Source organism: Salmo salar, chromosome ssa10, assembly GCF_905237065.1.
Source record: "Salmo salar chromosome ssa10, Ssal_v3.1, whole genome shotgun sequence".
Lineage (NCBI taxonomy): Eukaryota > Metazoa > Chordata > Actinopteri > Salmoniformes > Salmonidae > Salmo > Salmo salar.
This window is the reverse complement of record NC_059451.1, coordinates 18668421-18729368: the sequence shown is the minus strand read 5'-3', so window position 1 is coordinate 18729368 and position 60948 is coordinate 18668421. Positions and strand designations below refer to the sequence as shown.

Below are 60948 nucleotides of genomic sequence, written 5' to 3'. Positions count from 1 at the left end.
AGCTAGCTACTGCAGGACATCAACACAAGCAGACCAGAAACCAACACTGAAGTTTTGTCCAAATGCTTGCTGGTATCATTCAATCAAATGCTACAGGGGCAACATGTTATACTTTTTAGGTCCAGATAGCAACAGATAAATGGGCTACACATACTGAGACAGAGGGGTGCTGTTTCCCTCACTCCGATGATTTCTCCAGTGAGATTCAGACACTCAAATTATGAAAACACAGAGACGAAATATAATTTTATTAATATTTTGGTATTGGTCAAATATTTGGGGAAGCCTGGCTTCCCTTGGCATCCATGAACACGCCACTGTGTAGAATAATCAAAATAATCACTTACAGAATAATCAAAACAGTTAATTTATTCACCATTGATACATAAAATCTTGCACGAAATAAGCAGATCTCAAAAAGGTATTTACGTGTTCTAACAATAAACAAGGCCTTCATTTTTCTGAACGAGAACTTGGGACCTCTGCCGTGCTAGCATACATGACCGCCCTCCTGTAACGTCTTACCAGTCGGTGCTACGCGAAAAGCTATCTATTTGCTGGCGCAAGTGTAGACACTTCAGGCTGAGGAGTAAGTTTCACACATCCCCATGTGCTACACTTCATCTGACTACTAAAAGATACCAAAAACGATTTAGTCCAATCAACTTAAGCTAAATATGATGTGGCTGTCCATGGGACTGAGTTCTGTGTGTGTAAGTAGAAAAAACATGTTCACTCACCCTACTTGTAGGGAAATGCAAATGCCATCCTACTCTTTCATGTTGCCTAAACGGTCTATGTCATACAGTACACACTTCTATAGTTTTTAATTGTCCTAGGCTACCTGGCTAAAATGCTTGCTCGCTAGCCTAACTTCCTTTCTTGGGCAATGATACACCAGACCAGTTAGTTAAAATTAGCCAACTACATCTAGCGTCATGTTGAACTTCCATCCTCTCAGGCCAGGGGCACAATGCATGAATTTATGGTTGGATCAGAATCTCCCTTATAATAATTGGCCAGCACAGAGAATTAAGTAAAACCAAAAGTCCAAATCCCTATCTCTATCTATGAAAAGGGACGATTTTAGCTAGCTAGGCACCGGAGGACAACGACACAACAATTCAAGTTTGTTTCTATCACTGACGTTTGGCTTCTGATGTGATTGGTGTCAAGCCAAATCCTAACTTTTCACACGCTTTGTATACTGCCAACAATGTCATACACTTTTTGAGCAGACAGCATCATGATGGGCTACACATACTGAGACAGAAGGGTGCTGTTTCGTTCGCTCTGAGGTTTTCTCCAGTGAGACACATTCAGCCTTGTGAATTTAAGGACATTTATGAAACACAGAGAGACAAAAGAGAAATAATTGTGTATGTTCACAGAGTATTACAGATGCTATCTGCAAGGTGTGAATCAAAACTCATACCCTCACATAATTCTAAAATAACATGTCTGTATGCGTCATCTTTTTCAAAGAAGCCTACACATGGTAACATTTGAGATAAGAAATCAAAAGGCAAAAGTTGAGATGGATTCAAAATCCAGGTCTTTCTATTTGCCTTAGCTTACAGTACAAAGTCCAAGTTGTCAAGGTGATGGGTTATTCCTTTTCAGCAGAAAGATGACATACAGGCTGAGAGTATTGACTCAGTCTGGTGTCTAGAGAACACAGTTCTCTAGAGAGCAGCTGATCACTGCCACGGTCCTACAGCTTCTTCCCTTTGTGTAACCTGTTAAAGCACCACATGCTCCTTCCTCAGGACCTTCCAGTATTCACGGCTATCTGGCTCCAGCTTATGGATATTCTTAAGGGGACCCAGCTGTAACTGGAACAGCCTGGGAGGCAGAAGCTTGGCGTCACTTAATTGTTTATAAAGCTTTTGTAATTATTCATGAATAAAAACACACAATGCTACATGTTTATAACAAAAGCTGATATACATGGACATGAAGTTGAACATTAACAGGATGTAGAGCATGAACAGGATGTAGAGCATTAACAGGATATATTTCTATTGTTCAAGTGAAAGCTATATCTCAAAATATCCCACCAAAACTTAACTGATCTCCAGCTCTCTTTGTCAAGGTAGTACCACATTTGAGCACTTACCACTCTGGGTATTCCTTGTGTGGTTTAAGTGCAGGGTCGTCTCCTTGCTTCAAAATGTTGACTCCGACAGCATGAGAGGTGAGCTTCACAGGGTCCTTACACAGCTCCGGCCCCTTCAGCACATCTTTCACGATGCACTTGCCTTTCTCTTTGGCAGCAGGCAGAGAGAAAACAAGTTGGGATAAAAACCTGTTATGACTCATTCAACACTTCAGCATCGCTATCACTGGTCATACTACAAAACGTGGAAACAATTAGTTAGAGAACATGAACAAGATCGGACTCATGATTTGTGCTCTTCTGCATTTCTGCCCAGTGTTTATGTTAAATACATCTAATTTATTCCAGATTTATAGATATAAAGTCTTTAAAAAAATAAATAAATAAAAAATCAGGTAAAGTAATTAATGCAAAAGATTTAACATTGGCTAAAGATCCAACTGATCCACGCAAGATACCATTTCCATCGCTATTTACACGGCCGTAACACATCTGGACAAGCGGAACACCTACAGTAGGCGAGAACGCTGTTCATTGAATACAGTTCAGCATTCAACACTATTGTTCTCTCCAAGCTCAACACCACCCTCTGCAACTGGATCATGGACACCCTGACAGGCAGACCAAAGTCTGTGAGAATTGGCAACAGCACCTCCTCCACACTGACTCTTAACATAGGGGCCCCCCAGGGGTGTCCTCTTTCCTCTGCTGTAGTCCCTGTTCACCCACGACTGTGTGGCTTTGCACGACACCAACTCCATCATCAAGTTTGCTGATGACACCACGGATGTAGCCCTGATAACCAACAACAATAAGTCAGCCTATAGGGAGGAGGTAAGTGAACTGGCATTGTGGTGTCATGACAAACACCTCTTCCTCAATGTGAGCAAAACAAAAGAGTTGATTGTTGATTTCAGAAAGCAGAGAAGGGAACATGCCCCGATCCACATCTACGGGACTGCAGTAGAGTCACACGTTTTAAGATCCTCTGCGTCCACATCACTGAGGACTTGACATGGACCAACAACACCACCACTCTTGTCAAGAGGGCGCAACAGCGTCTCTACTTCTTAATACGCCTGAAGAAATTTGGCATTCCGCCCCGGGTCCTCTCCAAATACTACCGAGAGCATTCTGGCCGGTTGCATCACGGTCTGTTATGGGAATTGCTCCGTCCACGATTGCAAGGCCGTCTTCACCACCCACTGGAGGGCCAAGTAGATCACTGGGACCGTGCTCCCACCCATCCAGGATATCTACACGAAACGGTGCCTGAGAAAGGCACGCAGCATCATCAGGACCTCACATACCCCAGCCATGAGCTGTTCTCTCCCTTACCGTCGTGCAGACGGTATCGGAGCATAAGGTCTGATAGAAACTGTCTCTGAGCCTGTTGTTATCTACAAGCCATCAGACTGCTGAACACTTGAACTGGACTTGACCACCTGCTCTGATTCTCCGGACCTTAGCACACATGCACACACAACTGCTACTACCAGACTCTTATTATACTGCTCAATTTATACACTTGCCTCCATCTCACCTTCCCCAATACACGTGTAAATATTGGACTATAAAGTGTGCCTTCCTGTATTATAAAATGTATTATTCTATTCTAATTTACTTTATATTCCATTTTCTTATATTTTATTTATTTATTTTTGTTGCATTGTCGAGGAGAAACCTTCAAGTAAGCATTTCGTTGGACGATGTATACCATGCGTATCCTGTACATACAACTTGAAACTTGATATTGTACTGAATGCTGTGGCAAGGCAACATTCAGATGTAATCTAAAATGCAGTGCCTTGAGATAAACTTCACCATTTACAGAGATAATATGGACAGGCAAAGGCATACAGAGGATACAGGAAATTATTCAGTGGGTGTGGGTGAAAGAGCTATTTTGATTGCACATGAAGTCACACAGGAAGTTATGATAGGAACTGTGCATCACTGTGGGCATCCTGACCATAAAGCGGCATATAAACTCCTACTAGCAAGTAGATAGCTACCTCACACTCGAGGTCTTCACAGATCCACCTGTAACTGAAAACCCGAGACCCGTCAGGGACCCGAGTGGGTCCGGAACCAGAATTCTAAATAATGTTAGGGGTCTGGGTCGGATCTGATATGATTGTCATGGGACTCGGGTATGTTTAATTTTGTCCGGAAGGGTCCGTACAGATCCGAATGCAACTGTTGCAGTAGAGAGAGAGAGACATTTATGATGCTTCTCTTGCTTTTCACAAGTGGAGGGTGTAGCTTGTGGTTGGCCAATCATAATTCATCAAAGCGGAAACAGGCATCCAGTCAGAGCCTCGCCCCGTGTGTGGCAAAAGTTAGGAAATATGTAATCAATGGAAGATGGAATTAAAAAGGATGGAATGAGAAGTTAAAGGAGAAGGATAGGCTGCCTGCTGAAGGGGCACCACTCTCCTTCCTCTCACGCTTTATTAGCTCTGGTTAAAAAATTACTTTTCTGCTGCTTCCCTCACTCAGATCAGACCGGCTCTGGATCCAACCAGGTCTATACGGAACGGGTCTAGTTGTCCTCTGGTTAATTTGCAATGGCTCTCTATAAAAATTATATTTATGCATACTGGGTCCAGGTGGGAAAGCCCAACTTTTTTGGCCCGTGAAGACCTCTACTTCACACTTTAAAGGGCTTGCAATTGCATCACAAATCACCTAGAAACCGCACCAGGCACCATGTTGGAAGACCAGTCAGTCTGGTGGAAGTCCTCCAATCGTCCACATGGCTAGGTAGCTAACAGCCATGGAAAAGGGTGAAAGGTTTAGCTAGAAGTTCCAGCTGTCAGAGAATGGAGAGTAGGCTACTCTGGATAAGGGCAGGTACCTTTGTAGGGGGACATTAGGAAAAGATTCTCCAGTTCCAGTCCCTAGCGAGAAAAACTGAGGACAGAGAGACATAGCAACAGAATATTCAGTGCTGTCTAATTTCAGTATAATGCAGCCTTTTTCTTTGTGATGTTTTCTGTCCTCGGATACTGAGTGCTGTGAAACCCTGTCTGCAGATTTAAAGGTCCCAGTGAATGTCCCAAGAGAATAAGGGTACATCCTTGGATACCATGGATTACAGTGCATTCGGAAACTATTCAGACCTCTTGACTTTTTCCACATTACAGCCTTATTCTAAAATGTATTAAAATTGTTCCCCCCCACCATCGAACTACACACAATACCCCATAAAGACAAAGCAAAAACATTTTTTTTAGAAATGTTAGCAAATGGATTACAAATAAAACTGAAATATCACATTTACATAAGTATTCAGACCCTTTACTCAGTACTTTGTTGAACACCTTTGGCAGCTATTACAGCCTCGAGTCTTCTTGGGTATGACGCTACAAGCTTTGCACACCTGTATTTGGGGAGTTTCTCCCAGTCTTCTCTGCAGATCCTCTCAAGCTCTGTCAGGTTGGATGGGAAGCGTCGCTGCACAGCTATTTTCAGGTCTCTCCAGAGATGTTCGATCGGGTTCAAGTCCAGGCTCTGGCTGGGCCACTCAAGGACATTCAGAGACTTGTCCTGAAGCCACTCCTGCGTTGTCTTGGCTGTGTGCTTAGGGTCGTTGTCATGTTGGAAGGTGAACCTTCACCCCAGTCTGAGGTCCTGAACGCTCTGGAGCAGGTTTTCGTCAAGGATCTCTCTCTACCTTGCTCCATTCATCTTTCCCTCAATCCTGACTAGTCTCCCAGTCCCTGCTGCTGAAAAACATCCCCACAGCATGATGCTGCCACCACCATGCTTCACTGCAGGGATGGTGCCAGTTTTCCTCCAGATGTGACGCTTGGCATTCAATCATTGGGTTTTTGTTCACCTCCCTTACCAAGGCCCTTCTCCCCCGATTGCTCAGTTTGGCCTTCTATGTGTGCCTTTCCAAATCATGTCCAATCAATTGAATTTAGCACATGTGGACTCCAATCAAGTTGTAGAAACATCTCAAGGATGATCAATGGAAACAGGATGCACCTGAGCTCAATTTGGAGTCTCATAGCAAAGGGTCTGAATACTTATGTAAATGTGAGATAGATACATACCTACATACATACATACCACACAAAACAATTTTTTTTAAAACTGTTTTCGCATTGTCATTATGGGGTGTAGATTGGAGGAAAAAAATGTAATTTAATCCATTTTAGAATAAGTAACAAAAAATAAGTATCAAAATGTGGAAAAAGTCAAGGGGTCTGAATACTTTCCAAAGGCACTGTATGTGTACTATTGCTGGGTTGGAACAGAAGTCAGCTCACCCAGTAGACCAGGGATCAGTGGAGCGAGGTTTGCCAACCCTGGTATTTAATAACCTTTAACCTTTATTTAACTAGGCAAGTCAGTTAAGAACAAATTCTTATTTACAATGTCAACCTAGGGACCTAGGGACTGCCTTGTTCAAGGGCAGAACAACAGATTTTTACCTTGTCAGCTCGGGGATTCGATCTAGCAACCTTTCGGTTACTGGCCCAACGCTCTAACCACTAGGCTACCTGCCACCTGATTAAATGATGCTTTAGTAGTAATAGCCTACTTGTTACTAAGATGTCTAACCTTTACATATGAGTTAGCTTACTAGTACACTTTGAAATTATATGAAAGTGTTGATTCTTTGAAGTGTTTAAAACTGTTAACTTCAAACTATTATTCAAGATAAACTATTGTTAATGTTGATTGATCACAGTTCACAATCCGTCAGTAAAGAGGGTAAGGGAATCCATCTTGTCTGTGTTGAATTCTCAAATGTACATTACCTATGCTTTTGTTCAGTTGTAAGCTCTCCAATTACATTTATTTGATTGTCACTATTTTCAGGATATCAGCGTGGTGAACCAATTTTGCAGCTGATAATGGCATGCAACACCAATGCAGCCATAGGCCTACAAGCAGTGGTTCCCAACTCCAGTCCTTGAGTACTTCCAACAGCATACAGTTTTGTTGCAGCCCCAGACAAACATACCTGATTCAACACTGAGGGCCTTATGATTAGCTGACAAGTTGAATCAGAGTGCTTGGCCGGGGCTACAATAAAACGGTGTACCATTGGGGGTACTCGAGGACCCGAGTTGGGAAACACTGGCCTACAGTATGATGGCATTAGTCTAATGGACATTAGCTTAACTCACACATTGTTTACATATTGTTGCGCTACAGTACATGTTCTCAATTTTAAAACGATACCAGTAGACAATGTATGAGGCTAATCATTATACTAGATGTTTAACACGCATTGTGCTGACATGAAATAGTTTTGTGCAAATCCAACCCTTGTAATCTAGGTGGTGAAATGTCTGGAAGCAGGAGATGGGATCTTTAGTTTAAAACATCCACCACCACGTTCAATGCCAGATACCTTTCTCCCAGAAGGTCTGAGTGGCACTTGGGAAGTACCACTGTGATAATGAAGATGGTTTGCCTAAGACTACCACAACAATTACATTGTCTATGCTAAATGTGTTTAAATTGTTTTAAATAAATATATATAAGTTAGGCTATAAGAAATACTTTTTATTCAATTAAGCAAGGCAAAGCAGAAATTACAAAACACTTTTAATTTCACCCAAACAACAATATAGCCTATTATTAAAGTACAGTATGTTTACAATATCAGAAATAAGTATTTTATACGTTGTTCCAAAATAAATGTTATATATTTTCATACGGTTTATTTTGTCATGATGACAAAGTGAAGGTGCTCTCTGCTCAAATGGCACAACAGAATCATTCAGATTGACCAAAGCACAGCATGACAACCACCTTGTATAACTGAGGGATGTCTCCTTTCATATCTGGAAAAGGACGAAGTTGTAGAAGAAACTGATGTTGCTGCAGCATTGCTCATCTTCACAGGGGGAATCCAGTCGACATACAGTACATAAACAAATAAAGCACACCTGATGTTAGAATAGCACTTCTTCAGGTCACCTATACCATCAGGGCTCAAAATTGTTTGGTTGTGTTTAATTCATTCAGTTGTGTTAGTGTCATATAAAGATTAAATATATTGTTGGGCTGGAACAACCAGTCAACACAGAAGGTTGTTCTAACCCATTGAGGCATTTTTCCTATGCTGTAATGTCCATACATTTTCCCTCTTATGAATAAAGTTGTCAAATTATCATAGTTTTTTGGGGGGCTATATGGACCTCATATTGTACATTCTTCATGGGTAGAATGTATCCATCCTTTGTAAATGAACGTCATTTGACTATTTGTTGCAGATTAGGTCAGGAGAATTAGGTTAAGGTAAGGAAAAGGGTTAGCTAAAATGATTGTTTTACTTTTGACGTCAATTTGACAAAAGTTGCATCCCTTCTAGCCATGACTACTTTTCATAGGCATAGATTACGTGGTTACATTCAAGCCAAGGAGGTTTCACTGGCTAATGTCTCCAGTTATATAAAGTGTACCAGAAATGTATGAAATGCTTAGAGGTCACATTTGCCCCAGACAAAGGATATTTTTTTTTTTAATCTGATATAGCCTATAGGCCTATACCACTACGATCTCATTAATAGCCTACATTTTCTCATCACATTAGGAATAGTAGGCTAACATTACTCTGCAAATGCGATGATAAATGCATGCAATCCTTTGTTATCAAGGTCCATATGGTGAAAAAAATTGCTTCCCCAAAACTTGAAACTCACTCGACACACGCTTATAGTCAGACTACAAGCTATCTAATTTTGTCCAACTTAGTGTTGTTGTTGTTAACACCTGGTTAGCATAACAGCTAAACTAAATTGATGAAATAACCGTAGCAGACCCTGTACTGCCAGCTGTCTGGGTTCAGATCTTGATGGACAAAAAAGGTTTCTTCACTTTTCTTACAGTTCTCCTTGGTGTCACCAAAGGTGTTTCATGATTGCTGGGAATCTGTAAGCATATATTTTTTGTTGTCTTTTCTGCCTTGTTTGAGTAGCCATATACCGTTCAGAAAATTACATGGTGACGAATGAACTACACTGAAGAAAAATATAAAACGCAACATGCAACAATTTCAAAGATTTTACTGAGTTACAGTTCCTATAAGGAAATCTGTCAATTTAAATAAATTCATTAAGTCCTAATCTATGGATTTCACATGACTGGGAATACAGATATGCGTATGTTGGTCACAGATACCTTTAAAAAAAAGCAGAGGTGTGGATCAGAAAATCAGTATCTGAAGTGACTACCATTTTCCTCATGCAATGCGACATCTCCTTTGCATAGAGTTGATCAGGCTGTTGATTGTGGCCTGTGGAATGTTGTCCCACTCCTATTGAATAGCTGTGCGAAGTTAGTGGATATTTGCGGGACCTGGAACACGCCGTCATACACGCCAATCCAGAGCATCCCAAAAATGCTCAATGGGTGACATGTCTAGTGAGTATGCAGGGCATGGAAGAACTGGGAAGTTTTTAGCATCCAGGAATTGTGTACAGATCCTTGCGACATGGGGGCATGTATTATCATGCTGAAAGGTGATGGCGGAGGATAAATGGCATGACAACGGGCCTCAGGATCTCATGACTGTATTTATGTGCATTCAAATTGCCATCGATAAAGTGCAAATGTGTTCGTTGTCCATAGCCTATGCCTGCCCATACTGTAACCCCGCCACCACGGGGCACTCTGTTCACAACGTTGACGTCAGCAAACTGCTCGCCCACACGACGCCATAGACGCTGTCATTCAATTGGAATGATGACGCCAACAGAGATGGTCGCCTCACTTAGAAAACTATGCGGTCCTTAGAAAACTATGCAGTTATTGGTTTTTTTATGTACTATTTCTTACATTGTTAGCCCAGAAAATCTCAAGTGTTATTACATACAGCCGGGAAGAACTATTGGATATAAAAGCGATGTCAACTTACCATCATTACGACCAGTAATAGGTCTTTCCCGAAGCGGATCCATTGTTCGGAACTCCAACCTGGACATGCGATCTTATCCCAGAGGCCGACCCAAAACAACACGGTCGCCGCAGGAGAGGCAGACTCAGAAGGCGAGCACACCATCCACCGCTTCCAAGCATATTAAATCGCCAATGTCCAATCTCTAGATAACAAGGGGGACGAAATTAGGACACGAGTTGCCTTTCAGAGAGACATCAGAGATTGACAAAGTATCCCGAGTGAGCCATGTTACAGAGTCGGTACAGCCACCCGGTTTCTTCACGCATCGCGCCGACAGAAACAAACATCTTTCTGGTAAGAAGAAGGGCGGGGATGTATTCCTTATGATTAACGACTCATGGTGTAATCACAACAACATACAGGAACTCAAGTCCTTTTGTTCACCTGACCTAGAATTCCTTACAATTAAATGCAGACCGCATTATCTTCCAAGAGAATTCTCTTCGATTATAGTCACAGCCGTGTATATCCCCCCCAAAGCAGATTTTAACAACGCTAACCTAAGATCAATACTCCCTAAATTCTATCAGCATATTCTATCAGCATATCATTGCTACTCGAACTTCCGCGATGCATACAAAGCCCTCCCACGCCCAGCCTTCGGCAAAGCTGACCATGAACCAATTTTGTTGCTCCCAGCCAGACAGAAACTAAAACAGGAAATGCCCGTGCTCAGGTCAATACAACACTGGTCTGACCAATCAGATTCCACGCTTCAAGATTGCTTTGATCACGTAGACTGGAATATGTTCCGGACAGCCTCAGACAACCACATTGATGTATACGCTGACTCGGTGAGCGAGTTTATTAGCAAGTGCATCGGAGATGTCGTACCCGCTGTGACTATTAAAACCTTCCCTAACCAGAAACCGTGGATTAATGGCAGCATTCTCGCAAAACTGAAAGCGCGAACCACCACTTTTAATCATGGCAAGGGAACTGGAAACATGACCAAATACAAACAGTGCAGCTATTCCCTCCGCAAGGCAATCAAACAACCAAAGCGTCAGTATAGAGACAAAGTAGTCGCAATTCAACGGCTCAAACACAAGACGTATGTGGCAGTGTCTACAGTCAATCACGGACTACAAAAAGAAAACCAGCCCCGTCGCGGACATCGACGTCTTCCTCCCAGACCAATTAAACAACTTCTTTGCTCGCTTTGAGGACAATAAAGTGCCACTGACAAGGCCCAAAGCCTGTGGGCTCTCCTTCTCCGTGGCCAACGTGAGTAAAACATTTAAACGTGTTAACCCTCACAAGGCTGCCGGCCCAGACGGCATCCCTAGCCACGTCCTCAGTGCATGTGCAGACCAGCTGGCTGGTGTGTTTACAGACATATTCAAACAAACCCTATCCCAGTCTGTTGTCCTCACATGCTTCAAGATGGCCACCATTGTTCCTGTTCCCAAGAAAGCTAAGGTAACTGAACTAAATGACTATTGCCCCATTGCACTCAGTTCTGTATTCATGAAGTGCTTTGAGAGACTAGTCAAGGATCATATCACCTCCACCCTACCTGATACCCTAGACCCACTCCAATTTGCTTACTGCCCCAATAGGTCCACTGACGATGCAATCGCCATCACACTGTATACTGTCCTATCCCATCTGGACAAGAGGAATACCTATGTAAGAATGCTGTTCATTGACTACAGTTCATTGACAACAACTCATCATTAAGCTCAAGACCCTGGGTCGTGACCCCACCCTGTACAACTGGGTCCTGGACTTTCTGACGGGCCGCCCCCAGGTGGTGAAGGTGGGAAAGAACATCCCACCACGCTGATCCTCAAAGGGTGTGTTCACAAGGGTGTGTTCTCAGCCCTCTCCTGTACTCCCTGTTCACCCATGACTGCGTGGCCATGCACGCTTCCAACTCAATCATCAAGTTTGCAGACACCACAGTGGTAGGCGTGATTACCAACAACGACGAGATGGCCTACAGGGAGGAGGTGAGGGCCCTTAGAATGTGGTGTCAGGAAAATAACCTCTCACTCAACGTCAACAAAAGAGATGATCGTGGACTACAGGAAACAGCAGAGGGAGCACCCCCCCCCATCCACATCGACGGGACAGTAGTGGAGAAGGTGGAAAGTTTTAAGTTCCTCGGCGTACACATCACAGACAAACAGAATAAAGTGCAACAGCGCCTCTTCAACATGAAGAGGTTGAAGAAATTTGGCTTGGCACCTAAAACTCTCACAAACTTTTACAGATGGACAATCGAGAGCATCCTGTCTGGCTGTATCACCGCCTGGTACGGCAATTGCACTGCCCTCAACCGCAAGGCTCTCCAGAGGGTAGTGCGGTCTGCACAACGCATCACCGGGGGCAAACTACCTGCCCTCCAGGACACCTACAGCACCGGATGTCACAGGAAGGCCAAAAAGATCATCAAGGACAACAACCACCTGAGCCACTGCCTGTTCACCCCGCTATCATCTAGAAGGTGAGGTCAGTACAGGTGCATCAAAGCTGGGACCGAGAGACTGAAAAACAGCTTCTATCTCAAGGTCATCAGACTCTTAAACAGCCATCACATCACTATAGAGAAGCTGCTGCCAACATACAGACTCAAATCTCTGGCCACTTTAAAAAATTGACTTAATAAAGATATCACTAGTCACTTTAAATAACGCCACTTTAATAATGTTTACATATCCTACATTACTTATCTCATATGTATACACTGTATTCTATACCATCTATTGCATCTTGCCTATGCCGCACACCATCGCTCATCCATATATTTATTTGTACATATCCTATTAATCCCTTTACATGGTGTGTATAAGGTAGTTGTTGTGAATCTGTTAGATTACTTGTTAGATATTACTGCAGTCGGATTAACATCTGCTAACCATGTGACCAATAAAATGTGATTTGATTAGATTTTTTGCCATCTGCCCGGTAGTTGAAACCGGGATTCATCCATGAAGAGCACACTCCTGCATGCCAGTGGCCATCGAAGGTGAGCATTTGCCCACTTAAAGTCGCTTACGAAGCCAAACTGCAGTCTGGTCAAGACCCTGGTGAGGACGACAAGCACGCAGAGGAGCTTCCCTGAGACGGTTTCTGACAAGTTATGCAGAAATTCTTCGGTGGTGCAAACCCACAGTTTCATCAGCTGTTCCGGTGGCTGGTCTCAGACAAAGGTGAAGAAACCAAATGTGGAGGTCCTGGGTTGGCGTGGTTACACATGGTCTGTGGTTGTAAGGCCGGTTGGACGTACTGCCAAATTCACTAAAACGACATTGGAGGCGGCTTATGGTACAGAAATTAACATTAAATTCTCTGGCAACAGCTCTGGTGGACATCACTGCAGTCATGCCAATTGCACACTGGCACAAAACTGCACATTATAGAGTGGCCTTTTATTGTCCCCAGCACAAGGTGCACTTGTGTAATGATCATGCTGTTTAATCAGCTTCTTGATACGCCACACCTGTAAACAATGTAAACAAATTTCTGCGCAACATTTTAGAGAAATAAGCTTTTTGTGCGAATGGAAAATGTCTGTGATCATTTCAGCTCATGAAACCAACACTGCATTTATATTTTTGTTCCCTGTAGTTTTAGGCACTGTTATCATACATACAGTTTGGGGTAGCCACTCAGCTATTTGTCGTTAGAATGAATGCGGTGGTCTTCCAACATGGCCACCAGGAGGCATCATATGTCAACTGCAAGAATGTAGGCTTACCCTGGTGTGATGTTTTGATAACCATGTAAATCTCTCTTGGACAAGGTGACTTTTATCAATATATTCAGCTCTATTTACTCTCAGATTCAAAAATGCTAATTAGCATCAAAGTAGATATCATGCAAGACTACAAATCCCTGCACGTCATCTCTAGCTGACACCTTTGCTAACAGGTATTGTGTCAATTTAAAACTTGCACAAGACAGTTTAAAGAATTGTAAATTTAAAGAAATGTAGCCAATTTCTTCATTACTAAATTTAGCTAACATTAGATAGTTAATCTCAGAGATTAACTATCTTTGCCTCGATTTGGCAGTCTCATCCAGATCATCATGGCATTTGAAGTTCTTTATGATAGCCATATTACCAGCTAATTAGCATTTAATTTTTAGTGGGTAAATACAGGCAAATATATTGATAAGTCACCTTCTAAAATCCCTATGGGAAAAATGAATGGTGGAAAAATGACTGGAACCATTTCCTTGTTTGACTGCTAGGTTTTATGGGTATTATGACTCATTATGTAGTACTCTATAGCAGGTTTTCCCTAAGTTGGTACAGAAACATGCTGAAAAGCTTCTGTGTTGTTCAATGTACATGTAACTAGGTCAAAAATCTGGCTATTTAACATGGGAAATATGGGGACCCGGTGTCCAAGTAGGCTTTGACAACATGTAAACTATGTTTCGTTTCCAAGGTTTGATAAAAAAATTATAGCTAGCACATTTTTGCCATATTAACATTGCCATGAAATCAGTCAAAACAAGAAACGGTATTATCGAATACATTTACCAAGAAACCCCCACTTCTCCTTATATGGTTCCTTTCGAAACGCCCAGTCCTTTCGACACCCACACTTTTCATGAGAGATAGCATATCAGTAGCTGGGAGCATAGAGACCCTGGGAGATGACGTTGCAGCTGGACCCTATTGAACTATCTTGCCATCCAGAATCACAACAATACATGGGCTTCTGCCCCATTGAAGCGTGCACATCGTTTTCGTGACGTTGTCAGCTAAACTATCTATATTAACTACTCATACTGTAATCATATGAATAACTTTTGCCCACCGTGCCTGCTATTTATCTGTACCTGTGTATTGTTCATTACTCAGTTATATTTTCTAATGGAACTAACGTTAGCTAGATTAGATTATACATTTTATAGAAGCCATTTAACGTTACTCACCAACTTTCTTTGCGTATCCACACGTCGGCTTTTTATACAACAGGTTACTCATACAAAACCACACGGGTGTATTGGTCGCAAGGCATTTCATTGTCATTGGTGAGCAGAATAAACCGTACCCTGCCATCCTTTCATGAAGCGTTGGGGATCAGTTAACACAACAGGCTACCGCGCATGTGTTTGACGTTCATAATCGCCGCTTGTGGTCACGTTACTGCCACCTGCTGGGATGAACGCACCGTGCTCTGCCCTAGGGGGCAACGGAGTACCAGTCATGAAACTCATCTGCATAACAGCGAGAGAGGAAGAACGAAATCTACATCAACAACAAATATGTCGGATCAATACGCTACCGTCCAGAAAGGTTCCCTGAAATTGAAAATAATAGGCATTGTTTCCTCCGGTAAAAAGTATGTATTTCGTGTTATTAGTACTTATAAGTCAATGTGTTCTTAAAATTGTCCACACCGTACTATGTTTAAAATGGAGTAAAGGCGCAAAGTAGCTAGCTCTCTGTCCCGATAAACCAGCTAATACAGATAGAATGAGCCAGATATTTCTCCAGATTTATAAATGTGAAACATCCGGTTGGCGTTTCCACTCACTCGCCAAATATGGTGATGAGATGAAGCCCAGTGGCCGAAAGTGGGAGTGAGATGAATTTTGGCCGACATTACTGCACATTTTCTCATCGTTGAAACATTCTATCTCCGTAGAGTTTTCTGTTTCCAAAACTAGAATATGTCACAGAGTGGACTGCGTTTTGTAGACTTTACAATTTTCCAAAGTTAAAAATGTTTTGTTTTGTTTAGGAGTGCACGGGCGAATTGCGTTATTGCACATGCGCACTTCACATAGTAAGGGATCCCTAACGTAAATATGCAAATAAATGCTAGAACGCGCCAATAGGATTTCACTGGCTAGTGCTTGGCTCTGACTACTTTCTTGCTTGTTCTGCCCACTATGATTCATTCACTTCCATTGGAAACGACAGGCTCTGGTCTATTTTGGGTTAGTTATAAAAAAAATATTTGCCAGCTAACCAGCTAGCTAACCATCAAACATGGTAACAACAGCTAAAATAATATTTTGTTCACTGTAAATAGTTACATAGTGTTAGCCTTCTCAAATGTATGTAGCTTTTAAGTGCACCGACCATCAGTCCATCAGCACCGTTCTGCCTCAAGCTCTCTCCTGGCCCCTTACACTAAGTCTGAATTTGGCCTGCTAGGTGACCTAAACTGGGACATGCTTAAACCACCTGACCAAATCCTAAAGCAATGGGACTCCCTAAATCTTTGCCAGATTATTACCAATCCCACAAGGTATGACTCCAAACACCCAGAAAAGGCTACTCTCCTTGATGTTATCCTCACAAATTATCCTGATAGGTATCAGTCTGGTGTTTTCTGTAATGACCTTAGTGATCACTGTTATACAGCCTGTGTTTGGAATGGCTGCTCAGTGAAACGATCTGTCCTGATTTGTCATGGGTTGCTGCCCCTATCACCGCCAAGCCTATCTCCGACCTTTTTAATCTGTCTCTCCTTTCTGGGGAGGTTCCCATTGCTTGGAAGGCAGCCATGGTTCGTCCTTTATTTACATTTACATTTACGTCATTTAGCAGACGCTCTTATCCAGAGCGACTTACAAATTGGTGCATTCACCTTATGATATCCAGTGGAACAACCACTTTACAATAGTACATCTATATCTTTCTTTTGGGGGGGGGTTTGAAGGATTACTTTATCCTATCCCAGGTATTCCTTAAAGAGGTGGGGTTTCAGGTGTCTCCGGAAGGTGGTGATTGACTCCGCTGTCCTGGCGTCGTGAGGGAGCTTGTTCCACCATTGGGGTGCCAGAGCAGCGAACAGTTTTGACTGGGCTGAGCGGGAACTGTGCTTCCGCAGAAGTAGGGGGGGCAGCAGGCCAGAGGTGGATGAACGCAGTGCCCTTGTTTGGGTGTAGGGACTGATCAGAGCCTGAAGGTACGGAGGTGCTATTCCCCTCACAGCTCCGTAGGCAAGCACCATGGTCTTGTAGCAGATGCGAGCTTCAACTGGAAGCCAGTGGAGTGTGCGGAGGAGCGGGGTGATGTGAGAGAACTTGGGAAGGTTGAACACCAGACGGGCTGCGGCGTTCTGGATGAGTTGTAGGGGTTTAATGGCACAGGCAGGGAGCCCAGCCAACAGCGAGTTGCAGTAATCCAGACGGGAGATGACAAGTGCCTGGATTAGGACCTGCGCCGCTTCCTGTGTAAGGCAGGGTCGTACTCTGCGAATGTTGTAGATCATGAACCTACAGGATCGGGTCACCGCCTTGATGTTAGCGGAGCACGACAGGGTTTGTCCAGGGTCACGCCAAGGCTCTTAGCACTCTGGGAGGAGGACACAATGGAATTGTCAACCGTGATGGCGAGATCATGGAACGGGCAGTCCTTCCCCGGGAGGAAGAGCAGCTCCGTCTTGCCGAGGTTCAGCTTGAGGTGGTGATCCGTCATCCACACTGATATGTCTGCCAGACATGCAGAGATACAATTTGCCACCTGCTTATCAGAAGGGGGAAAGGAGATGATTAATTGTGTGTCGTCTGCGTAGGAATGATAGGAGAGACCATGTGAGGATATGACAGAGCCAAGTGACTTGGTGTATAGCGAGAATAGGAGAGGGCCTAGAACTGAGCCCTGGGGGACACCAGTGGTGAGAGCACGTGGTGCGGAGACAGATTCTCGCCACGCCACCTGGTAGGAGCGACCTGTCAGGTAGGACGCAATCCAAGAGTGAGCCGTGCCGGAGATGCTCAACTCGTAGAGGGTGGAGAGGAGGATCTGATGGTTCACAGTATCAAAGGCAGCAGATAGGTCTAGAAGGATGAGAGCAGAGGAGAGAGAGTTAGCTTTAGCAGTGCGGAGAGCCTCCGTGACACAGAGAAGAGCCTCCGTGACACAGAGAAGAGCAGTCTCAGTTGAATGACCAGTCTTGAAACCTGACTGATTTGGATCAAGAAGGTCATTCTGAGAGAGATAGCAAGAGAGCTGGCCAAGGATAGCACGCTCAAGAGTTTTGGAGAGAAAAGAAAGAAGGGATACTGGTCTGTATTTGTTGACATCGGAGGGATCGAGTGTAGGTTTTTTGAGAAGGGGTGCAACTCTCGCTCTCTTGAAGACGGAAGGGACGTAGCCAGCGGTCAAGGATGAGTTGATGGGTGAGGTAAGGGAGAAGGTCTCCGGAAATGGTCTGGAGAAGAGAGGAGGGGATAGGGTCAAGCGGGCAGGTTGTTGGGCGGCCGGCCATCACAAGTCGCAAGATTTCATCTGGAGAGAGAGGGGAGAAAGAGGTCAAAGCATAGGGTAGGGCAATGTGAGCAGGACCAGCGGTGTCGTTTGACTTAACAAATGACGATCGGATGTCGTCAACCTTCTTTTCAAAATGGTTGACGAAGTCATCCGCAGGGGGGGGGGGGATTCAGGAGGGAGGAGAAGGTGGCAAAGAGCTTCCTAGGGTTAGAGGCAGATGCTTGGAATTTAGAGTGGTAGAAAGTGGCTTTACCAGCAGAGACAGAGGAAGAAAATGTAGAGAGGAGGGAGTGAAAAGATGCCGGGTCCGCAGGGAGGCTAGTTTTCCTCCATTTCCGCTCGGCTGCCCGGAGCCCTGTTCTGTGAGCTCACAATGAGTCGTCAAGCCACGGAGCAGGAGGGGAGGACCGAGCCGGCCGGGAGGATAGGGGACATAGAGAGTCAAAGGATGCAGAAAAGGAGGAGAGGAGGGGTTGAGGAGGCAGAATCAGGAGATTGGTTGGAGAAGGATTGAGCAGAGGGAAGAGATGATAGGATGGAAGAGGAGAGAGTAGCGGGAGAGAGAGAGCGAAGGTTGCGACGGCGCAATACCATCTGAGTAGGGGCAGAGTGAGTAGTGTTGGAGGAGAGCGAGAGGGAAAAGGATACAAGGTAGTGGTCGGAGACTTGGAGGGGAGTTGCAGTGAGATTAGTAGAAGAACAGCATCTAGTAAAGATGAGGTCAAGCGTATTGCCTGCCTTGTGAGTAGGGTGGGACGGTGAGAGGGTGAGGTTAAAAGAGGAGAGGAGTGGAAAGAAGGAGGCAGAGAGAAATGAATTTAAAGGGGGAGATCAAGCTGATCCTAACTGTTATAGGCCTGTTTCAATTTTGCCGTGTTTATCAAAAGTGTTGGAAAAACTTGTCAATAATCAACTGACTGGCTTCCTTGATGTCTATAGTATTCCCTCTGGTATGCAATCTGGTTTCTTCTCAGGTTTTGTATGTGTCACTGCAAACTTAAAGGTCCTAAATTATGTCACCATTGCCCTTGATTCTAAGCAATGTTGTGCTGCTATTTGTATTGACTTGGCCAAAGCTTTTGATACGGTAGACCATTCCATTCTTGTTGGGTCGGCTAAGGAGTATTGGTGTCTCTGAGGGGTCTCTGGGCTGGTTTGCTAACTACCTCTTTCAAAGAGTGCAGTGTTTTTCCTAGTCAGAAAAGTTGCTGTCTCAGCCACTGCCTGTCACCAAGGGAGTACCCCAAGGCTCAATCCTAGGCCCCACGCTCTTCTCAATTTACATCAACAACATAGCTCAGGCAGTAGGAATCTCTCTCGACTATTTATATGCAGATGATACAGTCTTATACTCAGCTGTCCCCTCCCTGGATTTTGTGTTAAATGTTCTACAACAAAGCTTACTTAGTGTCCAACAAGCTTTCTCTACCCTTAACCTTGTTCTGAACACTTCTAAAACAAAGGTCATGTGGTTTGGTAAGAAGAATGCCCCTCTCCCCACAGGTGTGATTACTACCTCTGAGGGTTTAGAGCTTGAGGTAGTCACCACATACAAGTACTTGGGAGTATGGCTTGATGGTACACTGTCCTTCTCTCAACACATATCAAAGCTGCAGGCTAAAATTAAATCTAGACTTGGTTTCCTCTATCGTAATTGCTCCTCTTTCACCCAACCTGCCAAACTAACCCTGATTCAGATGACCATCCTACACATGCTAGATTACGGAGACATAATTTATAGGTTGGCAGGTAAGGGTGCTCTTGAGGGGCTAGATTTTCTTTACCATTCTGCCATCGGATTTGCCACCAATGCTCCTTATAGGACACATCACTGCACTCTATACTCTAAACTGGTCATCTCTGTATACCCGTCGCAAGACCCACTGGTTGATGCTTATTTATAAAACCCTCTTAGGCCTCACTCCCCCCTATCTGAGATATCTACTGCAGCCCTCATCCTCGACATACAACACCCGTTCTGCCAGTCACATTCTGTTAAATGTCCCCAAAGCACACACATCCCTGGGTCGCTCCTCTTTTCAGTTTGCTGCAGCTAGCGACTGGAACGAGCTGCAACAAACACTCAAACTGGACAGTTTTATCTCAATCTCTTCATTTAAAGACTCAATCGTGGACACTTACTGACAGTTGTGGCTGCTTTGCTTGATGTATTGTTGTCTCTACCTTCTTGCCCTTTGTGCTGTTGTCTGTGCCCAATAATGTTTGTACCATGTTTTGTGCTGCTACCATGTTGTGTTGCTACCATGCTGTGTTCTCATGTGTTGCTGCCTTGCTATGTTGTTGTCTTAGGTCTCTCTTTATGTAGTGTTGTGTTTTCTCTCTTGTCGTGATGTGTGTTTTGTCCTATATTTATATATTTTTAATCCCAACCCCAGTCCCCATAGGAGGACTTTTGGTAGGCTGTCATTGTAAATAAGAATTTGTTTTTAACTGACTTGCCTAGTTAAATAAAATAAACAAATAAATAAAAGTAAACAAACATATAAACCTAATCTAATATTTTCCCTCAAAGCTCTAGCTGGTGTAGGCTAGCTATGTAGCAGGCTAACTAACGCCTCACTAACAACCCTTCATCTGTTGGCATTATTTTACTCTTTTAGAAAGAAGAAGAAGAAGAACAAGGAGAAGAAGCATCGTTTGGAGCAGCAAATTAATACAAATAAAAACGAAGAGGAGGAAACCAAGAGTGGATACATTGACAAAAGAACACCAGCTCAAATGGCTTTTGACAAGATGCAAGAGAAGAGGGTAATAATCATTGTCCTAAATGTATTGTCCTACTGATGTTCTAGCACTGAAATAGAGACAATGTTAGTCATGGGATAAAAATGCCTACTTCCTGTTTAAAATACCAATATTCACACCCTACTTTTTCCATTTCTTTCAGCAAATGGAGAGAATTTTGAACAAAGCAGAAAAAACGCACAAGCGGAGAGTTGAGGTAAGACCTTTATTATTTGAAAACATCTGCATGAATTTACTGTAATTCAGAAAATACACTTGGGGAGATTTGAGTTCTACAAACCTCTGGCATTTACAATAAACAAAGGTATTTTTGTTGTATTGCAGGATTTCAACCGTCACCTGGACACCCTGACAGAACATTATGATATTCCTAAAGTCAGCTGGACCAAATGAAGAGGAATCCTGGACCATTTTCATTTTAGAATAAATTATAATTTTTTGCCCATTGTTACCCATGCTGTGTCATTTCTGTTGTACATTAATGTCATTTTATAATGTGGTAATTTGTGTGACTATATTTTTGTTCCATACATAGAATTATACTAGATTAGACATGCTGTGATATGTATTTAATTAAACTGAGTTACTTTAACTTGTCTGGAATTTCACTAATTTATTCACCTTACATTTTTTACATTAGTATTGGTTCATTGCTGTCAAGATTGAAACTGGAAACGACAGGTGGCATTTTCCAGGCCCAATTGCAGAGCCTTCTATTGTAAAGTAGAGAGAGGGCTGAGCTGTGGTCTCTTATAACACCACATGCGTACAGTGTAGTCACTCAATATATTAATTACAATTAGCATAACTGGTAATCTAAAAAAATATGTAGCAAATTATGTATGAAGGAAATATTTGTGTTGGGAATAGAAAGACAGCTTCCCGGAAGTAGAGCAATATAATAGTAAATATTAGCAAAGGTTTTCTGTTATATAGACAAGATAGTCGAGTAATCGCTCTAACAATGGAAATACATGTCTTCAAAGGTTGAAGGGAGGAGGCGAAAAGGTTGGACCCTTCTAGGTAATAAGGTCAGATACGCATGTCAACAACGTGCAGAACTCTGATATAAAGTCGTTTTGTTGTTGAGATACCACGTGCGTTAGTTTATTCGTAACAATCGAACTCGAAACGTATATTTGATCAAATAAGCAATTACATTATTTTGATGAGCAAATTCAACACATTCAAAAGTTCCTCACTTTCGCGGTCTTGTTTTCATGGACATAATTTGGGCGGAGTAAACCCTCTCGCTTCGCTTCTTCCTCTCTAGTGTTAGCCGGCAACACCTAGCACTCCTAGGTGGATGCTACCGTACCGCCGCATGTTTTAGATATTCTAAATATTTTTCACCGGTACCAACTCGTAAGTTTCGACGAGCTAGAAGAAAAATGTCAGCAAGTGCGGTGTATGTGTTAGATCTTAAAGGCAAGGTAAGAGGAACTGAGATTAGTTCAGCCAGCTAAAGAGCTAACGTTAGCTAGCTTAATCTAACATGGTTCACATTAAAATGTTTACTAATGCATCACATAATTTGATGGCCAAATTACAACATACAGCTAGCTACTTTACATTCTAAGAAAAATATACAATAGTGAATTTGAGATGGCTAGCTTTTGATGTTGATACGGGACATTAATAATATGCATTGTAGCTAGTTACTTAGCTAGCAGCTACCCCACCCAGCTAGACTGGTATTGGGATCAGATTAGGATGGACTGGTTCAATGGATCACGTAATGTATTGTGGCTAAATTCTGCATGATTATGATAATGGTTGTGGTGGCCTTGTGAACAGTCTACTGCCTGACAAGAGCCCATACCATCCAAGGATGTCATCATGATCACCAACATTTGCCCCCATCCTAAGGCCTGTTTGAGAATGAGAACACACTTTATGTGAAGCCTCAAATGCATAGTCCAGTTAGACCCATGTAGATTTTTGTGTTCCATATCAAGACACTTGAAGATCTGAAAACATGATGCCATCAGGAGGCACATACCATGTAGGACGAGAGATGGCTAGAGAAGTAAGTTCCTGTTGATTTTGTTTCACCTCTCCAGGTTCTGGTCTGTCGTAACTACAGAGGAGATGTGGACATGTCAGAGATTGAACACTTTATGCCCATCCTCATGGACAGAGAGGAGGAGGGCAACTTATCCCCTATCCTGGCTCACGGAGGGGTCCGCTTCATGTGGATCAAACACAACAATCTGTACCGTATCCTTACTGCCACTTACTCAACCTCTCACACAGGGGATTAGAATGACTACTGCCTCAGTATTCCTTTTCCTTTCCAATATATGGTCCCCAATACAAATGGGAAATTTATTCCATATTTTGTTCTGGGTAAAAGGGAGAGTGATGGTTGGTTTGACTGCTCAGGTCAAATGACTACTTATCTCGCTGAGAGTTCAAGCAATGGATAGGTTCACTTCTTGCAAATTCCACTTGTAGTTCATTCTCAAACTGGCCACCTTTTTGACGGTAGATACAAGTCGACTTATGTTGAAAGCCCCACATAAACTTTTCACCTTAACAAATGTTCCATCAGTTGTAGCAACGTCTAAGAAAAATGCCTGTGTCTCCTTGGTCTTCTCTTTCCTCTACAAAATTATCCAGGTGAGTTACAATCTGTCTATAATGGTGTGTGCAGTAGTCTTATTTTCCAATAACCCATCGCTTTTACTGGTGGTTAACTGGTAAAAAATGTGTTGTATCTAGACTCAGCCTATTGTCTCTGCAGGTTTTCTCCGAGTATTTTAAAGAGTTGGAAGAGGAGAGTATCAGAGATAACTTTGTCATCATCTATGAGTTGATGGATGAGCTGATGGACTTTGGCTATCCTCAGACTACTGACAGCAAGATCCTTCAAGAGTGAGTATCCTATCTAGCCCTTATTCTGTCTACAAAACTCTCTCTGTACAAACCTATGTTTAGCTTCCATTAAACAGTTTAAAATTCCTCCAAGTTAAACATGATTTAATAATGTAGTAGTGACCTACAGTACTGTGTGTACAGTTTATCTTCCATTTCACCTAAACACCCAGTATGGCTGCAGACAGACAGTTCCTGTCATTGTTGTCCTGTCCTCTCACCAGGTCTGTCTCTGTTTGTTTGTAGGTACATCACCCAAGAGGGGCACAAGCTGGACACAGGGGGCCCGCGCCCTCCTGCCACCGTCACCAACGCTGTGTCCTGGAGGTCAGAGGGCATCAAGTACAGGAAGAATGAAGTCTTCCTGGATGTCATCGAGTCTGTTAATCTTCTGGTGCGGCGCCTTGTCACGTCGTGTTTTAAGTCTAACACTCTCCTCCCTCTAATACAGTCTTGGCTTGCAATGTTTATTATTTCTCTATGACCAAATTATTCAGTGTTTTATTGAAGTAATTTCAACCATTTTGAACGTAGACGCATGTCTGCAATTGTTGTAAACGGTTTGACACTTCTCCCCCTTTCTCTCCTCTGTGCAGGTCAGTGCTAACGGTAACGTGCTGCGCAGTGAGATCGTGGGCTCCATCAAGATGCGTGTGTTCTTGTCGGGGATGCCTGAGCTGCGTCTGGGCCTCAACGATAAAGTTCTGTTTGAGAACACTGGCCGTGAGTTCCTCTGCACTGTGTGTCAGTGTCACTGGATTGGTTACAGTTCAGTTAAAATACAAATGCACGTCAGATTTCAAAGCTGTTTCTGTCTGTATTCTCATCCCAAATTTTAAACACTAACGCGTGACTTAGCCTTTGGCTTAGAATTTCCCATCGACATCATTGTATGAGTTGCAAGGAAGTTGAAGTTGTGTGCTGTGCGCACATATTTCAAGTTAGGATTCAGCTCTTACCTCTAATCTATTTAAATTCCAAACAGAGCTTGTATTTTTCTCAGATAACTGTACTTGTACCAGGTACAATCCTTTCATGCCCTGACTCTCTCTGTCGCTGTGCTCACCACAGGAGGGAAGAGTAAATCAGTGGAGCTGGAGGACACGAAGTTCCACCAGTGTGTGCGTCTGTCCCGCTTTGAGAATGACCGCACCATCTCCTTCATTCCCCCCGATGGAGAGTTTGAGCTAATGTCCTACCGCCTCAACACACACGTGGGTATTGTATGAGAGAGAGAGAGAGAGGCCAGTTTCATTAGATGGGCTTGTCATTATGGGTCTGTGTTACAAAGATATGAAGTCTTAGACAAAACAAAAATAATTGTTCATGAAGCTTCTCCATCGAAAGGGCTTCTTCGTCCAAGACTAGGTTTAATCTCTGTCCAGGTAACCACCCCCTTTATGGGATGGGCGTGCAATTAGAAGTGTACAAGTTAAAGCTGGAATCCGTACTTGGTGAAACTGCCACGTCCGTTTTGCAATATTAAAACAATAAAGAAGTTACTTCATACAGCTAACACTGTTTATTCCCCTCGGGCATAGCACGTCATTGCACGAGCAGTAGAATAGCAGAGTATTTATTACAATTTTTTTACACTCCGTTTCATCAACTAAACAAAACCGATAGCAAATGCGCTGGGGCAGACAGTGACCCTCTTTCACCTTATGCAGATTTCCGCTTTAAGGAATTGCTATTTTAGTTATGCATATGAGATTATGACATGCCATTTTGCATGTACAGGAAAGACATGTCAATGCAGAAATGACCCTTTCGTTGTATTGATGAGTTGTTGTTTTTTAAGCCTATGAAATGTGTTGTCCCCAGGTGAAGCCCCTGATCTGGATAGAGTCTGTGATAGAGAAACACTCCCACAGCAGGATCGAGTACATGATCAAGGTAAACACCTTGACGTTACCCAGCAGCTAACAGTATGCTCTGGTATCAAATCAATAGTTGACCACAAAGCTATCGTAAATGCAAATAGCATGATCTTCAGAAATGCCATGTATTAGCCTCTCTGTTTGTGTCTAAGGCCAAGAGTCAGTTCAAGAGGCGCTCCACGGCCAACAACGTGGAGATCCACATTCCAGTTCCCACAGACGCAGACTCGCCCAAGTTCAAGACCACCGTGGGCAGTGTCAAGTGGATCCCAGAGAACAGTGAGGTTGTCTGGTCCATCAAGTCATTCCCGGTGAGCACAACAACACACTGGACTGCATGCTAGCGTAGACCATAGTTCTCAAAGTGCGGTTCTTTTGAGTGTCTGAACATCATAACCACAAAGATCTCAAGTGTCACTTAACTAACCTGGATACATTTATGTAAAAAAATCCACATTATCCTAAGTCTTGGTCTGTTTTGTCTTGTCCCAGGGGGGTAAGGAGTATCTGATGAGAGCCCACTTCGGTCTGCCAAGTGTGGAAGCAGAGGACAAGGAGGGGAAGCCCCCCATCAGTGTGAAGTTTGAGATCCCCTACTTCACTACCTCTGGCATCCAGGTGAGCATCCTCACTGCAGTACCTCTTCTATCCTCCAGGGGGTCTCTTGTTGCTGTTACTGGGAGACTGGGAATCACTCTAACACAGGATGGCGCTGTTGTAACGCGGGTGAGGTCTGGCTGCTCGCGCTGAGAACCTGAGATGTGCTTGAGATCGTGCTTGGTTTGCTGCTTCAAAGACTGGTGTCGGGTGTGTGCATGGTACTGTTGTAGGTAGAACTGCTGTGGTTTTTAATGCAGACCGTACAACAGACTGCCAGTCAACACAGGGAGAACAACGTCACCGTAGCGTTGGTCTGGCGGGTCTCTCTGTAACATATCTACACTAGAGAGTTAAGGTGTTGTTGACAAGCTACACTCAGAAGGATGTGCACACATTCAAATAGTTCTGCACCGGTACTGTATTGCCAGCATCAGGCAACTGGCGAAAAATAAACTGCTCCACACACTTTATTTCATTTAACTAGGCAAGTCAGTTAAGAACACATTCTTATTTTACAATGACGGCTAACCCGGACGACGCTGGGCCGATTGTGCGCCGCCCTATGGGACTCCCGATCACGGCCAGGATCGGACCAGGGTCTGTAGTGACGCCTCTAGCACTGAGATGCAGTGCCTTAGACCGCTGCGCCACTCAGGAGCACCAAAAACTCACTGCTTTTAAGACTTACTTTGTTTTGCTCTGTTTTATTGCGATGTTGTTTCTACCCATTATACTCAGACCGAATGGTCAATAGGTATTAGATGGGCTGGTTAAGATGAGAACAGTTAGGGGCAGAGTACCAGTGTGCAGGTCCTTATTTAAGTCGGGCAGTGTTCTGGATCAGTGTCAAGCTCTCCCTGTCAGGCCTCTGCTTCCAGATCTGACACCAGGGAAATGACATCAGAGCCCAGAGAATCAAAGGAAAGCCTTTTTGTTGCCTCAGTGTGGGGTTTGCTCGCCTCGGGTCTTTGTTTCCTGGTGAAAAACGAGCATGGCCAACTTATTATGGAGATGCACAACCTCACATCAGCACTAAAACAAACCATTTGCGTCTCCATACAGGAATACAAAGCTATGAAGTCAACGCATTACACCATTGTAGGGATTAACATGGGTAAACGGGGTCCTGGGACTGTCCCTGGAACACTCTTCACATTACCCCCCCCCCCCCAATAAAATGACAAGACCTGGGAAATTACATTTGTCCTTAGTGGAATTGATGCAATTCCACAAAATACATGACATGTGTAGCAGCAGATTAGCAAAAAATTAAATAGCACATTATCCAAACAGGTTGTTGCATGGAAGCCTTGAGTCTAGGATATTTACTTCCCACAAAGTCACCATAAATTCAAAGCACACGCATAATTGACACTGCCGGACTGCACACGCGACCCGACTGCAGTTAGTAAACCCTACAGGAAACCCCTACAGTACAGCCTAGGAAAAGATTTGTGCCTCTTTGAGCTGTCATTGTGACTTCAGACAGTCACACATTTGATAGGCCCCTATGCACAATACACTACATCTGTCAGTCTTGAAGCCCGAGGGGAAATCTTCTCCTGGCATAGAGCCTCGGCTATTCTTCAATCCCACTGAAACCCCGAATCCTTACTCCAGTCTCGCGTGAAAAATCCTAACTTTATTCTGTGATCCATAGGTTGCATTATCGAAGCACGTCTTGTGCCTATGCATGTCAAAATACATCTATAACATTTCCCCTGCTTTTCTCCTACTTGCTGCCCATCTGAGAGCTTCGGTTGAGAATGTGTGATCAACAAACAGTGTGAGTGTATATATGAATGTTATTTTTTTAAACAGAGTTTGTCCCTGTTAAGATATCTTTTTAAAACATTTCCTCTCTTCATCTCCCCGTTATTCATGAGCTGATCTGCTGTCTGTATAATCATCAACTCCATTTTGCCAAATGTAGGAGAGATTCTGTCATTCGTTAGATGTTATCTAGCAAGCTTAGCAACTTTGTTCATTTGACTTTTGTTTGTATGGTTCGACAACTCTGTACTCTCGGTGCGTCCTGAGTGCACTCTTTGTTGAGATGACCCACTGCTGAAATGCACTGAATTGAGGAACATGATAATGGCCTGTTTTGCAATTCACAGCAATGTCATTGGCGATCAAAGATAGTTACTCAATCATTACTAAATATCAGTTTCATTTGCTCTGAAATCTTTACATAGTGGCGCTGACAAGGTGTCGCAACGTCCCTCTTATTTGGGGAGAACCCAGGCATTTTCACCATATCTTGGTTTTAAACACTTTAAACGGGCACTTTGTGGACTCCAGAAAGAATAGCTACTCCTTCTGCAAAACGAATAAACAAAAACCTCAGATTTTCGCAGTATTTCCCAGGATTCTCGGGATGAATATGAATTATCTTCTGGAAAATCTTAATCCCAATACCATTGTGCTGCAGCGCTGTGTTTTTGAGCTGTACCAGCAGAACATTTTCAGCATTAGTAACAATCTAGCTTAGATTTTCAAGTTTGCCTAGGGACATCTCCTCTAACCTCCCATGCATTTGGGCTAAACACAAATTAGGCACTTTGGGAGTGCAGGGAATTGGTTATTAAAGTTGAGTTAAGAGTCAGTAAAGCAGAAGAAACTCAAGCCTGTTATCTACACCTCCATTGTGTCGTATTGTAAATGTGCCATGCTAGCTCACACTGGTGACATCAGGTCACATTGCTGGAAACCCGCATTGGTGTCTAGTGGTTACCTCACCTTCCATAGCAGGTTTATGTGTGCGTTGGGCTGGTTTCCTTTCCTTTTGTACGAGCGTATGACATGTGTTCACAAGGCCTCTTGTCTTGCCAATAGAGCCACAGGATATGTTACCTGGTGTCTCTCTCAATTTACCCTCTATGTAAATTCACTATCAAACTGTTTTAATAAATGAGACAATCTGTCCAATATTTTTCAAAGGAAGTTATATTTTTCTATACCCAAATGTTAGAGCCAAACATGCTCTGCTAAATTAGAGCTTTTCTCAGTTTTTGGTGTCATTCCCATATCAATATTCTGCAGTGGCGTCCCACACAGAATTGAAAGGCAGAGGATTAAATTACACTTTGCTTGAAACTCTCTGGAAATGAGGATGTTTTGGCACTAATGGAAAATGAGGGATTTCATAATCCAATAGCGGGACTGAGAGACATTCAGTGTCTTCCTGTTGTAGTGTTCTACCAGAGAATTTTCTCCGAAAGGTTTCATCATCACTACAAGATGCACTCGTAACAGCCACACTTATTTAACCCTAGTGGTGGCACCTTGAGGAAAGGGTTGCTTGTAAACCGAAGCCCCTCAAAATAACTCACTCAACCAGAGATCAATGGAGCCTTCATCAGAGATGCTACTTTTAGCTACTGGAAGCTACTATTTAGGGGTTTTGATGGGGAGCTATTTTGTGGCCCTGGCTGACCCCAAGGTCGCTACGCTGGTGTTCCAGGGCCTCTTGAACTGTGCAGAGCCCCTGTGGCCACTCCAACGGAGCCCACCACACGCCACCAAGGATCTCTGCTAGCATTGAGGGAACATTAATGCAGCCTGGGCTTTATTACAGGGAGTACGCCACTTACTGCTCAGTGTGTGTGTCTGTGGGTGCGTGCCTCTGCATATGCCTGGCTGCATGTGTGACCATGTGTTTGCACACTCACGCTCTCCACGCTACCCGGTCTCTCGCACACGACACACAGCACCAAGGGGGAAAAAAGGAACCACATCATCAACTCCTTGATTAGACAGCGTGGTATATCAAAGTGGTGTTTTACCCCACCGCCAACCAGCCAGGCCTACAGGCAGATGTGCATTAAGCCCCCCAGCCATATCCAGCCATATCCCATCTGAGGTAGAAAAGGGAAGTTTACCACCAGAGCGGTTTGGGCTGCTCCAGAGGCATAGGCTGCTGGGTTTCTTTATAGCCTGCTGATGGTAGGGGGGGGAAGCCACATCAGGGCTCATCTGTCCCCCTCCAGGGGATAATTACAGCCAGGTTCCCCCTCCCCTCAGACACAGTGGCGTGGCCTGCCAGCCTCTCGGAGAGATGTACTCCATATAGGCCTAGTCAACCACCAGAACAGAACGCTTGGCCAACTGCAAAGTACTCATGTACTGCATTACAGTAAATATATCATAGTCTGTATTGTGTACTGAATAAAAAAAATAAACTGGTACTGTGTATGAAGATAACTGTATTTGGCACAGACATCATCACAGAAATTCTGGTGTGGTATCAATTTCATATGCGATTTGATGGATGTGCCTCTGTGGTAATTTTTGTAAGCACATGATCATTTGATCTTCATTTAATGTAAACAAACTGTTCTTCCTGTTATAAACAGAAATTATCAGACGTCTATCAGTAGTTAGTAGAACTGTCCCGTGGGCCTAGTTATTTCAAAAGAGAACTTCAAAAACAAGTTGTTTGTTGGACCCTGGTTGACGGATTCGTTGCCTAGTTCCGCTTGAACGTTCATTGAAGCGCTGATCAAATCAAATCAAATGGCTGTTGAAAAGGTCAACTGTCTTCCAGATAGCCTGGAGAAACCGCTTGTTCTCAACAACTACTGTCTGGTATTCGCATTCTCTAACATCTCAGAGAAACCTAAACACTGAGGACACAGTCATCCCCAAGATAAATCTGCTCTATTTCAAGAGAGTGTCCTTTTTTAAAATATGGCATTCTTAGCTTGGTCCGACTGTGCCCCAGACTTTGGAACGAATGTGTGCGAATGTTTGTGCCTGCTTTGGCCTTACAGTAGTTTAGAACAACAAACATCTAAATTTGTAAGGCACCAGACTACTTAGACACAGAGTAGTAGGCTACACCTCGATTTAGCTGCATTCATTACAGCATTACGTCGGCCAACCTTGTTACGGTCTGTGACTAACTGGTAGTGTAGGAATAAGAAGCTACCAATTTCACCACCGGCAGTGTAGAGTTGTAGACGGGGAAACTAATGTTGGAGACTTCGGGACGAGAAAAATGCTCTGTCCTTGTTTCACCCCATGGCTACTATTCCTGCATCTCTTTTGATCAAGGCTATTTCTCACTACGACTTATAAACCATAGAAACTATGAAATATTGAATTGGCTCAGTTAGCATATCACTTTTAGCCAAGACAGGAGACTTAGGTTAGCATGATTCTGGCTGATAAAAGTGTGGATGTATAAATGTAGGCCAGATGTAATGGATGTGTTGGACAAAAACATCATTTATAATCTTTAGTGATTATGTATGAGGTGATCGCATAGTTGAGGGTCGCTAGTGAATGTCAACATAACCACCAGGCCATTCTGATGGTCCTTGGTGGCTTGCTTTGACCTGCTAGCAACCCTGTTCTGCCAATGACAGTCACTAGACTTAACTGATGTTAGCCTTGACCTGCCAGCACTGAGATCCTCCTATTCTCACAATGTCTAGACTGCAGACACACACACACACACACACACACACACACACACAGCTCTCAGACCGTTCAGACAGTCCTCCTCCTATATGCAAATAGCCATATTCATTGTGTATTGGCCGTATGATCTGCTTCGAACACCCTTTTAGATTTTAAATCACACTTGAAATAGGCGTTGTTGCGCCTAAATGGGAGGCGATTTCTACAGCTCACAGTCCAAATACAGCGCTAGTCTGATATGGATAATGTCGGTCAGCAGACAGATTTACCTCTGTGGAGTAAATGATGTGTTTGTATCCAACTAGGTTGCCTTTGCACCAGAATGCGGGATTGTAGCCTTTTGTTGTTGTCAAGGGACGCAACAGCCCCCTCTCTGTGAAGCTGTTTGTTTCCTGTTATGAGAAGAACCGCCTTGTGTGTCTTGGAGGCAGGTTGTGTCCTGGCACTGGCAGTGTTCACACCTTTTCTGAGAGGAAGATGAAGGATGTTTTTTTGGGTGGCCGACTGCATGCCTTTTGCATCTTCATCAGGACCCCCAGACAGACGGGCCCCACACCCAGAGGTGTTTGTTGAGGAGCCTGTTAGGGCCGGTGTCCTGTTGTAGCATGGGTTTCTTCATTACAGCCCAGTTATGATTTATGGTACCCTTGTTGTAAAGTGTTTCACTCCCTAAAGTGTTTCACTCCCTAAAGCAAAAACTATCATCTTTCCCATATGGTGTTGATAAAAAGCTCAGTATTTATGTGAAGAGAGCTGGGCTGCGGTGTGGTGTGCTGTGGCCATTTACACATTGTCAAATCTGTCTGTCAGTGTAATTCTCTGGGCGGTTATTGCAAGTGTTTTATCCTATGGAAGATTTAAGGCTTAATCCCCCGCTCTCTTGTTCTGTTAGGATCTCTGAATGCCTTAATGTTCTCCTCGTTTCAACGAAAGCCCAGCCATGAAACAATAGGGAACTGTTTTACGATGGGGTAATATGAAGCTCAATCCACTGATAAGCTCACCACAGAGATAAGTATGTTAATTTACGCTGTTTGTTTTATAGGCCTCAGTGTAAATAATGAGATTTTAATGACCATAGTAAGTTAACTCCCTGTCATGCGTTCTGCTTACTATCAAAGTTTTCTCGTGTGACATGGCTCAATTTGGTAAATTCAGTTATGTAATATTATGCAATATGTGTGCCCTTGGTGGGTCTTGTTCAATAGGTTGTAGTTTCACAAGAAGGGCAAGTGAAGAATTTATGACATTTCACATAGGATTGGGAAGTGCCAGTTCCCTAATTTAGTATTAATATCTAAAAGTTTCTTAACCACCAGCTCGTTTCTCTCTTGAATGTGAGAGAAGTTCCCATCATCTACAGACATTGGCTTTGTTTGCAGGGCATGTATGACCTTATGGGTGGAACTTGGCATTGTTAAAGTTAGTATTTTAAGTGAATATAAAAATAATCTTCCTTGTAAAAACAACACAGTATCATGTATAGTTAACCCTATTTTGTTATGTTCAATGTATTTTACTTGACTGGTTTTCCAAACAGGCTCAGAATGACATGAAATGCACTGAGTGTACAAAACATTAGGAACACCCCTTTTACCTTCAGAACAGCCTCAATTTGTCGGGGTATGGACTCTACAAGGCGTTGAAAGTGTTCCACAGGGATGCTGGCCCATGTTGACTCCAAGGCTTCCCACAGTTGTGTCAAGTTGGCTGGATGTCCTTTGGGTGGTGGACCATCTTTGATACACACGGGAGAGTGAAAAACCCAGCAGCGTTGCAGTTCTTGACACAAACCGGTGCGACTGGCACCTACTACCATACTCCGTTCAAAGACACTTAGATATTTTGTTTTGCCCATTCACCCTCTGAATGGCACACATACACAATCCATGTCTCAAGGCGTAAACAGCCTTCTTTAACCCGTCTCCTTCCCTTCAATCACATTGATTTTGAAGTGGATTTAACAAGTGACCTCAATAAGGGATTATAACTTTCACATGGTCAGTCTATGTCATGGAAAGAGCAGGTAGCTCCTAATGTTTTGTCCACTCAGCGTATGTACTCTATAGAATTTGACTCTGCTTCCTCCCTTTAGTCACTGTTTGTGCTAGGTGTGACGATGGACAGGTTTCGTGATGTTTGCTCACTCTTGTTTTTTAGGTGCGTTATCTGAAGATCATTGAGAAGAGTGGCTACCAGGCTCTGCCATGGGTTCGATACATCACACAGAACGGAGGTAAGTCTCAAACTAGACATTCACACCCTTCTCACCAAACCTCCCAATGAAGACTGATCCTCAACCCACCATACTGTAATAATGATCTCTCGTTATCCCAGCCACCAAACATCTGCATATGAAACGCACTGTCATCTGCCATCAATCCTATGTGTTGAACTATGCATGTCTGAACTGCCACGTGTCTCTGCTCCTGTACTCTGGCGCTTCTGCTTCTGGGTGGGCCCCCCACGTTGCTCTGTTGCCCCTCACATAAATGTTTGGGCTTTTACTGGTTTCAATAGTTTTAGTAATTGCAGCACTGAATGTTGCTTCAGGGACCGTTTTGCCCTGCCTAGGAATAAGTCTAGGGGGACACTGCTACCAAGTGGTCTGTAACATCCTTCACTGGATTTCCCCCTGCTTCATGCAGTGCTGTGTGGTTCTATTATCTCCCCTCTACTGTGTGCCATGTTGTAAGGCTCTACAGTACAGTCTGCAGTCCGTCTCTCTCCAGGCCTCTCTTCCTGATCAGGTTATCTGTGCAGGTGGTCTGAGACAGGGGCCCCTCCCCTCCCGACTCTAATTGGCAGGAAGGAAGCATCCGGGAAACAGCGTTGTTCTTGGCGGCCGCTGGCCAGCTGTCGTACTGTACTACACCCCAACTAATGTCTGTCTTACTTATACACCGGCCCCCGCAGAGCCAACCAACATATTCATTACCTCCGATATCAACCAGAGGAAGGCATTCGTCTCCGCCGACTGTTTGTTTTGATACTTTGTCAATCGGGGGTTGAATCTTTTGTTCCGAGCAGTCTTTGGTGTCTGCGCCGACTACAGGTCCTGGTTTTGTTGTTGTGTGGCTTGAAGATGCAGCAGAAGTCTAGCTTCGCTCAAATCGGAATCGCCGATCCTGATGGAATTCATGTCAATATTTTCACTACAATAAAAGTAGATTCAACGGACAAGAAACGGTATCTCCAGTGATCCAGTCTCACCAGAAAGTATCATGATATTTGACAATATGAGTCCCGGGAATTCTACGGCTCCATTTTGTCTCAGTCCCCTCTGACACAGATGAGTTCCACCTTCATTGTCTGCGAGGAGAGCGAAAGCCAACACATGCTGAAGCGGTTATGAATGATGCTGCAACGCTGACATTGATACTATCTTTTGAAAAAGAGTGAAAAAAGGGAAGAAAAACAGGAGGGGGGGGGGGGGGGGGCTCTGAGGTCCCAGAGTACTGAGAGAACCTGCTAGTGTAGCTTGGGGGGGAGGGCGGGCCGGGGAGAGGCTTTTGCCAAACGATGGTGACCTATCCAGTTTGGGGTTAGCGGATGACGAATGTAGGCAGCCCACAGGGACTCCGTGTGCACGCCCTTGCTCTTAAATGTTTATCTTACCTTTTGTCTCGGGGGTTATTGCCAGTGCATTTAGCCAAGGAATGATTTAGGAATGCACATGTGAGTAGGGAAATTCAAGGCTGCTGAAACTGAAAGCATACTTTTTCCATCGCCACTCACAATGTTTCTGATAGGATCTAATTAAACAGGGACCTGTGGGTCTGTTGAATTACTTGTCTTGGGTATGGGTGATAGATCTCATACTGGGGAGGTTAGACCTTAACGTGGGTGGATCGCTGAATACTTACAGTAGATGTACTGTATATAGACTGAGTTCTTTAGTTGACACAGATATAAAAAATGTGAGAACGGTGCCATCATGCTGCACTGTTGTATCTCACTAAAAGGGAAGGTGTAGATCCCCATTTCCATACGTCTGTATTTGTTATGTTCATGTGTGGTGTGTTCCGCTTAGGGTTAAACAAATACTACACCTTTTTGTTTATTTGTGTTAATGCCCCTAACTTTAATTTAAAAAAAAACAAATCCAACTTTATTATCACTCATCAACCCTGTTATTAAACAGATTTAAGTTGACATGTTATGGAAGCTGTCAGGGCAATTAAACAACACAGATCACAACGGTGCAATTACAAACTAGGTGTGAAGACAAGATATCTCATGTATGCTACCTCACGTGCTCTGGCCACTGCCAAGTTTTACTTCCACGTTCACCCCCAAGGCCCCAACTGAATAGCCAATGCCACCTGAACTGACTGCTTGCATCATCCCGACGAGCTCTGGGTTTTGGTGGCCAAACTGGTCACCAGTTTCCAGACTGATTCCTTGCCAGTGCCCCACCGCAGACTTCCACCGCACCACCATTTTGGGTCTTTTTTTCACTTCCTATGTAATTTTGTTGATCAAAAGAGCTGCAACGTTAGCGGAAAGATGTCCCGAGCCTTAACTGACGATTCAATCTTCATGAGGTTGATTTCATTAAAAGAGCTGAAATGTAATTAGGCATCCTTAATATTAAGCGTGGTACCCTGTGTGGTTTTATTAACTTCATCTATTAACGTTTACACCTTCAAAGGGGAAGGTCAATAATTCCATTCTATGTTTAGGTGACATCTCACTGTTATCAAACAATGAAAGACAAATTACTTCAAATTCCACATTTCATATCACTTTTAAAGAGGACCAGTGTTCTTTTATGGGGAAGCGATACACGACACCGTACAGCTCTAGAAATAAAGCACTGGCCTTAACCCAACTAGAGGCCTTGATGCCTTTGGCAGCCTGACAGTTTCTTCAGGCTGAATGAAAAGCCTTGTCCTATTTGCAGAGCGCCCTTGGGGCCTTGATGTGGCTGTAGGTCCTGATTGGCATATTGGTGGCGGTGAGGTCACAGACTGGGCTGTCGTTGAAGACTGGTGGAAAGTGTAGGAGTGGTGTGACAGGGTAATGCCACCCCCAAGGACCTGTGGCTTTACCCCTGCACCGACAAACAGTTTGTTGTGGACCACGGAGAGCCAATGGCACCTCATCTGCGTGTCCCTGTGTGTGACTGTGCCATGGCCAGGAGCCTGAGTCAGCAAAGCCACGCGTTGGCTCCGTCTCCGCAAGAAGAACTGTGTGCGCGTGCATTTCTGGGGAGAGGGGCGCATGGGACCAAATTAGAGACCTCCCATAAGCGTGCAGTAAAGGTCTGTAAACACAGCCTATCAATTACCACAGCCAAAGTAGTCCTGAAGACTTAAGTTGTCTTATTCTACCCCTTTAATGTTCTCCTCACTCAAAAGCCATATAGGAAACCAGCATGTGTTTGATGGTTAAGAGGACAGTCATTTTCAAGGAGGCTTGGGGGGGGGAATAAGCCACCAGACCCATTGTCTAGCCCGTGGCATGTGCACGCTACAATTAAAAATAGTTCTCCAGGCGAGTCGGAGTAATTTAGACTGCAGTGTAGACTGGATTCAAGAGTTCCGTTTTAAGTCTCATATTTTGTAAGAAATGTCATATTGCAGAGAAGTAGTATTTAGAAGTTTATTAGGTCTGTTAAAGTTGTTTTGAAGGGGTCAAAAGTATTTTTTAGTTTTATTCACATGAAAACATTCTGTCAAACTAACAATATGAATAGGCACATTTAGAAAGCAAACCGTCACATTTTACTGAAGTAAACATGTTATGATATTTAAAGCGTGTGTGTGTGTGTGTGGGTGTCTGTTAGACACTTCATAACTACCAAATTTGACACGTCATTTCTCGAACCACTGTAACATGTTAAAGGATTTACAAATGTCAATAGTGCGTTTCAAACCCACGTCACGTAACAATACTATTGGGCTCAGTTCACCATTGTTCCAAGTGCCTCTGGTTCCCCCTAGCAACCACAAAAACACTGCTCCACCGTAGGCTTTGCACTTAATTGCTCTTAAAGCAGATATGATTTAAGGCAAATGAAAACCAGATACGCTGGGCTTATGGGGCAAGCGGTTTCATCACTCCATATCTAACGTTCCACACACCACACTGTTTCCATAACAAACTGTGTTTTTATTATTGTTATCATTACAGAAATTGAGGCTGTGTTCTTTAGGCTAAAGAGTGTGATTTTGGAGCGGTTTCCACGAACAGACGGTACTGATCTTGTTAAATCCGGCCCACGCTGCGTGCATGCCCTCGTCGCAAAAGTGAATTCACACAGTCCACACACACATGCATACTGTACATACACACACAAACAAGTACACAATCTGGTGTGTGTGTGTGTGTGTGTGTGTGTGTGTGTGTGTGTGTGTGTGTGTGTGTGTGTGTGTGTGTGTGTGTGTGTGTGTGTGTGTGTGTGTGTGTGTGTGTGTGTGTGAGAGAGAGGGAGTGCGGATGTCATGCTCACCTCTACTCAAAAGTCAGATTCCTGAACAGATAAGCAGTCAGAATTTGGCTTGAGTGAAGAAACCAAACTCCACACAGCTGTGTGCTTCCCATTGTAAATGTATGTGCATTTAAGATGTTTATTTACGAGTCATGCTGCCAAGCATAGCACCAGAGGAACTTAACATCTCCTTACAAACACACAGTCTTTGGTCTGAGGGAACTAAAATAAGGACACTTATCCTTGAGCTGGTTCTGCTGGTTTTAACAAGAGTTTTCTCGTCTTATTGTCTTCCTTCTGTTAGTTTTATAATGGGTGGAGCCAACTCCCACAAGACGAATCACATTTTATTTAGTTTGGCTCTTGGAGTAATATTAAAACGTTAATGAATTGTGTGTTTTGAGGTTAAGATGGAAGGGTAGGGAAAGGACTTCTCTGTAAGCATTCGCTTAGCCTTTATGGCCAAACCGATGTTTCTAGATCAGTCAATATTCATGTATGACTGTCAGCCAAATGGATGTTTACTAATGAGTTCACGAATTGTTTAATTCTTTTCTTTCTCCAGATTACCAGCTCCGAACCCAATAGAAGCTGCAGCAGAGGAAGGAAGGACCCATATTTCCAGGATGTATAACTACCTATAGTCCTATGTCATGGACCGTTGTTGTCAACTGTTCTTTTTGTTTTCATTTCCATCTTAAAGTTTAGTTGAAATGTAGTGCCATAATACATATGATACTCCTCTGAAAATTCAGAATCTAGGCTTTTATTTGGTTACAGTTGTATTCCAAAAGCAGTAAAATGCACAATATCTCTAGAGTTACTCAAAGGTAGGTCAGTTGCAAATAATAAATACAGTTGTTGATACTTTACTTCCCTGTGGTCTAGCGTTCCAAGCTGCTGTCTCCAGATCACATATACCGCTGCAGCATGGGTTTGAATCTGTACCACTGCTATTTTCTCTCTCTTCTGTCCTTCCCCTCTATCCTGTCCACTAAAAACTGAATTAAGTGAGTGGGACTGACACTCCTTTAAAAAAATAAAAAAGGTACTTCTCCTTTTTCCATCTAAATTACATGCATGAAGATTTTATTTCATAGGTCAATTTCAGGTGTTGTGTGACCAACACAGTACAGTGTTAAAAGAAAATGTGAATTGACAAACAGCTTTCTTAATTTCTCTGTTCCATTTACTTGGTGATAGCCTGACTCAAGGCTGGAAAAAGCTCTTCAATATATATTGTTTGTGTGGCATCAGTCTGTGTGGCTGTTATGATGAGATAGGGTGCATTGGTACATTCATGCAGATCAAAGTGAGCACTTAAAATAGACAAATTGTAATAAAATATCTGCCACATTAGTTTTTATGTTTGTGTCATCACTCCAAAGTTACAGTTCCTTTATGCCACCATTACCCCTATTAAGAATAAAATCCTGAATGCTTATTAAGGATGTATTATTTGCTCATTAAAAACTATAACAGTGTTTTCATTTGACATTTTGATCTTTTCATTTGTTTTTGGGTTTCTTATCCTCACATTGGTCAGTGGAAATAACATGACTGACGTGACTTTAAAAAAAAAGGTGGAGAACAAGTTCTCATTTACAACCTGGCCAAGATAAAGCAAAGCAGTGCGACATAAACAACAACACAGAGTTACACATAAACGTACAGTCAATAAAACCATAGAAAAATCTATGTACAGTGTGTGCAAATGTAGAAGAGTAGGGAGGTAAGGCAATAAATAGGAAATGAGGCGAAATAATTACAATTTAGTATTAACACTGAAGCCTTTTAAACAGCTTGGAAAATTCCAGAAAATGATGTAATGGCTTTAGAAGCTTCTGATAGGCTAATTGACATAATTTGAGTCAATTGGAGGTGTACCTGTGGATGTATTTCATGGTCTACCTTCAAACTCAGTGCCTCTGCTTGACATCATGGGAAAATCAAAAGAAATCAGCGAAGACCTCAGAAAAATAATTGTAGACCTCCACAAGTCTGGTTCGTCCTTGGGAGCAATTTCTAAACGCCTGGAAGTACCACGTTCATCTGTACAAACAATAGTACGCAAGTATAAACACCATGGGACCACGCAGTCATCATATCGCTCAGGAAGGAGACACGTTCTGTCTCTTAGAGATGAACGTACTTTGGTATGAAAAGTGCAAATCAATCCCAGAACATCAGCAAAGGACCTTGTGAAGATGCTGGAGTAAACAGGTACAAAAGTATCTATATCCAAAGTAAAACAAGTCCTATATCGACATAACCTGAAAGGCCGCTCAGCAAGGAAGAAGCCACTGCTCCAAAACCGCCATAAAAAAGCCAGACTATGATTTGCAACTGCACATGGGGACAAAGATCGTACTTTTTGGAGAAATGTCCTCTGGTCTGATGAAACACAAATAGAACTGTTTTGGCCATAATGACCATCATTATGTTTGGATGAAAAAGGGGGAGGCTTGCAAGCTGAAGAACACCATCCCAACCGTGAAGCACGGGGGTGGCAGCATCATGTTGTGGGGGTGCTTTGCTGCCAGAGGGACTGGTGCACTTCACAAAATAGATGGCATCATGAGGTAGGAAAATTATGTGGATATATTGAAGCAACATCTCAAGACATCAGTCAGGAAGTTTGGTCGCAAATGGGTCTTCAAAATCGACAATGACCCCAAGCATACTTCCAAAGTTGTGGCAAAATGGCTTAAGGACAACAAAGTCAAGGTATTGGAGTGGCCATCACAAAGCCCTGACCGCAATCCTATAGAAAATTTGTGGGCAGAACTGAAAAAGTGTGTGCGAGCAAGTAGGCCTACAAACCTGACTCAGTTACACCAGCTCTGTCAGAAGGAATGGGCCAAAATTCACCCAACTTATTGTGGGAAGCTTGTGGAAGGCTACCCTAAACATGTGACCCAAGTTAAGCAATTTAAAGGCAATGCTACCAAATACTAATTGAGTGTATGTAAACCTCTGACCCACTGGGAATGTGATGAAAGAAAAACGAGCTGAAATAAATCATTCTCTCTACTACTATTCTGACATTTCACATTCTTAAAATAAAGTGGTGATCCTAACTGACCCAAGGCAGGGAATTTTTACTAGGATTAAATGTCAGGAGTTGTGAAAACTGAGTTTAAATGTAGTTGGCTAAGGTGTATGTAAACATCCGACTTCAACTGTAGATGACCTGGAGCCAGTGGGTTTGGCGACTTAAGCTAGCTATTAAATGGTTATACATGTACACTCACCCTATTCATGAAAATGTATCGCTCAGTCATGTGGCTGTGGCTTGTTATATAAAGCAGGCAGAGAAGCATTCAATAACGGTTCGATTGAAAAATGACTGACATAAGCGACTTTGAAAGTGGTATGGTTAGGGCTGTGGCGGTCACAAAAGTTCGTCGGCCGGTGATTGTCAAGCAAATAACTGCCGGTCTCACGGTAATTGACCGTTTATTATCATAAACACATTTAGCTTCTCCTTGCTTCTACACATAGCCTACAAGCCACTGATGCAGACATTTAGAAACATCTTCATTTAAAAAAGTATATTAAATCCATGTAATATAGCCTACTCTTTCACAATAAATCCATAATTTCTTTTAGACAGGTCTAAAGAAACATGATATGAAGAAAATGTAATCTTACTTCAGAAGAACAGAATAGCGTAGTTGTCCTTATGTTAGGCCCTGATCTGGCTATGCCATATGGCTGTGGGCTACACTGTTCATTTAGCAGACAAGATTTGCTTATAATTCCGTGTCATTATTTTATAGTATGAAGAATGCAATTGTACAATGCTGAATAAAATAGGATATTTTCTCCAAACGATTTGAGGCAGTGCGCAAACGCGGCTATTCCAGGTTGAGCGGTTAATTAACAAAGAAATAGGTACACCTATATGCTACATTTAGAGTTATTAATGTAACTTTAGTTGTTCTACAAACATTGGGATAAATGTTTTGATTGTTAATACATTGTAAGGCTACATGATGCGACTCTAATGACGAAAGGCATGAGCTCTGCTTTGTTTTTGTACAGACTGTATACACTTCATCAGTCTCTCATTCACAATTTGACAAGCACTTGATAATGCCTTGAATTTCCCGACGGCATCCCCTTTGTGTGGACGTAATGGCCCATAAAAAAGTCCATGGCTTTTGCGGCCCTTCGGCTGAATATAGTAATGGTAATTCCTTTCTCCCTGAGTGCTGCGTGCTCCGAAGCACCTCTCACAGAACAGCGCGAACTGGCCCTAACCAGAATAGAAAGAGGAGTGGGAGGCCCCAGTACACAACTGAGCAAGAGGACAAGCACATTAGAGTGTCTAGTTTGAGAAACAGACGCCTCACAAGTCCTCAACTGGCAGGTTCATTTAAATAGTACCCGCAAAACACCAGATCACCATCACTGGACGACTGAGGAGTGGAAAAACATTTCCTGGAACATGACAGCGAGTTCAGTTTACTTGATTGACCTGCCCAGTCCCCAGACCTCAACCCAATAGAGCATCTTAAGGATGGAACGGGCTGTTCACAGCATGCATGTACCACCGTCCAATCTGCAACAACTGCATGATGCCGTCGTATCAGCATGGACCAACATCCCTATGGAAGGTTTCCGACACCTTGTAGAATGCCCCAATGAATTCAGGCTGTTCTGGAGGCAAAGGGGGGTCCAACCCGGTACTAGATGGGTGTACCTAATGAACATAAACTGGCCAGTGAGTGTATAGTGCTAGCAGATCTTTTAGATGACTCGTACGAGTTAATATCAGTGTTAACAGTTGACTGCATGGATGTTTCAATAACTTCTCAGAAGCTAGGCCAAAAGCTGTAAACCTTGAATTTTGCCAAAAATATCCCACTCAGATACACTTTCCCCCTCAAAGTTTTGTCATCTTGGTCTTGCTTGCTGTAAACTGTTTATGTTGAAATCAAAGGACAACAGTCCTAGTGGCTGTGTGTTTGGATTTGAGGTTTGTCTGTGTTTCTTGTCTGTTCCTTTTTAATCACAAAGTTTACATGAGGCCAGAGCATTTGGATATAGATATATGCAGAAAATGTATCTAAATGTTTTAGATGTTTTTTCAGTTCACAGCCAAATGATCTTTCAAAATGAAATCAAATCAAATAGTTTTGTTGGACATACAGAAGTCAGAACTTCATCATCCAACCAAGCCATTGTTTACTTTTGAATTATATGACACAAGGTACCCTTCAAACAGTTATAAGGAAAAGCTTTCAAGTGACACTGCTTTTAGCAGAGGTATTGACTTGCCTGTATTGTTTTCCATATCTTTAAAATCAAGCATCAATGAAGTAGTTTATCAAAAAGAGCTTGATTATTTCCTCTGTATTAATAAACTACTGCATTATGTTTAGGCCACGCAACTACTGCAGCATGTTTAGGCCACATTTGAATACTTTGAAAATGCATCCTTCCACCACCCTTTGTTGAAGTAATCACTTGACATGACTGTCTGTGAAAGCTACTCTATCTTCTATGTAGTGGCACCCCTGCTTACACCTATCCAAGGAAGGACGCATTTTCAAAAAGCATACAACTATTTGAACACGTCTCAGATATCTTCCACCGCAGTCAATTTGTGTTACTCAACTTTCTTTCCTCTGAGAGGTGTGATGTAAGTCAGTCCAGATGAAGTGTTGCGTGCATGCTTCACATGCTCTCGTCCAGATCAGAATGGAATATCTCCCTGCAGACCACTGGTTGAGAATAGCATGCATGCAGACCTGTGAGGCTCTCTCTCAAAAACAGATCTATCTGCTATTTACACAACATACGTCTGTGTCTTCTCCCCCTTTACACTATTACGATGGAACAACAAAACACAGATACATGGCCTATAAACCAAACGCTGCCAGTCGATGTATTGCTGTGTATCAAGGATGAAACTAAGAATAGCCTGCAAACAAGGGGTCTGACTGGCGTGCACATGGACCAGGAAGTGACAGGCTGTTTTCTCTGTGAGTGTGCGCACACACACACACACACACACACACACACACACACACACACACACACACACACACACACACACACACACACACACACACACACACACACACACACACACACACACACACACACACACACACACACACACACACACACACAGTGTGTCTGAAGCTGTCCATATGTGTTGAGAGCTGAATAGGAGGAAGATGACCACCGGGTGGCTTCCCTGGACAGGGCCAGCCAGTCTGCCCTTGAAGCTTATTTTAGACCTGTTGAGGGGAGGTCTGTGACTGTGTGAATGCTGTAGCTCCAGCCTGGGCCTGTGTGAGGTCACGTCGTGAGTCACAGAGTGCAGCGTTTGGGAAAGAAGCCCTGGAATGTGGAGGAGGAAGTGATTCAAAGTGGGGAACAAGGGATCACACTGGGCAGCGTGGGGCTGCCTGACTAAGATAGATTCATTCCTCCAACACACATATTTTTTGTGCTCTCACACACATGTGGATGGGGACAATGGGACAGTTGCCTTTAGAGCTGGCATTCCCAGACCCTAGACCTGCATTCAGCTGTGTCTGCATTAGACATAAAGTACCAGTCAAAAGTTTGGACCCACCTACTCATTCCAGGGTTTTTCTTTATTTTTAGTATTTTCTACATTGTAGAATAAGAGTGAAGACATCAACACTGTGAAATAACACATATGGAATCATGTAGTAACCAAAAAAGTGTAAAACAAATCAAAAGCAACCACCCTTTGCCTTGATGACAGCTTTGCACACTCTTGGCATTCTCTCAACCCGCTTCACCTGGAATGCTTTTCCAACAGTCTTGAAGGAGTTCCCACATATGCTGAGTACTTGTTGGCTGCTTTTCCTTCACTCTGTGGTCCAACTCATTCCACACCATCTCAATTGGGTTGAGGTCGGGTGATTGTGGAGGCCAGGTCATCTGATGCAGCACTCCATCATTCTCCTTCTTGGTCAAATAGCCCTTACACAGCTTGGAGGTGTGTTTGATCATTGTCCTGTTGAAAAACAAATGATAGTCCCACTAAGCACAAACCAGATGGGATGGTGTATCGCTGCAGAATGCTGTGGTAGCCATGCTGGTTAAGTCTGCCTTGAATTCTAAATAAATCACAGACAGTGTTTCTTGGCCCAAGCAAGTCTCTTTTTATTGGTGTCCTTTAGCAGTGGTTTCTTTGCAGCAATTAGACCATGTAGGCCTGATTCACACAGTCTCCTCTGAACAGTTGATGTTGAGATGTGTCTGTTACTTGACCTTGTACTGTGAAGCATTTATTTGGGCTGCAATTTCTAAGGCTGGTAACTCTAATGAACTTATCCTCTGCAGCAGAGGTAACTCTGGGTCTTCCTTACCTGTGGCGATCCTCATGAGAGCCAGTTTCATCATAGCGCTTGATGGTTTTTGCAACTGCACTTGAAGAAACTTTCAAAGTTCTTGAAATTCTCCGCATTGACTGACCTTCTGTAATGGCTGTCGGGAGAGAGAGTTGACCAAGGTGCAGCGGAGTTAGTGATCATCATGAATTTAAATTACAACAAAGAGAACACTACAAAAAATAACAAATACACGACAGCAGAACAGTCCTGTTGGAAATTTCTCTAAACAGAAACAGAAACAATTACCCACAAAACCAAAGGAAAAACATGCTCCTTATGTGTGACTCCCAATCAGCAATAACGAACTTCAGCTGTGCCTGATTGGGAGCCACACACGGCCCAAAACAAAGAAATACAAAAAACCTAGAAAACGAACATAGAACGCCCACCCAATGTAACACCCTGGCCAAACCAAAATAAAGAACAAAAACCCCTCTCTATGGCCAGGGCGTTACAGTACCCCCCAGGTGCGGACTCCGGCCGCAAAACCTGACACTGAAGGGGAGGGTCCGGGTGGGCCTTCTTACGGCGGCGGTTCAGGTGCGGGACGTGGCCTCTGCTCCACCCTCGGCGTCACCCTCTTAGGTGGCGCACCTGGCCGCGCCGAAGGTCTGGTGGGCGACCCTGACTGCACCCGGCTGGTGGGCGGTGATAGCTGTGCCCGGCCTGGCGGGCGGCGATGGCTGCGCCCGGCTGGCGGGCGACCCTGGTTGCGCCCGGCTGGCTGGCGGTGATGGTTGTGCCCGGCTGGCGGGCGGCGATGGCTACGCCCGGCTGGCGGGCGGCGATGGCTGCGCCCGGCTGGCGGGCAGCGATGACTGCGCCCAGCTGGCGGGCGGCGATGACCCTGGTTGCACCCGGCTGGCTGGCATCCCTGGCTGCGCCCGGCTGGCGGGCATCCCTGGCGGCTCCGGCGGCACTGACCCAGGCTGAGGAGACATGTAAGAGGCCTGGCCCTAGGCGCAGGCACAGGACTCACCGGGCTGGCGGGCGGCTCTGACTGCTCCGGACAGGCGGGCGGCTCTGGCGGCTCCGGACAGGCGGGCGGCTCTGGCGGCTCCGGACTGGCGGGCGGCTCTGGCGGCTCCGGACTGGCGGGCGGCTCTGGCGGCTCCGGACTGGCGGGCGGCTCTGGCGGCTCCGGACTGGCAGGCAGCTCTGGCGGCTCCGGACTGGCGGGCAGCTCTGGCGGCTCTGGACTGGCGAGACCCACTGGAGGCCTAGTCCTAGGAGGCGGCACAGGACGGACCAGGATGGGGAGACCCACTGGAGGCCTGGTCCAAGGAGGAGGCACAGGCTTAACCAGGATGGGGAGACCCACTGGAGGCCTAGTCCTGGGAGGTGGCACAGGACGGACCAGGCTGGAGAGATCCACTGGAGGCCTGGTCCGAGGAGCAGGCACAGGACTGACCAGGATGGGGAGACCCACTGGAGGCCTGGTCCGTGGAAGCGGCACAGGAGAGACCAGGATGGGGAGACCCACTGGAGGCCTGGTCCGTGGAGCAGGCACAGGACTGACCAGGATGGAGAGACCCACTGGAGGCCTGTTCCGTGGAGGCGGCACAGGATTCACCAGGCTGGGGAGACATGCAGGAGGCCTGGTTCTGGGCGCAGGCACAGGATAGACCGGGTCCTGAAGACCCACTGGAGGTCTAGAGCGCACGGCCTGCACAACCCGTCCTGGCTCGATGCCCAATCTCCCCCGGAAGATGTTAGGAGCTGGGATGTAACGCACCGGGCTCTCCACGCGTACTGGGGACACCGTGCGCTTTACTACATAACACGGTGCCTGACCAGTACTCCGTTGCCTCCTGTAAGCACGGGGAGTTGGCCCAGAATTACTTCCTGGTTCCGCCACACTCCCTGTGTGCCCCCCCCCAAAACAATTGGGGGCTGCCTCTCGGGCTCTACCTGCCTCCCAGGCAGGTTGTCACAGTGGTCCAGCAATTGCTCCCATGTCCAGTCAATCCTTGACTCCAACACCTCCAGCGACCAGGATGCCATCTCCTCCCGAGCGTGCTGCTTCCTATAGTCCTCCTTGACTTCCATCTGCCCTCTTCTCCGCTGCTTGGTCTTTTTGTGGTGGGTAATTCTGTAACGGCTGTCGGGAGAGAGAGTTGACCAAGGTGCAGCGGAGTTAGTGTTCATCATGAATTTTAATTACAACGAAGAGAACACTACAAAAAATAACAAATACACGACAGCAGAACAGCAGAACAGTCCTGTTGGAAATTTCTCTAAACAGAAACAGAAACAATTACCCACAAAACCCAAAGGAAAAACATGCTCCTTATGTGTGACTCCCAATCAGCAACAACGAACTTCAGCTGTGCCTGATTGGGAGGCACAGGACTGACCAGGATGGGGAGACCCACTGGAGGCCTGGTCCGTGGAAGCGGCACAGGAGAGACCAGGATAGGGAGACCCACTGGAGGCCTGGTCCGTGGAGCAGGCACAGGACTGACCAGGATGGAGAGACACGGCCCAAAACAAAGAAATACAAAAAACCTAGAAAACGAACATAGAACGCCCACCCAATGTAACACCCTGGCCTAACCAAAATAAAGAACAAAAAACCCCTCTCTATGGCCAGGGCGTTACACCTTCATGTCTTAAATTAATGATGGACTGTTGTTTCTCTTTGCTTATTTGAGCTGTTCTTGCCATAATATGGACTTGGTATTTTACCAAATAGGGCTATCTTCTGTATACCACGCCTACCTTGTCACATCACAACTGATTGGCTCAAATGCATTAAGAAGGAAAGAAATTCCACAAGTTAACTTTTAACAAGGCACACCTGTTAATTGAAATGCATTCCAGGTGACTACCTCATGAAGCTGGTTGAGAGAATGCCAAGAGTGTGCAAAGCTGTCATCAAGGCAAAAGGTGGCTACTTTTAAGAATCTCAAATATAAAATATATTTAGATTTGTTTAACACTTTTTTGGTTACTACATGATTCCATATGTGTTATTTCAGAGTTTTGATGTCTTCACTTTTAAAATCAAATCCAAATCAAATCAAAATGTATTCATCACATGCACCGAATACAACAGGTGTAGACCTTACAGTGAAATGCTTACAAGCCCTTAACCTACAATGCATATTTAAGAAAAGTATAGATAATTATAGATATACATAAGTAAAAAATTGAAAATGAAGGTAACAAATAATTAAACAGCAGCAGTAAAATAACAATAGCGAGGTTATATACAGAGGGTACCGGTACAGAGTAAGTCGAGGTGATTGAGGTAATATGTACATGTACAGTTGAAGTCGGAAGTTTACATACACCTTAGCCAAATACATTTAAACTCAGTTTTTCCACAATTCCTGACGTTTAGTCCTAGTAAAAATGCCCTGTCTTAGGTCAGTTAGGATCACCACTTTATTTTAAGAATATGAAATGTCAGAATAATAGTAGAGAGAATTATTTATTTCAGCTTGTATTTCTTTCATCACATTCCCAGTGGGTCAGAAGTTTACATACACTCAATTAGAATTTGGTAGCATTGCCTTTAAATTGCTTAACCTGGGTCAAACGTTTCGGGTAGCCTTGCACATGCTTCCCACAATAAGTTGGGTGAATTTTGGCCCATTCCTTCTGACTGAGCTGGTGTAACTGAATCAGGATTGTAGGCCTCCTTGCTCGCACATGCTTTTTCAGTTCTGCCAACAAATGTTCTATAGGATTGAGGTCAGGGCATTGTGATGGCCATTCCAGTACCTTGACTTTGTTGTCCTTAAGCCATTTTGCCACAACATTGGAAGTATGCTTGCGGTCATTGTCCATTGGATGACCCATTTGCCACCAAGCTTTAACTTCCTGACTGATGTCTTGAGATGTTGCATCAATATTTCCACATCATTTTCCTACCTCATGATGCCATCTATTTTGTGAAGTGCACCAGTTCCTCCGGCAGCAAAGCACCCCTACAACATGATGCTGCTACCTCCGTGCTTCACGGTTGGGATGGTGTTCTTCGGCTTGCAAGCCTCCGCTTTTTTCCTCCAAACATAACAATGGTATTTATGGCCAAACAGTTCTATTTTTGATTCATCAGACCAAAGGACATTTCTCCAAAAAGTACGATCTTTGTCCCCATGTGCAGTTGCAAACCGTAGTTTGGCTTTTTTATGGCGGTTTTGGAGCAGTGGCTTCTTCCTTGCTGAGCGGCCTTTCAGGTTATGTCGATATAGGACTTGTTTTACTGTGCATCTAGATACTTTTGTACCTGTTTCCTCCAGCATCTTCACAAGGTCCTTTGCTGATGTTCTGGGATTGATTTGCACTTTTTGCACCAAAGTACGTTCATCTCTAGGAGACAGAACACGTCTCCTTCCTGAGTGGTATGATGGCTGCGTGGTCCCATGGAGTTTATACTTGTGTACTATTGTTTGTACAGATGAACGTGGTACCTTCAGGCGTTTGGAAATTGTCACAAGGATGAACCAGACTTGTGGAGGTCTACAATTCTTTTTATGAGGTCTTGGCTGATTTCTTTTGATTTTCCCATGATGTCAAGCAAAGAGGCACTGCGTTTTAAGGTAGGCCTTGAAATACATCCACAGGTATACCTCCAATTGACTCAAATGATGTCAATTAGCCTATCAGAAGCTTCTAAAGCCATGACACCATTTTCTGGAATTTTCCAAGCTGTTTAAAGGCACAGTCAACTTAGTGTATGTAAACTTCTGAACCACTGGAATAGTGATGCAGTGAATTATAAGTGAAATAATTTGAATGTAAACAGTTGTTGGAAAAATTACTTGTGTCATCATGCACAAAGTAGATGTCCTAACCGACTTGCCAATACTATAGTTTGTAAACAATACATTTGTGGAGTGGTTGAAAAACAACTTTTAATGACTTCAACTGTAGGTAGAGTTAAAGTGACTATGCATAGATAATACACAGAGAGAGTAGCAGCAGTGTAAAAGAGGGGGGTTGGGGCAATGCAAATATTCTGGGTAGCCCTTTGATTAGCTGTTCAGGAGTCTTATGGCTTGGGGGTAGAAGCTGTTAAGAAGCCTTTTGGACCTTGACGTGGCGCTCCGGTACCGCTTGCCGTGTGGTAGCAGAGAGAACAGTTTATGACTAGGGTGGCTGGAGTCTTTGACAATTTTTAGGGTCTTCCCCTGACACCGCCTGGAATACAGGCCCTGGATGGCAGGAAGCTTGATGTACTGGGGCGTCCGCACTACCCTCTGTAGTTCCTTGCGGTCGGAGGTCGAGCAGTTGCTGTACCAGGCAGTGATGCAACCAGTCAGGAAGCTCTTGATGGTGCAGCTGTAGAACCTTTAAAGGATCTGAGGACTAATGCCAAATCTTTTCAGTCTCCTGAGGGGGAATAGGCTTTGTCGTGCCCTCTTCACGACTGTCTTAGTGTGTTTGGACCATGATAGTTTGTTGGTGAACTTGAAGCTCTCAACCTGCTCCACTACATCCCCGTCGATGAGAGTTGGGGTGTGCTCAGTCCTCCTTTTCTTGTAGTCCACAATCATCTCCTTTGTCTTGATCACGTTGAGGGAAAGGTTGTTGTCCTGGCACCACACAGCCAGGTCTCTGACCTCCTCCCTATAGGCTGTCTCATCGTTGTTGGTGATCAGGCCTACCACTGTTGTGTCATCAGCAAACTTGATGATGGTGTTGGATTTGTGCCTGGCGATGCAGTCATGAATGAATAAAGAGTACAGGAGGGGACTGAGCACGCATCCGTGAGGTGATGAGGATCAGCGTGGCGGATGTGTTGTTGCCTACCCTTACCACCTGGGGGCGGCCCGTCAGGAAGTCCAGGATCCAGTTGCAGAGGGAGGTGTTTAGTCCCAGGGTCCTTAGCTTAGTGATGAGCTTTGAGGGCACTATGGTGTTGAACGCTGAGCTGTAGTCAATTAATACTACTCTCACATAGGTGTTCCTTTTGTCCAGGTGTGAAAGAGCAGTGTGGAGTGCAATAGAGATTGCATCATCTGTGGATCTGTTGGGGTGGTATGCAAATTAGAGTGGGTCTAGGGTTTCTGGGATAATGGTGTTGATGTGAGCCATGACCAGCCTTTCAAAGCGCTTCATGGCTACAGATGTGAGTGCTATGGGTCGGTAGTCATTTAGGCAGGTTACCTTAGTGTTCTTGGGCACAGGGACTATGGTGGTCTGCTTGAAACATGTTGGTATTACAGACTCAGTCAGGGACAGGTTGAAAATGTCACTGAAGACACTTGCCAGTTGATCAGCACATGCTCGGAATACACATCATGGTAATCCGTCAAGCCCTGCGGCCTTGTGAATGTTGACATGTTTAAAGGTCTTACATCGGCTACGGAGAGCGTGATCACACAGTCGCCCGGAACAGCTGATGCTCTCATGCATGTTTCAGTGTTACTTGCCTCGAAGCGAGCAAATAAGTATTTTAGCTCGTCTGGTAGGCTCGTGTCACTGGGCAGCTCGTTGCTGAGCTTCCCTTTATTCTACAATGTAGAAAATAGTACAAATAAAGAAAAACCCTGGAATGAGTAGGTGTGTTCAAACTTTTGACTGGTACTGTAGGTTAGTGCTCCATGTCAGCATCTTTTCAAACAATAGGTTCTTGTTATTGTCACGTCCTGACCAGCAGAGGGCGTTTTGCTTAGTCTTGGTCAGGATGTGGCAGGGGGTTTGTGTTTGTTAAATGTTGGGTTGATGATTGGGACTTCCAATTGAAGGCAGGTGTGTATAGTTGCCTTTGATTGGAAGTCCTATATAGGTGTGTGTGTTTGTCTTTGGGGTTGTGGGGAATTGTTTTTGCGCTGCGTTTTAGATAGCCTGCAAAACTGTTGTAAATCGTGAGTACCGTTCATTGTTTTTGTTTTCCCTGTGGATGCTTTTTTTCATTTACCAATTAAAAGAATGAGTGTCCACACTTCCGCTGCGCCTTGGTCCTTCTCTCTCCTGTCTGACATTTTCGCCGAAGAGTACGACTTATTTTGTGACAGTTATGGGTTTATGACTATTTTGAATAGACAAATACAACCCATTGAGTACCATATGGTTGCATTGTACAACACATAAATTGTAAAACATGTTTTTAATAGCTGAAATTGCTAGTCCTTTTTACATGCTACTCGTTAACACACATTTAAGTATCAGAACAAAGTTACTTTGACTTTTATCAAAGTATCAGGCTGGGTTTCAGGCTAGATAATGCTCAACCCTTCAAAATGTTTAGACTGTTTTCCATCCATATCGCGGAAGTATCGCGGAAGATCAGCGTTAAAATATAAAGGTAATTTCCGATTGAGCCAACATATGCAGCGTTTCCCATGAACGCGAGAACTTTGCCTTTAAATTTCAATCAAACTATATGAGGGATTTCCACATAACACAATAATTTGGATAGCCATGCTAGCTTTGCCCTCATGTGAGTGTTAGCAAGCAGACTAGGTAGTGCTAGGTATCAACAGCCAATCCAGTAGGGTCTGGAAGCTACGGTGAGCTTCGATCGTTCAATAGCGTTGCGATATTGGGCAGTATTTGCATAAAGTTCAGCTTTCCCCAACTTTAGTCTGCTCCCTTGCCATACGCTCATCGCCCAATGGTACCTCCGCCCATTTCATTCAAATCGAAAGGGGCTCCGTTGTTTCCTCGCCCCCATCGTTGTATGTGGAAATGCACTGTAACACAGATCTCCCGCTATACTTCGGCGATACGGATTGAATCCAGCCTTTAACCTGCCAGTCAGACAGAGCGAAAGGAAGACGGATCACCTGTGTAGCTCAGACGGACACATCGCCAGGCAGCTGTGCTATCATCTCATCTCAGCAGCTCTCCAACACCCTCCAGTATGCCAGGTACCTGTGGTATGTAGGCTAACTGGATCTGCAAAGGAAACTTGAAAACGGAGGTTCAATGGACGGTGTTTCTTTATTGTTAAACAGTAATGCACATGGTGCTGCGTTAAAGCCTTCACCAGGGTGCTCAGTACAGTTGGCTCCTCATGAGACTTTGTTGAATGATGTGATAGTAAGTCAACTGCTTAGAACCCATGTCGATCCATTATGCTGCAACAGAACAGAAAGAGAGCGAGAAAGGGGGAGATGTACTGTACACACGGAAATAATGACAGAGAGAGAGAGAGAGAGAGAAAGAGAAAGACATTAATCCAATGAATGTGTCTTTCAGACGGAGTGATGGAAGAGTGTGTTTATGCTCAGATCAACAGGCAAGGCAAATGCTCCATAAACTAGGAAGGAAAGACTAGGCCTTGATACGTTAGGGGAGAGAGCTTTACAGAAACTGTAATATAATGAAAAAAGGAGGGATACAAAGGTCAATAAAAGACATTCAGACATCCATCTGGTTTCCATTCCACTGTATGTGCCATGTAAATGTGGAATTATATATGAGCAAGGAGGAGAATGCACAGGCACAAGTTCTCACTTGCTGGGCTCTTTTTAAAAAACACTCAAGCGTAAATTAATCGCACCATGTTGCATTATACCTCTTTGTGGCCATTTTGGGATATGACTGGTCTTCCTGGCCATTTTTCCTGCCACTTTTTTTCTTCTTCAATATGCCAGCCATCCCCTTTGACTCATATAATGATTTATTAAAATGCCCTTCAATGTATTTATGTATTTGACCTTATCATTATGTCTCCAAATAGCTCCAGGTGGTTATCGGGTTTAGAAACAAATGTCGCAGATTGTTTTGGGTCCCATTCAAAATACATCACAGTTTTGAACAGTCTTATCTGAAGGTAAAACCCTCCGGGAGTTAGTGTCTTTGTATTCTTAGCCTGTGGCCCTAATCTTGGTGTTGAGCCTCCGCTCTGTGTGGGTGGCTTTGACTTGGGTCACAGTTAGCAGAGTGCAGCAGCTGAACTAGGATCAGCCATAGTGCATTTAAAAAGCTTAATAGTTGACCCTTTACTATGGTTCTGTTTACGTTCTAGCTGCTCTTGTGCAACTGCCAGGGATCCTAATAGTAGCTGGGATCTGGCTTAATGTACCAGATCAGACTGTGAAAGACAGACAGGTCCATTGAGAAGGAGAGAGAAGTGACCACACCAATTTACCAAATACAGCCAGTCACTGTGACTCACTCACTAGACCTCTGGCTACAATAACCTCTGGCTATAATCACCTCTGGCTACAACCATGCCTTTATGTCCTTATCTATGTGGAATAACTTCCTGGCACGCAACTACTGACATCACATCTGAACTACTCATGTCACAGCAATGGTTCAAACAGACAATCGGTGCAGCCTGAACACTAATCTGAGAATGCTGTAGTGACGTTGATGGTTATGAGATATGGAAGGAGCGGGGGACTGAAACTGCACAGTTAGTATCATTTTGAGTGATATTTGGGCGTTGCTAATCTATACACACAAGAGGAACTATAGAACACATCAAATGTGTGAAATCAGGATGTGGGAACCCATGCTGAGGCTAGAGATGAGAGGGAAGGGTACTAACGGCGATGGCTGACACCTCTCCTCTGGATCTAGGAACTAGAGAACGCAAAATAAATAGCACATGAATGATCACATATTACTATGCTTGGTAAGAGACAGCAGATTGAGATCTATCTAGACAGTGATACGATTGTATGATATCCGTCTTTCAATTTAACTTTATTGTTAGCCATAGGAAGGAAAAACCTCCCTCTATAAACGTAAACATGTTTACGTGAAATTTGAAATAACTGTTCCTGAGCCTAAAAAACATTTTCAGGTGCTTTTGTGGAATTCGTTGTATTCAGAATAATGAAATCGTCTGAGATAAAAATCTGTCGGAGAGAGATTTGAGGTAGGTTTAAACAGATAGATGAAGGTACTGATGTCTGACTGGACACTGTTCATGTCTGGCTTTTCTGGTCACACTAGGATAGAATTTTTAGCTTAAGTTGAACTGCAGTACTGCTGAAGGAGAGATTGGCGGCGCTGTCATCCACTCACTCCATCACACCTCTCTCTCCCTTTCTCGGATCTCCTGTAACAAAGCAACAAAACAACACAAAACATTCACATAAAAAACGATTCAGCTAGTTGAGTCATTTACAATTCTTAATGGATTGATATGAATGAGTCCTGAACTGTACAAGACTCTTTGTTGGAATACACAAAATGCACTCAATTACAAACTGAATGTTTGAGGTTTTGCGGTAAAATTGAGGACAACCACTTGAAACAGGGAGCATTCCTAAAATGAGCTCTACAGTTTCAGTGAGAGGTCGATCGCAGGTTGTGACCTCATCCTGTCCTGATTTTGCACTGAACAACACTTTATAGATGCTGCATAAACTACACATGACTTGTTGCGTCAGCTGGTTACAACGTGTGATGTGGTTAAAAACAGCACATCCACCTGGCCCTCTGAAGACTTAAGTTGATACTAGAGCTGGGACGATAATTATCGACACCGACCATACCGATCACTCATCACAGGCATTTTGCTAACGTCATTCATTACGATAAGTAGCCTATACTAGAGAAATGTGAAATGAAAATAGAAGTTTGAAATGAAATAAGTTCACCAATATGGGTGATTGTTAATGGGACAATTGATGTCTACAAACATCAAACTCGTGGTAGTAGTTTAAAGGATAATACTAATACAAATTGTGCATATCAACGTATTGTTAAATGATTATTATTATTTATTGTCACATACACCGGATTTATCGTTATCGCATCAATTCAGGCAATTCATCGCGATATGAATTTTTGTCCATATCAGCCCCTTTCTAGTTAATACCCTTTGAAAACAATTCCGTTTTTTTCCCCGCTTCCACAGAAAGTGTATTATGAGAGATAGAGAGACTTTTAAGCAAGAGCTCTTGATTGCAACACAGCATTAATGCCCACACGCAGGCTAACCAGACCTAGGCCTTGGCTAATGGTATGTTTACCTGTGTTCTCATGCGATTCCATCATACTTCTTCTGTCAATGGCCTGTGAAACCTGACAATGGTCCTTTCTGCTTGTTGAGCCATTAACAATCAATCCCTCCTCAGCTGTCCAATAGACTCAGGAGGGAATTTCATTTAGGACCAAATCAATCACTGCAGAGCAAACTGGCACTAAGCCCTGCTACCTAGCTCAGGTGCTAATGAGGAAATTAATGCAGCTTTAGTCCAATCAATGCAAAGCCTGTTGGATAATGGGATTTATGCCCTACCGCCTGTTGTTAGTGTAATAAAAAATATGACTGTTTCTGAAAAGACACATCTACTTAGTGGACAGGCTCAGGAGATAAAGCAACGGTTAGATGATGGTCGTATTGGTTTTCTGACACCGAAATACACACACATACGCTATCAGCCCCTGTGAGTACAACAGAGAGACATAAAACAGACAGAGGACACAAGCACAACACAAGCACAACACAAGCACAACACAAGCACAACACAAGCACAACACAAGCACAACACAAGCACAACACAAGCACAACACAAGCACAACACAAGCACAACACACACAGGCTGAATCCCTCCTACACACTTCCAACCATTTCCAAGAACAGGTGGCTTATATCACTGACATTCCTCTGAATTGTGTCCAGTTGAGAGAAAATCAAGTTTGTATAAAGTCTCAAATTTAATACATTTGTTTAACTTTCACTACGATTTCTCAACACTTTTGATTACAGTATGATTGTAATCTTTTAAAAAATCCTTTCACAATTGTGCACACAGGATTCAAGGAAGGAAGTTACTCTTATGGAACTTGCTAAATTGTTGTGTTCAAACACTTCTTTACCTTCTTCAAGGAATACAGCGATATTTACCTTCCTGTTTAAACTCACTTCAACCTAACAATCACACATATCATAAAAGAGATGACATTATAATGGGTCGAAGATGAGTGAACTTGAGTCATATAAAAGTCTGTTGGCATTCCAAAGTCCATGGCTTTGATATGAGCCAATTAGGAGCAGCTAGGTAAACCGCTATCGGATTACGTGGGATTCGACCTGCGCCCCCACAGTGACAGGTACGCTGCACCCCTCCAAAGCTCTGTGTTTGTTACGGTCTGGCGCCTCGTCGCCTAGCAACCCTCATTCTTGCAGGGAAGCCCTTGCGTGTGAATGAGTGAGCTCGGGGCGTGACGTCAGCAGACAGTATTTCCCCACATGGAGGGGGTAGTAGGCCAAGGGTAAATGGAAGGGGGAGGGGGGGAGTTAAAGGCACCAATGTCTATGGTATCGCCGCCACACTGGCTGTATCTGACTGACTGACAGAGAATCACAGGTTGTGATCAGACTTCCACACACACAGACATGCTACCTGACAGACTGAGGAAGGCTGGAGGACATTGAGATGAAGCACAGACTAGAGACGGGGCTGTACTGAGAAAGGAGGGGGAGAGCTCAAATGTACCTGATTCACTCTTATTGTTTCTTTGATTACCGTGTAGTGTAGATATGCATCTGGAGTATAAAAAAAACTCCCTAGTAAATGATGAGTCTTTTTAGGCCCCCTGGTTTATGATTTCATCATGTTTGTGCATGAGAGAGCAAAATGTACAATGATAGATACTACAAATCTCTCCATCAGGAGAGATTTGTAGTATTCTCTAAGCATTCCATTGGACTCAACAGAGTACAGTCAACTCAGGTATTTCTCTGAACTTTATCTAATGTAAAGCAGATACAAAGTTGGCTTGGATCCTTTGAAATGGATACAGTGTATAGTTCCGGATTTCCTTAGTGCTGTGTCTGTAATGTGATGGCCCCGGGCAGACAGACAATGCTTTGGCATGTCGGCGGTTTGTGTTTTGTGCTGCGGTCGCACTATTTTGGAAAATCTGGCGCTTGAGTAATATGTATCTCGGAGGTACACTGACGCTCAGGTGATTGCACAATGCAAAAGGTACACACACCGGTTTGCACGCTGCCACGGTAACGGGGAATAATAAAGAATGCGTCATCCGCTCAGAGTTCTAGAAGTTCTCATTTGGGCCTGATCAAGGGTGTGCTGCATACACATACACATACACTTACACAAACACGCACACGGGCGCCCACACACACACACAGTAGGTTTGGCCGAGATCCACAATGAGCGGCGTCCAAGTTCTAGTGGTGCTATAACTTCTGATGGCACGACTTCCTGCTTGAGGTTGACATGCAAGCTATGTGCCTCTCCATAGACTGTAGGCGTCATTATGTCAAACATTCTCACCGTTTCACACAGTGTCTAAAAGTGAGTGAAAGTTCCGTATGGACAGTATTTGACAAAGAGCACTGAAGCATTTAAAAACTCAAAGTTGTACTTTAGAATAAAGAATGACAGTAAAAGGACATACTGTACTATCTTTGTCATTGCTTGTTAGTGGCACTCATAAGGAATTCTTATAAAAAGCAGGCACATGATGATCATACATTTCTACTGGGAGACAAAACCAATACCCCAATGTGACAGTTAACAATGAATCATTCATTGTTAAATAAGCATCACGCTTATGTGACTAATTCAGCTATGAAATGGAAATTCAATACAAACATAAACAGTTGCTGCATTAGCAATTACACGGCAACAACCACTGATTGTGTCTGAAGCTAGAGCACATTTGTAGTGACTCAAGTATTTACCTTTGACCCCAGCAAACAGACCAGAGTTGAACTTTGACAGAACACGCACACATTGTTTTATAGTTGTATTTTTTTTATTATTTTGTAGTTGTATTGTTTGTATATCATTGTATTTTACATTTCTGTGACTGTCCTTGTCTATCAGTGTATCAGTGTTTTGTTACTTGTCATGTTTTGTGTTTCTTGTTGATCCCAGGAAGCTCATGGTGGATCCAAATAAACAAATAACATCAGTGCTTGGAAAGATCATGCGAGCCAGCAGCAGTCCCCTAAAAAAGCATGTTGATTTTTGTTAGGCTTAGGTGTTTTGGAGAGGCAAGACATGTGTTTGAGATCAGAGTCCCCCGTTGACAGGGGGCTTTGCCCACTCATTGTCTCCCCCCAGACACACTCAAGTCTGGAGCTGTCCTGACAGCGTTCAAAGGGGGCTTCAGTCAATAGTTACCTTGAATTTCCTGTTTAATTAACCTTTTCTTCCCGAGAGAACGTCGAGACACGGCAACTAAGCATAAGTGTCAGCCTTAAACACAGCCATTTGCTTAAACACCTATGATCAGGGATTTTGTGCTGACACACACTCAAATACAGTATATGCAAATCTAAGACCAAAAGTGCCTTTGGCTACTCAAAATGCTGTTAAGTATTTATTGTCTTCCCCCCTATCACTCAATTCTGGAGCTCACGCTACATGTACACTACACTACCCATAAACATCTGTGTGTCCTTCCTAATCAGTCCTCCCTTCTCTCCATCTGCTTCTCTAGAGTTCCCTCTGAGGCTGCAGGCTAACCACCAGTGTGACATGTGCACTGCCTACCTCCATAATTTGGTCCCCTCTCCACCAAAGACTACTTTCCATAACAGCCATGAAGTGGTTTAGTGCCGCAACTGCTTTAAGGGAAGTAAAAATAAACCCATAGACACGTGTGCTTCTCATTTGAAGGGGGGGGAATAGAAGATGGGCACTCACTCATTGTGACCTATTTACTTTGAGTTGTTATGATTAGGCACAAACCAGCAGGCAATTTACAGATTATTTCTTTCAAATAAGAGGGTAGGCTTGTGCAAGAGATGAAAGTTCATAAGCACCAAGAGGAGGAAAAATCCGTTTTTCTGGTCAAATAGGGGGAGTAAAAATAGACGACACATCCCACATAATGACATGTACAAATAGCACACACAAAAAGATTGTTCTTCATGAAGAAAACCAAGAAGATGAGATAAGGGGGGGGGCTCCAGATGTTGAATATAGTGACATCTCCACGCTGCTCTTCTGCTTGTGTCTCTAAACTGACAAAAAGCACTAAGTCGTATTTTGATGTTTACCCAGAAGAAAATGTGCAAAGTAATCTATCCATGCTTTATTCGTTACAGAACAGTTCTATACAATGAATGTTAAAATACACTGAACAAAAATATAAATGCAACACGCAACAATTTCAAAGATTTTACAGAGTTACAGTTCATATAAGTAAATCAGTCAATTGAAATAAATAAATTAGGCTCTAATCTATGGATTTCACATAACTGTGAATATAGATATGTATCTGTTGGTCACAGATAGCTTAAAAAAAACGTATGGGCATGGATCAGAACACCAGTCAGTATCTGGTGTGACCACCATTTGCCTCATGCAGCGCGACACTTCTCCTTCACATAGAGTTGATCAGGCTGTTGATTATGGCCTGTGGAAGGTTGTACCCACTCCTCTTCAATGGCTGTGCGAAGTTGCTGGATATTGGCGGGAACTGGAACACGCTGACG

At 43.7% G+C, this 60948-nt stretch overlaps 3 protein-coding genes across 3 annotated transcripts; 2 read left to right on the top strand and 1 right to left on the bottom strand.

The window, feature by feature from the left end:
• Positions 1-233: 233 nt before the first annotated feature.
• Positions 234-15208, bottom strand: LOC106613691 (39S ribosomal protein L54, mitochondrial). Its single transcript, XM_014216220.2, is given in 4 exon segments — positions 234-1754; positions 1756-1845; positions 2120-2267; positions 14943-15208. Coding segments are annotated over 4 exon segments (405 nt in total). The 5' UTR covers positions 15070-15208; the 3' UTR covers positions 234-1714.
• On the top strand, positions 15173-21595 carry LOC106613690 (protein FAM32A-like). Its single transcript, XM_014216218.2, has 4 exons — positions 15173-15352; positions 20859-21006; positions 21146-21199; positions 21328-21595. The coding sequence occupies exons 1-4, from the start codon at positions 15276-15278 to the stop codon at positions 21394-21396; spliced, it is 348 nt and encodes a 115-aa protein (XP_014071693.2). The 5' UTR covers positions 15173-15275; the 3' UTR covers positions 21397-21595.
• Positions 21596-22067: 472 nt separating this feature from the next.
• LOC106613688 (AP-1 complex subunit mu-1) lies at positions 22068-39718 on the top strand. Its single transcript, XM_014216216.2, has 12 exons — positions 22068-22436; positions 23067-23223; positions 23558-23625; positions 23750-23880; positions 24127-24274; positions 24477-24603; positions 24952-25094; positions 25705-25776; positions 25913-26071; positions 26253-26378; positions 33948-34023; positions 38789-39718. The coding sequence occupies exons 1-12, from the start codon at positions 22395-22397 to the stop codon at positions 38809-38811; spliced, it is 1272 nt and encodes a 423-aa protein (XP_014071691.1). The 5' UTR covers positions 22068-22394; the 3' UTR covers positions 38812-39718.
• The last annotated feature ends 21230 nt before the right edge of the window (positions 39719-60948 follow it).

Bases quoted from the DNA above. Each gene is read 5' to 3' on its own strand.
- LOC106613690 (XM_014216218.2), top strand. From the start codon at position 15,276: ATGTCGGATCAATACGCTACCGTCCAGAAAGGTTCCCTGAAATTGAAA. The intron at 15,353-20,858 runs GTATGTATTTCG...TTACTCTTTTAG, and splicing joins ATTGTTTCCTCCGGTAAAAA to AAAGAAGAAGAAGAAGAACA. The intron at 21,007-21,145 runs GTAATAATCATT...CATTTCTTTCAG, and splicing joins ACAAGATGCAAGAGAAGAGG to CAAATGGAGAGAATTTTGAA.
- LOC106613688 (XM_014216216.2), top strand. From the start codon at position 22,395: ATGTCAGCAAGTGCGGTGTATGTGTTAGATCTTAAAGGCAAG. The intron at 22,437-23,066 runs GTAAGAGGAACT...TCACCTCTCCAG, and splicing joins TGTTAGATCTTAAAGGCAAG to GTTCTGGTCTGTCGTAACTA. The intron at 24,275-24,476 runs GTGCGGCGCCTT...TCCTCTGTGCAG, and splicing joins TCGAGTCTGTTAATCTTCTG to GTCAGTGCTAACGGTAACGT.